The 72089-nt window shown below is 42.9% G+C and overlaps 2 protein-coding genes across 2 annotated transcripts in view; one reads left to right on the top strand and one right to left on the bottom strand.

Moving 5' to 3' along the window:
• Nucleotides 1-25645: 25645 nt before the first annotated feature.
• On the top strand, nt 25646-52715 carry LOC112218659 (ubiquitin-conjugating enzyme E2 H). The gene is made up of 7 exons (XM_024379651.2): nt 25646-25954; nt 40450-40526; nt 41107-41181; nt 41328-41367; nt 41531-41583; nt 50262-50390; nt 50478-52715. The coding sequence occupies exons 1-7, from the start codon at nt 25902-25904 to the stop codon at nt 50597-50599; spliced, it is 549 nt and encodes a 182-aa protein (XP_024235419.1). The 5' UTR covers nt 25646-25901; the 3' UTR covers nt 50600-52715.
• Nucleotides 52716-67599: 14884 nt separating this feature from the next.
• The window catches only part of LOC112218982 (genetic suppressor element 1), a 24467-nt gene continuing 19977 nt past the window's right edge, over nt 67600-72089 (bottom strand). The window contains exons 13-17 of the mRNA XM_042301167.1: nt 71990-72089; nt 71556-71669; nt 70752-71390; nt 70460-70563; nt 67600-68035 (exon numbers count right to left, since the gene is read on the bottom strand). The exon at nt 71990-72089 is cut by the window's right edge and continues 183 nt beyond it. Coding sequence (XP_042157101.1) covers nt 67898-68035; nt 70460-70563; nt 70752-71390; nt 71556-71669; nt 71990-72089 — 1095 coding nt within the window. The 3' untranslated portion in view covers nt 67600-67897. The remainder of the gene's footprint in view (nt 68036-70459; nt 70564-70751; nt 71391-71555; nt 71670-71989) is intronic.

Below are 72089 nucleotides of genomic sequence, written 5' to 3'. Positions count from 1 at the left end.
CAGGAACATTCACTGTCTTCTTGGTAAGCAACTCCAGTGTAGATCTCCTGTGGAGATGGCGCCGACAGAGATGGTCGGCTCGCTTCGAGTCCTTAGGAAACTATGCAGTATTTTATTTTATTTTCTTAATGAATTATTTCTTACTTTGTTACCCCAGGAAATCTTAAGTCTTATTACATACGGCCGGGAAGAACTATTGAATATAAGAGCGACGTCAACTTGTCAACATTATGACCAGGAATATGACTTTCCCAAAGCGAATCCTCTGTTTGCACCACCACCCAGGACAATGGATCTAATCCCAGAATTCGACCCAAGATAACGGCACCGCAGAAGGGGCAGACAGAGTGGCCTCGTGGTCAGGCTTCGTAGATGTGCACATTGCCCACCGCTCCCGAGTATACTACTCGCCAATGTCCAGTCTCTTGACAACAAGGTAGATGAAATTCAAGCAAGGGTGGCCTTCCAGAGAGACATCAACAATTGTAACATTATCTTTTTCACAGAAACAGGGCTCTCTCGTGATATATTGTCAGAATCTGTTCAGCCACCAGGCTTCTCCATGCATAGTGCCGACAGAGATAAACACCTCTCCGGGAAGAGGAAGGGCAGGGGTGTATGCTTTATGATTAACGACTCATGGTGTAATCACAACAACATACAGGAACTCAAGTCCTTCTGCTCACCCAACCTAGAATTCCTCACAATCAAATGCCGGCCATAATACCATCCAAGATAATTCTTGTCAGTTATCGTCACAGCGGTGTACATTCCCCCTCAAGCAGACACCAAGATGGCCTTAAAGGAACTCCACTGGACTTTATGTAAACTGGAAACCATATATCCTGAGTCTGCATTTATTGTAGCTGGGTATTTTAACAAAGCAAATTTGAGAACAAGGCAACCTAAATTCTATCAGCATATTGATTGCACTACGCGCCGGGGTAATACACTCGACCACTGCTACTCTAATTTCCACAATGCTTTCAAAGCCCTCCCCCGCCCTCCCTTCGGCAAATCTGAGCACGACGCCATCTTGCTCCTACCGTCTTATAGGCAGAAACTCAAACAGGATGTACCAGTGACTAGAAACATTCAAGTTCAGTGTCAGCTGCATCCCTACCAATCCACCCTTCAAGATTGTCCCTGCCTATCAACCCTTCAAGATTGTTTTGATAACGCGGACTGGGATATGTTCCGGTCAGCCTCAGAGAATAACATCGACCAATACGCTGACTCTGTGAGTGAATTTATGAGGAAGTGCATTGGAGATGTTGTACCCACTGTGACTATTAAAATCTACCCTAACCAGAAACCATGGATGGATAGAGGCATTCGCGCAAAACTGAACGCGCGAACCACCGGAAGTAACCATGGAAAGATGTCTGGGAATATGGCTGAATATAAACAGTGTAGTTATTCCCTCCGCAAGGCAATCAAATAAGCGATATGCCGGTACAAGGACAAAGTGGAGTCGCAATTCAATGGCTCAGACATGAGACGTATGTGGCAGGGTCAACAGGAAATCACAGACTACAAAAAGAAAGCCAGCCATGTCACAGATAACGATGACATGCTTCCAGACAAACGAAACACCTTCTTTGCCTGCTTTGAGGATAATACAGTACCACCGTTGCGGCCCGCTAACAAGAACTGCGCCCCCCCTCTCCTTCGCCGTGGCTGACGTGAGTAAAATATTTAAACGTGGTAACCCTTGCAAGGCTGCTGGCCCAGACAGCATCCCTAGCCTCGTCCTCAGAGCATGTGCAGACCAGCTGGCTGGTGTGTTTATGGACATATTCAAATCGCTCCCTGTCCCAGTCTGCTGTCCCCACATGCTTCAAGATGGCCACCATTGTTCCTGTACCCAAGAAGGCAAAGATTACTGAACGAAATTACTACCACCCCGTAGCGCTTACTTCTGTCATCATGAAGTGCATTGAGAGACTAGTCAAGGATCATATCACCTCCACCTTATGTGGCACCCTAGACCCACTTCAGTTTGCATACCACCCTAACAGGTCCATAGACAATGCAACTGCCATCACACTGCCCTATCCCATCTGGACAAGAGGAATACCTATGTAAGAATGCTGGTCATTGACTACATCATAAAGCTGGAGGCCCTGGGCCTCAACCCCGCCCTGTGCAATTAGGTCCTGGAATTTCTAACGGACCACCCCCAGGTGGTGAAGGTAGGAAACAACATCTCCACCTCGCAGACCCTCAACGCTGGGGCCCCACAAGGGTGCGTGCTCAGCCCCCTCCTGTACTCCCTGTTCACCCACAACTGCGTGGCCATGCACACCTCCAACTCAATCATCAAGTTTGCAGACGACACAACAGTAGTGGGCTTGATTAGCAAGAATGACGAGACAGCCTACAGGGAGGAGGTGAGGGCAGTTGGAGTGTGGTGTCAGGAAAACAACCTCTCACTCAACGTAAACAAAACAAAGGAGATGATTGTGGACTTCAGGAAACAGAAGAGGGAGCACCCCCCTATCCACATTGAAGGGACAGCAATGGAGAAAGTGGAAAGTTTGAACTTCCTCGGCGTACACATCAACGACAAACTGAAATGGTCCACCCACACAGACAGTGTTGTGAAGAAGGCACAACAGCGCATCTTCAACTTCAGGAGACTGAAGACATTTGGCTTGTCACCCAAAACCTTGACTAACTTTTGCATATCAACAATCGAGAGCATCCTGTCGGGCTGTATCACAGCCTGGTACGGCAACTGCTCCGCCCTCAACTGCAAGGCTATCCAGAGGGTGGTGCAGTCTGCAAAACGCATCCCCGGGGGCAAACTACCTGCCCTCCATGACACCTACAGCACCCAATGTCACAGGAAGGCAATCAAAGACAACAACCACCTGAACCACTGCCTGTTCACACTGCTGCCATCCAGAAGGCAAGGTCAGTACAACAAAGCTGGGCTAGAGAGACTGAAGAACAGCTTCTCAAGGCCATCAGGCCATCAGACTGCTAAACAGCAATCACTAACTCAGAGAGGCTGCTGCCTACACGGAGACCCAATCACTGGCCACATTAACAAAATGGCACCAGAAGAAATGGCAGCAGTTTTACGGGCGTCTAACCTTTTTTTTTTTTTTACCTTTATTTAACTAGGCAAGTCAGTTAAGAACAAATTCTTATTTTTAATGATGACCTAGGAACAGTCATCTGCCTGTTCAGTGGCAGAACGACAGATTTGTACCTTATCAGCTCCGGGGTTTGAACTTGCAACCTTCCGGTTACTAGTCCAACGCTCTAACCGCTAGGCTACCCTGCCACCCCGGGTAGCCTATTATGTTTTTTTTTTTTCGTGTTATCTGTAACTTATTTTGTACATAATGTTTTTGCCACCATATCTTATTGCAAAAAAGAGCTTCTGGATATCAGGGCAGCGATCAGTCACCTCGGATTAGACAAAGATTTCTCTTCAACAAGTGGGAAGTACAGGATATACTGTGAACACCTGACAAGGCTGACATCCCCGTTATTGGCATGAGAAAGAGACGCAGGTACAGACGACACAGAGCGGGGTGCCTCGTAAGGATCCGGAGAAGGCGAGTGGGAAAGCTGCAGTTACCATCAATATTACTCGCAAACGTTCAATGATTGGACAATAAATTAGACGAGGTGCGATCGTGAATATCCTTCCAACAGGACATCAAAAACTGTAACATCTTATGTTTCACAGAATTGTGGCTGAATGATGACATGGATATTCAGCTAGCAGGATATACGCTGCACCGGCTAGATAGAACCGCATACTCTGGTAAGATTAGGGGGGTGTGGGGTATGTGTATATTTGTAAACAACAGCCGGTGCACGATATCTATGGTAGTCTCTAGATGTTGCTCGTCTGAAATAGAGTATCTTGTGATAAACTGTAGACCACACTATTTGCCAAGACAGTTTTCATATATACTTTTCGTGGCTGTTTATTTACCGCCACAGACAGATTCTGGCACTAAGACCGTACTCAGTCAGCTGTAAAAAGAAATAAGCAAACAGGAAAACGCTGACCCAGAGGCAGCGCTCCTAGTGGCCGGGGACTTTAATGCAGGGAAACTTAAATTAGTTTGACCTCATTTCTATCAACATGTTAAATGCGCAACCAGAGGGAAACAAAGCTCTCACTCGCCCTCAATTTGGGAAATCTGACCACAATTCTATCCTCTTGTTTCCTGCTTACAAGCAAAAATGAAAGCAGGAAGCACCAGTGACTCAGTCTATAAAAAAGTGGTCAGATGAAGCAGATGCTAAACTACAGGACTGTTTTGCTATCACAGACTGGAACATGTTCTGGGATCCTTCCAATGGCATTGAGGAGTACACCACATTAGTCACTGACTTTATCAATAAGTACATCGAGGACGTCGTCCCCACAGTGATTGCATGTACATACCCCAATCAGAAGCCATGGATTACAGGCAACATTTGCACTGAGCTAAAGGGTAGAGCTGCCGCTTTCAAGGTGCGGGACTCTAACACGGAAGCTTATAAGAAATCCTGCTATGCCCTCTGACGAACCATCAAACAGGCAACGCGCCAATACAGGGCTAAGATTGAATTGTACTACACAGGCTCCGACGCTCATCTTATGTGGGGCTTGCAAACTCTTACAGGCCACAAAGGGTGGCACAGCCACGAGCTGCCCAGTGACATGAGCCTACCAGATGAGCTAAATCACTTCTATGTTCGCTTCGAGGCAATCAACACTGAGGCATGCATGAGAGCATCAGCTGTTCCGGACGACTGTGTGATCACGCTCTCCGTAGGCAACGTGAGTGAGACCTTTAAACCGCGGGGCCAGACGGATTACCAGGACGTGTGCTCCGGGCATGTGCTGACCAACTGGCAGGTGTCTTCACTGACATTTTCAACATGTCCCTGATTGAGTCTGTAATACCAACATGTTTCAAGCAGACCACCATAGTCCCTGTGCCCAAGAACACTAAGACAACCTGCCTAAATGACTACAGATCTGTAGCACTCACGTCTGTAGCCATGAAGTGCTTTGAATGGCTGGTAATGGCTCACATCAACACCATTATCCCAGAAACCCTAGACCCACTCCAATTTGCATACTACCCAAACAGATTCACAGATGATGCAATCTCTATTGCACTTACCACTGCCGTTTCCCACCTGGATGAAACGAACACTTATGTGAGAATGCTATTCATTGACAACAGCTCATCGTTCAACACCATAGTGCCCTCAAAGCTCATCACTGAGCTAAGGATCCTGGGACTAAACACCTCCTTCTGCAACTGGATCCTGGACCGCCCCCAGGTGGTGAGGGTAGGTAACAACACATCTGCCACGCTGAACCTTAACACATAGGCCCCTCAGTGGTACGTGCTCAGTCCCCTCCTGTACTCCCTGTTCACCCACGACTGCATGGCCAGGTACAACTCCAACACCATCATTAAGTTTGCAGACGACACAACAGTGGTAGGCCTGATCACCAACAACGATGAGACAGCCTATATGGGAGGAGGTCAGAGACCTGACCGGGTGGTGCCAGAATAACACCCTCTCCCTCAACGTTATCAAGATTAAGGAGATGATTGTGGACTACAGGAAAAGGAGGGCAGAGCACGCCCCATTCTCATCGACGGGGCTGTAGTGGAGCAGGTTGAAAGCTTCAAGTTCCTTGGTGTCCACATCACCAACCAACTAGAATGTTCCAAACACACCAAGACAGACGTGAAGAGGGCACGACAAAGCCTATTCACCCTCAGGAAACTAAAAGGATTTGGCATGGGTCCTCAGATCCTCAAAAGATTCTAAAGTTGCATCACTGCCTGGTACGAAAACTGCTCGGCCTCTGACCGCAAGGCAATACAGAGGGTAGTGCGTACGGCCCAGTACATTACTGGGGCTAAGCTGCCTGCCATCCAGGACCTTTATTCCAGGTGGTGTCAGAGGAAGGCCCTAAAAATTGTCAATGACGCTACTGCTACTCTCTGTTCATCATATATGCATAGTCACTTTAACCATACCTACATGTACATACTACCTCAATTAGCCCGACTAACCGGTGCCTGTATATAGCCTCGCTACTGTTTTAGCCTCGCTACTGTATATAGCCTCGCTACTGTTATTATTCACTGTCTTTTCACTGTTATTTTTTATTTCCTTACTTATCTATTGTTCCCCTAATTCTTATTTTTTACTTTAAAATTGCACTGTTGGTTAGGGCCTGTAAGTAAGCATTTCACTGTAAGGTTGTATAGTTGTATTTGGTGCACGTGACAAATAAACTGTGATTTGATTTGACTTTGATTTTAAATGGATCACTCGTCACTTTAAATAACGCCACTTTAATAATGTTTACATGTCTTACATTATCATATCACATGCATATACTGTATTTTATACCATCTATTGAACTTTGCCTATGCCGCTCGGCCATCGCTCATCCATATATTTATTTGTACATATTCTCATTTACCCCTTTTAAATTTGTGGGTATTAGGTAGTTGTTGGAGAACTGTTAAGATTACTGCACTGTCGGAACCAGAAGCACAACCATTTTGCTACACTCACATTAATATCTGCTAACCTCGTGTATTTGACAAATAAAATTTTATTTGAGATTTGGCCTTGTTTTTTAGGTTATATTCCTGCTGGAATTATCTCCCAGTGTCTGGTGGAAAGCAGACTGAACCAGGTTTTCCTCTAGGAATTTGCTTGTGCTTAGCTCCTTTCCGTTTCTTTTTTAACTTGAAAAACTCCCAAGTCCTTAACGATTACAAGCATAGCCATAACATGATGCAGCCCCCAATATAAAATATGGAGAACTGTACTCAGTAATGTGTTGTATTGGATTTGTCCCAAACATAACACTTTATATTTATGACAAAAAGTGTATTGCTTGGCACAATTTTTGCAGAATTACTTTAGTGCCTTGTTGCAAACAGGATGGATGTTTTGGATTATTTGTATTCTGTACAGGCTTCCTTCTTTTCTCCTCTGTCACTTAGGTTAGTATTGTGGAGTACCAATAGGTGACCTTCTTTGAGAGGCATTGGAAAACCTCCCTGGTCTTCGTGGTTGAATTTGTGTTTGAAATTCACTGCAAGGGGGTTGGCAGGGAGGGCGAGGAGCAGGCCAGTCCAGAAGGTGAAGGTGGAAATCTCGGATGATGATGGGATCTAGAATGTCATCCACCGGAACCCAACAATGCTCCTTTGGACCATACCCCTCCCAGTCCACCAGGTACTGGAGCCAACCCACACGACGTTGGGAGTCCAGGAGGGATCTGACAGCATAGGCAGGGCTTCCGTCGATGTGGAGGTGTGTCGTGGGGGACAGCCTCAACCAGGGGACCAGGAACCACCGGCCTGAGGAGGGAAACATGAAAAGAGGGTGAGATCCGGTAGTTAGTGGGGAGCTGTAATCTATATGTCACCTCATTGACCTTGAATGGCCCCACAAATCGGGGACTCAGCTTATTACAGGGAAGGCGGAGTGGGAGGTTCCTGGTGGAGAGTATTCGTTCCAGACCTCGTTTGCATGCCTGAACCACTCGTCCACCGTAGGAGCTTCGGTCTGGATCTGGGTCCACGGAGCCAGGGCTGGCTGATAACCCAGAATACACTGGAAGGGAATCAGCCCGGTGGAGGAGTGACGTAATGAATTCTGGTTGTACTCCGCCCAGGGAAGGAATCGGCCCACTACACCTGCCGGTCCTGTATGTGACTCCTCAGGAACCTCCCCAGCTCCTGGTTCATCTCCACCTGTCCCTTAGACTGAGGCCGGTACCTGGAAGTGAGGCTGACCGTGAGCACCAGCTTCTCCATGAAAGCCCTCCACACCTATGACATGAATTGGGGGCCATGGTCGGAGACAATGCCCTCTGGAAGGCCATAGTGTCGGAAGACCTGCTGGAACAGTGCCTCCGTGACCTGGAGGGCGGTAGGGAGATCAGAGAGAGGGAAAAAACTGCAGGATTTAGAAAATCTGTCCACAACAACCATAATCGTGATGAAAACAACAGATGGAGGAAGATCCGTGACAAAATCTATGGACAGATGGGACCAAGGCCCCTGAGGCATGGGAAGGGGGTGGGGTTTCCCTGTTGGAGTGTGCCAGGGAGATTTTGTTTGGGCACAGACGGAGCATGAATTCAAATAACGGGCGACGTCCTGTGCCAAATTGGGAAACCAGTACTTAGCGGAGATGGATTGACTAGTGCGGGTGATACCTTGGTGTCCAGCGGCGAGGGATGTGTGTGACCAGGTCAACAGCCGATCCCCCTCCATGGGGACGTAGATGCGTTCAGGAGGACCGGTTGTAGACACACCCCCCTAAACATGGTTGGTTAAGGGCTTGTAGTAAGCATTTCACAGTAAGGTGAAACCTGTTGGCGCATGTGAGTAATAATCATAGATTTTGATTTGATTTATGGTGGTTATTAGTCAGAGTAAAATGAATCAATGAAGAGTTAACAAGTTTTTCACATTTAGCCAGGTAGGGTTTTGAGATCAGTTGTGTAAGATTAAAATCAATGCAAACACTCCTAAATTGATCTGAATCCTGGGATAAACAATACAGATTCAAATCCCCTAAAATTACCAACTCCGAGGACAGTGTGTTAAACACCGATATAGCACCAAAACCATCTGCCATGGCAGCAGGGGTGAGGTAGATCCCAACAAGAAATACATGTGTATTCTGGTTTATGGACACATCTACAACCAGGGGCTCAAATTTCTTGGAAAGATAAATATTTTAAGATTGGGATTCCCATGAAATTTGATTTTACATGAATGGCCACTCCTCCCCCTTTCTATAATAATTGACAAATTTAAATACATTGTAATCATTTACTTCAAGCCTTTATCAGAGACAGACACATTTGACCATGTTTCTGAGAGAACCTGAATGTCAGGACATGAATCCTGTATCCAAATGTCAATTTGCTGATTTTTGAAATCACACTTTGCACCATGTCGGTCCACCTTCCCTGTGGCCGACATGGTTGCTGTATGGACGTCTCGTTTGTCATGCCCCTTTACTGCCAGCTATTGACCATTCTCCTTGAACTCCACCTTCCCTCTCTGCATCTGAATGCCGGCATCCCCTTCCTGTTCGACCTGACTGTGCCACAGGCCCCTGTGCTGTTGGAGAGCAGATGCTGGAAGAGTGTGGGACTGCTGTACCAATTGTCCACATACAAAGTGTGTCCCTTGCCAAGATGAGGAGCCAGCATGGTCATCACCATGGACCGGACGCCCCTTATAATGTTGGATGTCAGTGGTGGACTCTGTGTAAACTATAATGTCCTGGACAAATCGTGTCTTCATGTCGCACATGACAAAGAACTTGACCCCAAACCTGTGCCTTTTGGAGGGAATATATTGATGTAATGCCAGCCTACCTTTCCATAACATCAGGGACTGATCAATGCATAGGTCCTTGTATGGCACAAAGACCTGACCAAATGCTGATGTCAGGCTGGTAAGATATTTCTTATTTTGTATAACGGGTCATTTAGGATGGCAGTAACATTGTTGACGAAATGCAGGCATCGCAGCAGAACTAGAAAGCGGTCTTGGGAAAAGAGGCAAAGAAGAGAGTTGCAAACATAGGATTTGTGCTCCAGTATTCTCTTAGGGATTTCTTCTTTTACTATCCCCATGAGAAGGACTGTCACCAGGAAGGTATAAATTTAACTAACTGTGCATGTCACCCATTCAGCGAGTTTCCCCCCCACTCCTGGCTCTCTCTTCTCCTGTACCTCCAAGGCATAGCAATTGGTCTCCTCTACTATGTCTCATACCAGCTCCTCTGTCAGAAACAACTTGAAGCACTCTGCCTCAGATGGAAATGGCAAGGGACGTTGCACTCCAGACTGAGACTCATCAAAGCAAACAGCAGGGCCGGGAGGGGTGAAATGGCTGGCGGCCTTCCAGCTACCACAGAACTCCTGTACTTCATCCACTGTCGGTCTGCCTCCATCACCACCAGCATCTTCAAAGGGACCTGGGACTTCGTCAGTGGACAAGGGATCCTCAGATTCAGGGTTCTCAATGGCTACAAGGTTGGGGGGCAGCTCCTCACTGTCAGAATCTGATTCCTGACTTTCAGACTCGTTGTCAGAATATTTCAAAATCTCCAGAATTTCCTTATTTGTGAGTTTCCGCAATATGGTTTCTTGATAGGAGTCAGCTGAAACGTTTGATAGGACAATTTAAGGTAAGAGAGAATAGCTAGTGTTGCCATTGTTTTTCAGAAAATAATGTTATATTAATGATATAATTGTTATCTTTAGTGTTGAGAAACCCATAGATGTGTAACAAAAACTGGACTCACAAGGAAATTCACCCAATGGTCATTCCCCACCCAGAAAACCCTCCCTGCATTAGCTAGCTAAGTAAGCTTAAGTGAAAGAAATGTAACAAAATAAAGCTAGCTCTCTCCCGCTCTACTGCTTCTCCTTAATTTTTGAAGAATATCTTCAAAACCGTTCAACTGTTGTGTTTCTCTCTCTTTGAGTCAACTACTCACCACATGTTATGCACTGCAGTGCTAGCTAGCTGTAGCTTATGCTTACAGTACTAGATTAATTCTCCGTTCCTTTGATTGGGTGGACAAGACCTCCGATACGTTGGAGGACATCCTGCAAATGTCGTCATAATTACTGTGTAAGTTTATGGAAGGGGGTAAGAACCATGAGCCTCCTAGGTTTTGTATTGAAGTCAATGTACCCAGAGGAGGACAAAAAATAGCTGTCCTCCGACTATACCATGGAGCTACTCCAGAGACTGCTGTTGAGGCTACTGTAGACATTCATTGCAAAATAGTGTGGTTTAATTAGTAATTTGATGAGATGTGAATATATTTAAATTGTACTGTACAACACTGTCCACTGTAAAAAGAGAGCTTATATTACTAGCTAGCTACCAACAACAAAATAACTTACTTGTTTGTCATTTATCCTCTTGAGTCCTGGTCCAGCTTTTCTAGGCTGCCGCCGTTGCTTGCTGGTCTCGCAATTATTTGTATTCGCTGTCTCAAATCCTCTTCATTTTATTCCACCTCAAATAAATATGGCTGTATGTTTCTTTGTAAAAGAACATCAAATCACCCCAGAGCTCGAGACCATTCTTCCCACCTTGTGCCTGGCGACGGCACTCAGCTGGGGTATCGGGAAACAGGTCCGGGAGACGCAACGGTCCCAACCGAGCCCAGGGGGGGCACAGATAACCGAATGTTCGTGCCTGACGCTGTCCACTCCGCGGTCCTGGAGTGGGCCCATTCTTCCAGGCTTGCCTGCCACCCGGGCTCCCGTGGGACCCTGGCCTCCGTGCGACAACGCTTTTGGTGCCCTACTATGGTTCCAGACGTCGCTGCCTTTGTCGCTGCCACCACAGTCTGTGCACGGAACAAGACCCCTCGACAAGCTCTGGCTGGCCTCCGCCAACCTCTGCCCGTCCCCCATCGCCCCTGATCTCACATCTCCCTGGACTTTGTCACGGGTCTCCCCCCGTCTGATAGCAACACCGCCATCCTGACTGTGATGGATCGCTTTTCCAAGGCCGCCCACTTCATTCCTCTCCCCCGGTATCGTCTCGGGCAGAAGGTATAGCTATCCACCCAGGATCTCCCGCCGGTTTATCGGCCCGTTCCCAATCTCCAAGATCAATAACCCCTCTGCTGTTCGTCTTCTGTTGCCCAGTATCCTTCATTTCCATCCCACCTTTCATGTGTCCAGAGTCAAACCCATGTCTCACAGCCCATTGTCTCCTGTTTCCAGGCCCGCCTGCCTGACCACACCTTACCCAGAGCCTGCCTACTGACCTGTACCTTTGCCCCCGGCTGGATTCTTGACCTCTGCTTACCCTGAGCCTGCCTGCCGTCCGGTACCGTTGCCTCACCTCTGGTTTACTGACCCCTGCCTGCCTTGACCTGTCTATTGCCTGCCCCTATTGGATCATTAAACTATTGTTTATTCAAGGTGGTCTGCATCTGGGTCTTACCTTCATACTTGATAGAAACGCAGGAGAAAATGGCTTAAGATGTTTTTTTCATTGTGTCCCAGACCATGAAGGACACAATACACCTACAATTGGTATAGGAGACATGTTTTCTGTAGTTTATATGTGTTAGACTTGGCACAAGACAAGTCTAACACTTACTTATACTCAGGCAGACCTACCCCGGACATTACTTTTCCATATACATGTCGCTCCCGCTCTTACCCCCCTGGTGCTTGAGGGCATCCCCAGCATTGCATACTCCTTCCACCATTAGTACGCACACCTGCCTTCCCCCCCGTCACGCGCATCAGCGATTATCGGACTCAATCACCTCTGTCATTACCTTCCCTATATATGCATGGTTCCCCGCTCTGTTCCCTGCTTCAGCATGGATTGTCATATGTCCTTGTTTACCCATGTGCCGACGCTGTGCCTGTCTTGTTACCTGTTTGTTGCTGATTAAATGTTGACACCCCGTACCTGCTTCTTATGTCCTGTGTCTGTCCTTACAATACAAGGGGTCACAAGATGTACAGCAGCTCCACAAGTTCACAACAAAAATTCCCAACTGTATCACATTTTTCTTTCAGTTCAACAAGGTCACCACACATCAATCATCAGGCCATTACTTTAATTGCAAACATTTGCTTTACTTCAAAGAAACAGCTGCACTATCATGTTACATAAGCACACCATAAATAGCATGAGGACATCAAGAAAGGACATGGACACAGAAATAGCTCGTCAATACCTTTTTGACACATACTGTCTACTATATTCTCTCTGGTGTGCATCAGCACCAATGTGATGATTATCCTTTGCAGTAGGTTTGACTGTAACAAAGTAAATAACTTGGTAATTATGTGTCAGTTATTCACTTTAACCAATCTTTTTAGATCAGAGGTCAGAAAGGAAAGGAGATAGGGAAAGGAAGCCATACAGGAACATACCACAGCCCAGGTTTGTAGCTAACCGCCAACTCTCCACAGACCACACAATGCGTCAGTGGGGAGCAGATGACAGCTTTTTACCTGCCCGTAGATTTGGTTGGGTTTCTTCCCTCGGCAATTGAGCAGGTTCCAGTGTTTGTTGTGAACGTTGCAGACATATGTCATTCCCGTTGCTTTCTCCAAAAGGAACCCCAGTGTCCCCAAACATCAATAGATTGTTGCTGTGTAAGACAGCTGGGACACAGAGAAAAAAACAAAACTGTTCAACTATCTGCTCTTAGTCTGACCAGGGACTGAAATTAATGGTTTAACAAGTTAATTCTGTAATGGATAGATGTACATATAATGGACAGAAAGACAGACAATCTCCAACTCTTTCCCGACATTGAGGCCAGCTCGGTGGGCATGTTGCCCTCTGTGTGGACCTGTTGCCAGGTAGCCGTGGCGAAGTGGAATCTCCACAGCTCCCTGTACAGAGCGTAGTCCTCGTTCTCTGAGCCGCATGCCTCCTCAAAATCAGGGTTGTACCCTCCAAAAACATACAGGTTGGCACTGTCTGCCACACACCATTGCCCACTGCGCGCAAGGAAGGCACAGTGACTTGAGGTGGGGGAGATAACCATGTAGATGTAAGCAATAGCGCCACCTAGTTTTGATCTGCCATATTGTTTTCACTGATTTAGTCCAGCCATATCCATGAGGGGGAGTGAGGTCAGGAGGGAACCATAGAGTGGAGGGGATCGTTATGGAATGGAATGCAGCCCTGAAACATTGGCTAGATTCCAATCTAAAAATGTGTATCCTGCACCTCTACCCTTGTTGACTTGACCTCCCCTACATGATTTGCATGGGCTGGAGAGCCATAGGCTCTGTCATTTCGCATCAGTGTGTTATAGAGAGCGGACCTAGAGACATAAATTAGTATAATAAACTGCGGTGAAGTAATCCAGTGGGTTTCCAGCAGATTTCTACACAGAGCCATTATCCCTCTAGTAATTCTATAATCTGCTGCACAGATTACCAGGAACATGACTGCACTGAACTGTGTACACCTACACAAGCAGGCAGCTTTTAAGATGCATATGCTTAAATATTTTGGATTGTTTAAGAATCTAGCTAAATAGGGCTAGCAATCACACGATGCTACGTCCGTCGTTGAATGAATGCGACCAAATCCCAGCGTGGAAAGTGTTCATGATATTTAATGCTGAAACACCACCAAAACAACAAAATATATACGAACGTAAAGTTCTGCAGGGCTAGACAGCAACTGTGCAAAAACAAGATCCCACAAACTCAGGTGGAAAACAGGCTGCCTAAGTATGATTCCCAATCAGAGACAACGATAAACAGCTGCTTCTGATTGGGAACCATACCCGGCCAACAAAGAAATAGAAAACTAGAATTCCCACCCAAACCACACCCTGATCTAACCAAATAGAGCAATAAACAGGCTCTCTAAGGTCAGGGCGTGACACACGAAGTAAACATCAGAATAGCAAGCATTTGTTTAATGTGCTCTCTATACGACAAGTTAATTTGGAAATAGTCACTAGGTTAAATGAATAATCAACTATTTCTTATTGACATGCTTTGTAACATCTGCACTGTGGATGGGGAGGTAGTTTAGTTTACTGTGTGTAATGATTAACTGCCCATCCGTCATATCAGTATGATGAGGTGTATTAAAAAATTCAGACACTGGAAAATAGGGGGCCACACAGGTCTATTGTTCCCTATAATGATTATGACAATAACCACCACATAACAGACTCATAGATAAATAGAACAGAGAAAGCGAGACCTCAGAGAACAGCACTCCATGACAAACATACTTCCAAACCCAGAGACAGACACTGAAGGATAGAAAGCCTCCCTGGTCCAATAGTGAAAGCTGGAGAGGAGTGAGGAGAGGAGGAACTGGGGCCAATCAGAGGAAGAGAGACTCTTACTAGGATGATTTGAAGCTCAAGTGATGGAAGAGAACAGGAAGGAAGAGAAGAGGTGGAGTTGACCGACAACCATTACAAGGCAGAGAAAAGGAAAAGGAGGTGGTTTGGATAGGAAGAGAGGAGGAAGCAGAGGGGTACGGGTGGATTTCCCTTATCGGCTGAAAACAAAAGTGACGTAGGATAAGCATGTGGGGTAATGAGTCGGATCCGGTTTTTACATGCAAAAGTGATTGCTTTTGAGAAAAACGCTTTATCTGCATAACCAATGAAATCTACTTTGAAAATTGAATATATATATTTTTTTTATCTCAGCCCCAGTCCCCGCAGGAGGCCTTTTGCCTTCTGATAGGCCATCATTGTAAATAAGAATTTGTTCTTAACTGACTTGCCTAGTTAAATAAAGGTTAAATAAAAATACAATTTTAAAAAACCTGGTTCAACCCGGGCCAGCTTAATCTAATCCCATCATTCTTTAGCGGAGTCTGAATGCACTAAAGTTACGTTAGTATTGGTCTGTGAAGAGAGGAGGTCTCGGCTGCTGTCTTGGGGTGTTACAATTACCCACCTTCTTTCAGAAACCTATTAGGGATGCGGAGGTTGGGGCACATAGGGGAGAAGATCCGCCGAGTCTGAAGCCATCTTATTCTCTTCTTAGAGCCTGCCAGTCATCACCAACCACAACCAACAGCCGTGATACATTCTAAAGATGGCGCCAGAGGGGATGGCTGGCGTTTTATGGGCTCTTAACCAACCGTGCTAATTTTTATATTTTTTGCATTGTTTGTAACTTATTTTGTATATAATGTTGCTGCTACCGTCTCTTATGACCAAAAAAAGCTTCTCAAATCAAATCAAAGTTTATTTGTCACGTGCGCCGAATACAACAGTGAACAGTGAAATGCTTACTTACAGGCTCTAACCAATAGTGCAAAAAAGGTGTTAGGTGAACAGTAGGTAAGTAACGAAATAAAACAACAGTAAAAAGACAGGCTATATACAGCAGCGAGGCTATAAAAGTAGTGAGGCTACATGCAGACACCGGTTAGTCAGGCTGATTGAGGTAGTATGTACTTGTAGATATGGTTAAAGTGACTGTGCATATATGATGAACAGAGAGTAGCAGTAGCGTAAAAGAGAGGTTGGCAGGTGGTGGGTGGCGGGACACAATACAGACAGCCCGGTTAGCCAATGTGCGGGAGCACTGGTTAGTCGGTCCAATTGAGGAAGTATGTAGATGAATGTATAGTTAAAGTAACTATGCATATATGATAAACAGAGAGTAGCACAGAGTTTGGGGGGGGGGCACACAATGCAAATAGTCCTGGTAGCCATTTGATTACCTGTTCAGGAGTCTTATGGCTTGGGGGTAAAACTGTTGAAAAGCCTTTTTGTCCTAGACTTTGCACTCCGGTCTATAAAGTGGTCAGATGAAGCAGATGCTAAACTACTATCACAGACTGGAACATGTGCCGGGATTCTTCCGATGGCATTGAGGAGCACACCACATCAGTCACTGGCTTTATCAATAAGTGCATCGAGGACGTCGTCCCCACAGTGACTGTACGTACATACCCCAACCAGAAGCCATGGATTACAGGCAACATTCGCACTGAGCTAAAGAGTAGAGCTGCCGCTTACAAAGTGTGGGACTCTAACCCGGATGCTTATAAGAAATCCCACTATGCACTCAGATGAACCAACAAACAGGCAAAGCTTCAATACAGGACTAAGATTGAATCGTCATACACCGGCTCTGATGCTCGTAGGGTGTGGCAGGAATCGCAAACTATTACCGACTACAAATGGAAGCACAGCCACGAGCTGCCCAGTGACACAAGCCTACCAGATGAGCTAAATCACTTCTATGCTCTCTTCGAGGCAAGCAACATTGAAGCATGCATGAGAGCATCAGCTGTTCCAGACGACTGTGTGATCAAGCTCTCCATACCGATGTGAGTAAATCAAATCAAATAAAATGTATTTATATAGCCCTTTTTACATCAGCTGATATCTCAAAGTGCTGTACAGAAACCCAGCCTAAAACCCCAAACAGCAAGCAATGCAGGTGTAGAAGCACGGTGGCTAGGAAAAACTCCCTAGAAAGGCCAAAACCTAGGAAGAAACCTAGAGAGGAACCAGGCTATGAGGGGTGGCCAGTCCTCTTCTGGCTGTGCCGGATGGAGATTATAACAGAACATGGCCAAGATGTTCAAATGTTCATAAATGACCAGCATGGTCAAATAATAATAATCACAGTAGTTGTCGAGGGTGCAATGAGTCAGCACATCAGGAGTACATGTCAGTTGGCTTTTCATAGCCGATCATTAAGAATATCTCTACCGCTCCTGCTGTCTCTAGAGAGTTGAAAACAGTAGGTCTGGGACAGGTAGCATGTCCGGTGAACAGGTCAGGGTTCCATAGCCGCAGGCAGAACAGTTTAAACTGGAGCAGCAGCACGGCCAGGTGGACTGGGGACAGCAAGAAGTCATCATGCCAGGAAGTCCTGAGGCATGGTCCTAGGGCTCAGGTCCTTCGAGAGAGAGAAAGAGAGAAAGAGAGAAAGAGAGAAAGAGAGAATTAGAGAGAGCCTACTTAAATTCACACAGGACACCAGATAAGACAGGAGAAGTACTCCAGATATAACAGACTGACCCTAGCCCCCCGACACATAAACTACTGCAGCATAAATACTGGAGGCTGAGACAGGAGGGGTCAGGAGACACTGTGGCCCCATCCGATGATACCCCCTGACAGGACCAAACAGGAAGGATATAACCCCACCCACTTTGCCAAAGAACAGCCCCCACACCACTAGAGGGATATCTTCAACCACCAACTTACCATCCTGAGACAAGGCCGAGTATAGCCCACAAAGATCTCCGCCACGGCACAACCCAAGGGGGGGGCGCCAACCCAGACAGGGAGATCACGTCAGTGACTCAACCCACTCAAGTGACGCACCCCTGATAGGGACGGCATGGAAGAACACCAGTAAGCCAGTGACTCAGCCCCTGTAATAGGGTTAGAGGCAGAGAATCCCAGTGGAAAGAGGGGAACCGGCCAGGCAGAGACAGCAAGGGCGGTTCGTTGCTCCAGAGCCTTTCCGTTCACCTTCACACTTCTGGGCCAGACTACACTCAATCATATGACCCACTGAAGAGATGAGTCTTCAGTAAAGACTTAAAGGTTGAGACCGAGCCTGCGTCTCTCACATGGGTAGGCAGACCATTCCATAAAAATGGAGCTCTATAGGAGAAAGCCCTGCCTCCAGCTGTTTGCTTAGAAATTCTAGGGACAATTAGGAGGCCTGAGTCTTGTGACTGTAGCGTATGTGTAAGTATGTACAGCAGGACCAAATCGGAAAGATAGGTAGGAGCAAGCCCATGTAATGCTTTGTAGGTTAGCAGTAAAACCTTGAAATCAGCCCTTGCCTTAATAGGAAGCCAGTGTAGGGAGGCTAGCACTGGAGTAATATGATAATTTCTTTTGGTTCTAGTCAGGATTCTAGCAGCCGTATTTAGCACTAACTGAAGTTTATTTAGTGCTTTATCCGGGTCGCCGGAAAGTAGAGCATTGCAGTAGTCTAACCTAGAAGTAACAAAAGCATGGATGAATTTTTCTGCATCATTTTTGGACAGAAAGTTTCTGATTTTTGCAACGTTATGTAGATGGGAAAAAGCTGTCCTTGAAACAGTCTTGATATGTTCGTCAAAAGAGAGATCAGGGTCCAGAGTAACGCTGAGGTCCTACACAGTTTTATTTGAGACAACTGTACAACCATCAAGATTAATTGTCAGATTCAACAGAAGATCTCTTTGTTTCTTGGGAGATAGAACAAGCATCTCTGTTTTGTCCGAGTTTAAAAGTAGAACGTTTGCAGCCATCCACTTCTTTATGTCTGAAACACAGGCTTCTAGCGATGGCAATTTTGGGGCTTCTCCATGTTTCATTGAAATGTACAGCTGTGTGTCATCCGCATAGCAGTGAAAGTTAACATTATGTTTTCGAATGACATCCCCAAGAGGTAAAATATATAGTGAAAACAATAGTGGTCCTTAAACAGAACCTTGGGGAACACCAAAATGTACAGTTGATTTGTCAGAGGACAAACCATTCACAGAGACAAACTGATATCTTTCTGACAGATAAGATCTAAACCAGGCCAGAACTTGTCTGTGCAGACCAATTTGGGTTTCCAATCTCTCCAAAAGAATGTGGTGATCGATGGTATCAAAAGCAACACTAAGGTCTAGGAGCACGAGGACAGATGCAGAGCCTCGGTCTGATGCCATTAAAATGTAATTTACCACCTTCACAAGTGCAGTCTCAGTGCTATGATGGGGTCTAAAACCAGACGGAAGCACTTCGTATACATTGTTTGTCTTCAGGAAGGCAGTGAGTTGCTGTACAACAGCTTTTTCGAAAAATGTTGAGAGGAATGGAAGATTCGATATAGGCCGATAGTTTAAAAAATATTTTCTGGTTCAAGGTTTGGCTTTTTCAAGAGAGGCTTTATTACTGCCACTTTTAGTGAGTTTGGTACACATCCGGTGGATAGAGAGCCGTTTATTATGTTCAACATAGGAGGGCCAAGCACAGGAAGCAGCTCTTTCAGTAGTTTAGTTGGAATAGCTTGAAGGTTTAGAGGCCATGATTATTTTCATCATTGTGTCAAGAGATATAGTACTAAAACACTTGAGTGTCTCTCTTGATCCTATGTTCCTGGCAGAGTTGTGCAGACTCAGGACACCTGAGCTTTGGAGGAATCCGTAATTTGCTTTCTAATGATAATGATATTTAGTAGTTCATGAATTTATTACTGCTGAAGTGAAAGCCATCCTCTCTTGGGGAATGCTGCCTTTTAGTTAGCTTTGCGACAGTATCAAAAAAACATTTAGGATTGTTCTTATTTTCCTCAATTAAGGTGGAAAAACAGGATGATCGAGCAGCAGTGAGGGCTCTTCGATACTGCACGGTACTGTCATTCCAAGATAGTCGGAAGACTCCCAGTTTGGTGTGGCACCATTTCCGTTCCAATTTTCTGGAAGCTTGCTTCAGAGCTCGGGTATTTTCTGTATACCAGGGAGCTAGTTTCTTATGACAAATGTTTTTCGTTTTTAGAGGTGCAACTACATCTAGGGTATTGCGCAAGGTTCAATTTAGTTCCTCAGTTAGGTGTTTTATTTGAGACGACTGTACAACCATTAAGATGAATTGTCAGATTCAACAGAAGATCTCTTCGTTTCTTGGGACCTAGAACAAGCATCTCTGTTTTGTCTGAGTTTAAAAGTAGAAAGTTTGCAGCCATCCACTTGTGCTCGTTCTTATCCAATTCCGAGGTGCGTTTTGAAGATATCGGAAGAACTGTCCACATTTACTTTCCATCAGTAAACAACATGAGTAGGTCTAGCAAACAGCAAAAGCATTAGCCTATGTCAATCTACTATCCCACATAGTACAAAAGTTGACCTATTCTGTGCAAGAAATAAATATTCCAAACAGCCTGGGACAGTCGTGGGATGCGATAGATACCAAATTAATACAACTACTAGCATCAAAAAAATGTTTTAAAGCAATGAGGCTGACGCAACAGATGAGAACGTTTAGCTTAAAATGTTGATAAACTATTAGGCTATTTCTTCATATTATAAGCGCAGCAATGCATGGCAGTAGACTATAAGCTCGAATGTTCCATTAGCTGGAAACACCATTATCAAAATTGACTGCAAATGTGATTATGCATGTAATGCTTTTATTATAAAGGTGCATTTTTATGGTGAAAATTATCTTCCTCAAACTTGAAACTCACACGCTGCGTATGTATACCAGTTAGGCTCTACACTCCTTGTAAAGCGGATTAATGTACTTAATTTAAAAAAGTTATTTGGCCACTTTAGTTTTGATAAGGTCTGTAACACAACATAGGCCTATGGGATAGGCTAGATGAGGTGTGCGACTTTGATTTGAAAAAGTTACAACAAATAAAGGCATTGTTTCTTGCCTTACGCTGGCCATCATTCACGAGTGATAATATACAATTTACAAGTGATAAGCTAATATTGTCACCCATCATACTATTCTTTATTTAATCTTGTCTTTACATATACTAAATAATATATGTGTGAAATTTGTTTTGATTTAGAATGGACCATTATCATGTACCTGTCTCAAAAAAGGGGAAAAATATGTGGATCATTTTCATGCCAGCCTGGTAGGCTATATTCCTGTTAAGAGAAGCAATGTGCTTAATATTATGAAAGTTGAGAAATAAATATAGGCTATATAGACCTATAGAAATCTGATGTGATCCTCTTCTTTTTAATAGAGGCCATCACTCTGTTTTCTCACGCAGTTGCATAGCATATAGAAATGTTGCGCAACATGCGCTCATGCTCTCATGAAGTGTTTGTTTAGATTTTCGATTAAATTTGCATTGATGTCATAGTGATTAGAGGGATAATAGAGTGCTGAGTACCTGACAGGTAGCGAGTTTGGTAGGCTACTAATAACCAGCAGCAGCATCAGAGTTTGGAGAAGCCTAATTACTACGAGTAAATGTTTACGTGGAATTTGACTGTTTTCATGAGATGTGACCACCTGTGTGGTGGTAATACGGTCACTGTAACAGCCCTACTCATCACTACATTTAGCCAGTGGTGACCCACCTGCCTAGCTCAGTGCTTTCTATGGTGGTGGTGCAAGCCAGAAGAAAATACGGAGCATTGTGCCGTGATTGGCTCAGTGTTCTGTCACTCATGGGGACACCGTCACCGCCAAGTCTAATGGTAGAGCTTGAAAATTCAAGCCCCTTGGGTGCTGCCATAGAGTTACATTAGAAGTGCCCATCCACAAAGGCTCAAGGTCATTGGCAACAGATAAAATGAAGTCAAATCACATTATATCTACAGTAGCTTTGATTGGACTGATGTCAACGTCATACTTTCAAAATGTTAGCTAGCAGTCATCATGAATCAAGTCGACAATCTTTTGGCAAATACTTTCTAATCCTTGTCATATGAAGAGAAATAGAGAAATTATAGATAAAATGTATCGGTGCTCACCGACCATTGGACATAAACATTACACAACAAGTTGGAAATTGTACTTAAGTAAAAATCATTTTTGGTACTACTTAAGTAATTTCTTGGGGGTATCTGTACTTTACTATTTATATTTTTGACAACTTTTACTTCACTATATTCCTAAAGAAAATAATGTACTTTTTACTCCATACATTTTACCTGACAGCCAAAAGTCCTTTTTGAACGCATAGCAGGACAGGAAAATGGTCCAATACATGCACATATTGTAACGGTTTTCTTCCGTTGAAGGAGAGGAGGACCAAAATGCAGCGTGTTTAGTGTTCAACATGTTTAATATAGACGATAAACACTACACAATGCAAAATGACAACTGTAAAAAACCAAAACAGTCCTATCTGGTGCATAGACACAAAGGCAACCCTCCACAAAACCCAACACAAAACAGGCTACCTAAATATGGTTCCCAATCAGAGACAATGACAAACACCTGCCTCTGATTGAGAACCATATCAGGCCAAACAACAAACCCAACATAGAAACACAAAACATAGAATGCCCACTCAGCTCACGTCCTGACCAACACTAAAACAAAGAAAACACAAAAGAACTATGGTCAGAACGTGACACTTATCAAGACAACACATGGTCATCCCTTCTGCCTTCGATCTGGCGGACTCACTAAACACAAATGCATCTTTTGTAAATAATGTCTGAGTGTTGGAGTGTGCCCCTGGCTATCCATACATTTTTAAAACAAAAAAATGGTGCCGCCTGCTTTGCTTAATTGAAGAAATTTGAAATTACATATACTTTTACTTTTGATACTTAAAAGTATATTTAGAACCAAATACTTTTAGACTTTTACTCAAGTAGTATTTTACTGGGTGACTTTTACTTGAGTAACTTTCTATTAAGGTATCTATACTTTTACTCAAGTATGACAATTGGGTACTGAGCTACAACTGGGAAAATAAGTTTTGAACTTTCAACCAAATCGGAATTGTAAATTGGGAACTTGGGGCTCTTTCTAGAGCTACAACCTGATGTCATCATGATTCAACCTTTTTTTCAGAGTTCCCATTTGTCTTGAAATCCAGAGAATTCCAGACTTTGATGACAAAGTTTGATGACAAAATATGCCCACGAAGGACCGCAGCACCAGCTTCCTGTTCAAGTGAGCACAGCACAACAAGGTGAGTCCAAAAATGTCTTGTATGCTGCTGCGTAAATTATGTAATATGCGAGGGAGATATGTATACTGTAGCTAAGAAAGTAATACTAAGTGTATGTTGTGTAGTAAGTAAGCTGTTAGTAGCCCATGTGCCTCACCCTAATCATTTGGTCTATTTTCACCTCTTAATTTCGCCTACTGTTCTGACTTGGTGGTGCATATGTAGCCTATAACCTGTTTTTGAGAAATTAAATCATTGAATATTGTAAGAGCATTCATTGTCTGCTTATATGCCCCCTTTATTTATCCTACGGTTTCTGACTTGGTGTACAGGGAGAATGGCCTATGTTCTAAATTCCGTCGCTGTACATTTCAAAAGTGCTGAACAAATAGTTATATTGACTACATCCGTCCTAGCTCGCTCATTAATGTCTTAATAGATATTACAAATTGCCTCTTATCCACTTGTCGTCCCCTTTATGCCATAGCTTGTACATCTCAATTGTCAGTAGAAACCACATTTGTTTAAGCAAGTCAGCCATATCAGCTATGATTTTTTTAAAGGCAATAAATGAAGCTGAATGAACTGTTTCGGTGCCAGACAAGGCTCTGCTGATAGCAAGGTGTAGCAGTGGTAAGGTGTTGGGACTGCTGTTGGGACTCTGCTGTTGGGACAGCTTTATGTAGGCCCTAACAGTTTGTGGGCACCGTTTGTCACCATCATAGTGCAATTCATGTATTGTTTAGTGTTATGTTGTATAGTGGTTTTGCTGGCATGCATACCACATTTTTTCCCCCCCACCAAGATTTTCATGCTAAAATCTCCACTGCATTTAGCTACATTAGATAGTCAATCCAGAGGTTCTTACCTTTGCCTCAATTCAGTCCAGATCATCATGGCATTTGTAGTTATTTATGATAGCCACATTATCAGCTAATTAACATTTAATTTGTTGGGGGTAAATACAGGCAAATATAATCATGTACTTCCATATTTGTTTTATTATCTTCTTGTGGTTCAAACATAATGCATAATGAACATCATCAACATGGGAAACATGATATGCTAATAGACTGTGGGCAAATTATGTTCATTGGGTTGAAATGTTCATAGAAAGGGCCTGAGATCAAATGCAATATTCAAACCACTAGAGGTCCACGTTTTTAGGTAGGAGCTCCAGCTGTTACACATTTTTTCATGAGGCAGAGAGAAACATTTGCAGTTTTACAGATAATCTTATGCTATTCTACATGTTTTGCCATGAGACTAAGATACATTTTTGCATTTTTAAAGCAAATGTCCTGCTATTTTCTATAAGGGTGAGAGAAAATGTTTCAGTTTTAAAGCAGATTTCCTGTAATTCTAAACATTGCCATGGCTTCTGACGTGTTGATAATGCTATCTGTGGAGGCTGATTGAGTGTTTAGTATGCTAGTGCTGCTTCATTAAAATATAACCAACCTACAGCACTAGACTACACTTCACTTGCGTCACGCTTTTGGTATTGAGAGATAAAAATGGTAATGCTTTCACTGATTGCACATAAACTTTGAATCAACGATGGTTTACGATTTCACAAGAGTGATCTGCTCTAACGTGCCCAGGAAGTTGGTGAAGATCAACTACAGAAACTTGCAGTGGACTGCAGCAAAGACTGGGCACGTTCGAGCAGATCACTTTTGATAAGCCGTTACCAACTTTGATCACAACCTTTCAAAGTGTGTTGCATTATGGGGATAAAAAATGTCCGACTTGTGCCTACATGTTGACTGCATGAACTTTATAAAAATAATGTGATCAAAGGTCATGAAGTTTTGTCTGCAGTCGACTTCAAATTTCTGCAGTTGCTCTTCACCAACTTCATCCTGCAGCAATCACCTGCATTGTGGGAGGCACTATTGTCAACCAATCATGGGGGTGTTTTTGTTTGACCCACCGTGAACATGATCAAAGACGTGACTGAAACGGGAACCAACTTTGCCTCAATTCATGTATACAGTGGATATGTACAAATTAATGTGTTATGAGCCTCTTTCTCTCACCAATTGATTGTACACACATATTTTCAGCTTGAGTGTGTGATATGGGGGTTTGAGACATGTTTATTTCATTATAAAGAACAACTTTTATAAACAATGGCAACACTGCCATGTGCACTGATTCTTGCTGTTGGAAAACCACATCCGTGTCTGAATTTCGGCTTTCCCAAATGCACTTCCCCCAACTTTTGCCTACAGTTGGTTGCTTTTGCCTTACCATTTAAACAAGGCAGGGAGGCCTGCCTTAATCAACCAATTGGCGCCAGGGGGAACAGTGGGTTAATTGCCTTGTGCAGGGGAAGTATGACACATGTTTACCTTGTCAATTTGGGGATTCAACCCAGCAATTTTTCAGTTCCTGGCCCAACACTCCTACCCACCAGGCTACCTGCCGTTTTGCCTCTTCCTCTCTGACTGCAAAACGTAGTGTACTGTGATCACATGATTTCTGTTCATGCAGTGCACACACAGGCACAAGTCAGATAATTTATATCACCATAATGCAACACACTTTGAAAGGCGTAACAAAAGTAATCTGCTCAAACGCGCCCAAAGCTTCAGGACAGGACAGGACAGAAACGAACTAGGTAGAGAGAGATACGACATACGTTAGCTACTGTTGAGAGAAAGTGCAGATTTAGATCGATGGACAAACGTGAAAGGGATACGGTATATTTGAAGTATTGAGCTAGCATCGGATTTAACGTTATTACGTTGACACTTCTCAAAGGAATACAACAATGTCGTCGCCAAGTCCAGGCAAGAGGCGAATGGATACCGACGTGGTAAAACTGTATCCTTTTCTGAACATAAACAACAGACAGGCGAAAAATCTTTGTCGTATTTTAACTAGTTGGTGACAGGTCTCTAGCATTGATTGTTTATTGATAAAAGACAACTGACGTGTTGTGTAAGTGAACAATAACTACTGATGGTTGTTAGATTTTTCTGACAAGAAAATGCAGATTCTGTTTTTGTTTTGATCAGGCATCACACGATTCGTTTCAGTTCTGTAAGGTTAACGTTACATTGTTGCCAGATATAGGTAAAATATTTTACCCAACAGTAATATTTGCTAGTTATGTGTGATCAAACATTTTTGCATGTTTGCTCAGATCAGAAAATTACAGGTGCCAGTAGGCCTATTGGATGACATTTGAGCAGTTATCAAACAATGTAATTTTGGCTTGCTTAATAGTGAAGCTCTCATCAAAACAGCCCTTGATTGTTTTCTACAATTAATAATTTATTTTATGCACAATTAACATAGCTTTATCCTTCAAACGACGATGGCTAGAAAAAAACTAAACGACGCTGGCCTTGTTGAGCACCATTTTCTGCGAGCTATGATCCGTCATCCGTCCAAATGTAATGGTCTTTCTTTACAATCTAATAATGTTTCCTTGGCTTTATGTCTGGGTATTTAGCTAAGATATATCGATTTTGTAAAGTCATTTCGGTTGACAGTCCCCTCATTGTAACGTTAGCTGATCAATATATAATCGAATCAGTATTGACATTGCACGCGTAGCTAACGTAGTCTTGTTTACGAGTCGTTTACATGTGTCAAGTTTGCCAGTTCGCTACAGACAGGCCTACTTCTGTTTTCCACCCGTGAGTCATTGGGAAAATATATTAAACAATGGGGAAATGTTTGTGGTAAAAATGTATTCCCATCTTAAAGTAGTAAATATTGTAGTTCCTAACTAGTTATTATTGTTATATTTTTGCATTTGTGTTTTCCTCCCTAACAAAGCTGTGATGTAGTGGTATTTGAATTACTAATATAATCCAAGCTCTCATTAACACTAGTTCTTAAAAACGTGTATTGTAACCTTTTACACCGAGGTATCAGAATGTAGACATTATATTTTATCTCACGTCTAGTTATTTAAGTTTGCCTGAAAGGTTCAGACGGCATGAGTTGAATTGTTTTGTTTTTGTGCTCCTGCAGCCTGAGCCAGCTCCTCGATTGGTCAACCTGTTACTACCCGGAAACTGGTAGGGGGCGGGACTAGATAAGCAGCTGATCGAGTGACAACAAACCCTGCTTGCACAGGATGGGGGGCTGGGAATTGACCGAATGTACTAGTTAGTAGCGAGGCCTATCGGTCTTAAAGAGGGGCTCACCTGCGATATGAAATCAATCCAGTGGAAATGAATCATTGTGTCTTTGTCTCTGTATATAATCTGCAGAATGGCCCTGTCTAATTTCAAAATATGTTTTATTTTGGTGTAAAATGCATGCTGTTAAATATTTGAGTAATATTTGACACTATAGGCCATTTTTGGAGAAACCATTCGATTTTGTTGTTACAGACGGTTGGTGTTTAAAAAAAATATAGTGTCCTAATCTCATGATGTGTGTGAGAGAGAGAGTTTTCTGATTCATGATCGCTCTATATTTCAGAATAGGAGCATTTCAATGTAAAAATAAATTCATAGAAGCATATCAAATTGGGTGCCAAATCAAAGCTAAGAGTCTTATTTTAGAGAAATGAAGGCTACCATTTTCCATCCCACAAATTAGGAATAAGCAAAGGCTTTGATTTCTGGTCAAACAGATGGAAAAGTGGTCTAAGAAAACATCTACCAGAAAAAGTCTAAGGTATTAAGAATACATCAAAACACAATAATGTTGAAGTAAAGACCCCTGCCAACTAATATCAATACCTATATTTAGTTTTGTAAAAATGATTTGCCTTCTGTAAGTTTAAGAAATATTGTCATTCTGTTACCAAAACCCCACATATATTTAAGATACTTTAATTTCTCTCCCTTATGAGGAGGGAATATAATAAAACTTCAGAGGTAACAAGTAAAGGTTTACCTACCAATTAGTTGTTTTTACTGATAAGTTTGTTTGAATTATTAAGTGATTAAAACTCACTGAAAATCAGTAACAGAATGGCTGCAATTGAATTGGCTATAATGGGAAATCCTAGTAGTCACAAACACAGCTACCTGCTACTGTCCTCTCTTCCACTTAGGTGGTGGGCCGAAGCAGAAAAGAGGGAAGTTGATGGGTTCCCGTCGAGGTAAGAGCAGATTGTCTTGTACAGTGGTTCGTCCTTTAAAAGTTGCAGTGTAAGCTGTGCTGCAGAATTCTATGGCACATTATTTAAGTGCCAACCACTGGTACCATTAATGCTAGTTTGACCACCTGAGGGCATCTTTGAGAAGCATTTGATAGCCTTCAATAGTGGCTGTACTAGAGAATTGAAAACCTTTTTTGTACGATCATAGTATATGGGACAGATTTTAAGAAATGTTGCTTAATTGATTTGATTATTATGGTGTTTCTACTCCAAGAAAAATTAAAAACCCTCTGGGTTTCCGTTAGGATGGAGCGGAAAATATGGTGCTGTACAACGTGATGGTCGGGAGTAGGCTACAGTGCTGGGCTATTTAGCTAAAGAATCCCTGTGTCGTGCGCGGGCAGGTGGGAGACTGGGGTTAAATTCCCCAATGGGGAGGAAAGGAGTAGGCTGTCCTTGTAAATAGGAATTTGTTCTTAAAATGTCTTAGGGATAGCACCCTTTAAAAAAAAAATTTGCCTATATGACATACCCAAATCTAACTGCCTGAAGCAAGGTTATGCATATTCTTGGTACCATTTGAAAGGATACACTTTGAAGTTTGTGGAAATGTGAATTGAATGTAGGAGAATATAACAATAGATCTGGTAGAAGAAAATACAAAGAAAAAACCAACCAGTCTTTTTTTACCACCGTCTTTGAAATGCAAGAGAAAGTTCATAGTGCTAGCCATCACTCTGGTTGTAATTCCGATAGTGTCAACAAGATGGCAGCAGTGTATGTGCAAAGTTTCAGATGGATAACTTGAAGAATGACTGACCTACAATAATTTTAGTGTGAAGTCCCCAGGTACATTTGGGCAAATCGTGAAGGAGACATTCACATTCATATTCCATTTTTCTGCAAGAATATCATCAAATCTGTATACTTGGACTTTGATTTAGCTTTCCAAGTATTAGTAGCCATATTATAAATTCAACATTTGCAAACAACCCGTTTTCATAACTTCATAACTCTGAATATTCTTATAATTTTTGTCCAAAATGAAAAGGCATGCGGTCGTACAAGGTTAGTAGCTACATTTTATGACATATACATGGTTTCCGATACTCCCGTAAAGCCCAGCTCATTGGCTATCTAGCTAGCTTTGTTTGAACCCAAATGGTGCTTATTTGACAAAGATACATTCGTTTACCGGCGTGCCATGAAGGCGGCGCTCTCTGACCAAATATGGTATCCTATAGGATATACTACACCCTTAATGATATAGTGAAGTCTTGTTACCTTCTAGGATCTCTGAGTAATAGATATGAACGTGGTTTGACTCGTTCAAACAACGTTTAGGGTGAGATTTTCACAGATTTCTTTCTTTGTAAATTGAACGAGTGGAAATACAAAATCGATCGTGCATGCTATAGGGATCTTTTTAGGATATGAAAAAGGATTTTATCTAACAAAACAACATTTCATGTTATCTCTGGGACCCTTTGGATGATAAATCAGAGCAAGATTTCAGAATGTAGTACACATTTCAACTTCAGAGGTGAATTTGTATAACCTATCGCTTTAAATAGTGTTTTGTTGTTAGGAGATATCCTTGTACAATAGCATGTCATTTTTTTCGCAGTAATAGCTATTGTAAATTGGACAAAGCTTAAATTCTTGTTAATATAACTGCATTCAGCCGATATAAGCTTTCAATTTAAGCTTTCAGCCGATATAAGACACATATCCTTAAGAAGTTTTTTTAACTGATTCCATGTGTTATTTCATAGTTGGGAAGTCATACCTATAATTCTACATTGTAGAAAATAGTAAAATGAAAAGGAAAAACTCTGGAATGAGTAGGTGTGTCCAAACGTTTGAGGCATTCGAGACGATACTACAAAAAAAATACATTGATCATCTCAGCAAGGTTTTAACCGTGGTTGTGGAGCAGGGTGGAACTGCAACTAAAATGTAGTTTAAATAACCATCTGCATTTTTCGTGTCTTTTCTCTAGTTATTTTATTAACGAAAACATAGATGTTGATGAAGAAATACTGTACCACTGTTTTGAGTTAGAAATGTAACACTTCAGAGTACTTAAGCATGGAATACATTGCAGGTAGGGTGATGTTCACACCAAAATTAGCCGGGCTATCAAGAGTCTATTGTCCTGATAATTGGGCTACAAGTGTTTGAAAACCTATTTGCAAAATGCAACCAGATGTCCATCACTACTGTAAATAAAAGCGCAGCATCTTGTTTACATCTTGTTTACATTCTTTATTGTAACCACAATGTTACAAATCATTTGTATCTACCTTTCCAATTACTTTTAGAGTTTGGGATTCATTTGATTAATATTATGGTATTTATATTCCAAGTTAAACGAAAAACCCTCTGGGTTTCTGTTAGGAATGGAATGGAAAATATCGCGCTGTACAAAGTGACGGTCGGGAATAGGCTACACAGTACTGGGCTATTTAGCTAAAGAATCCCTGTGTCGTACACGGGAGACCGGGGTTCAATTCCCCAACAGGGAGGAAGGACTAGGCTGTCCTTTTTAAATAAGAATTTGTTCTTAACTGACTTGCCTAGACATTTCTACACCATACTTTTAGTCTAACCAATACCCAAATGGAGATTCAGTCAAAATATAAATGTCATTGATTTATCAAGACGAGTCCCCATGCTTGTGTCAGAGCAGCGTGAAACATTGCTAAAACGGTGCTAAGATATAATTCTCCCCCTACCCTCCATCTAGGCAAGTCTATTGTCCAGCTACCTGCTACAACAGCGGGAACGTTTCCTTAGTCAGCGCCATTATTAGTGCAATGCCCCTTAGTGTTGCTCTGTGCTACCCAGTGTAGCGGGGTGGGGGTCAAACTCCCTCCCTCCTCCGTTCCCCATGGGCTAACTTCTGTGTGCGGCTCTATGGCCCATCCTGTGCCCCCTGCCCTCTGTGCATTGAGCTTCGCGAGCTTTCAGTAGATACAGCTGGAGAACTGCAAGGCAATCCCATTGTGCGCCACTCGGGAGCCATGACCAAAATATATTGTCCTGCTACTAACAGGGTTAATAATATATCTGAGAATATCCAAGGGGCTTTTATAGAATTATAAATTAATAATAATCGCTTTGTTTAAAAAATAACAGTATTTGAGATTTTGTTTTCAAATAACGTAAAATGAGCGAGAACAAGGCCATTCCTGAACATGGGGTGAGACATTATTACTAATTTGTAAATAAAGCCAGTTTGTTACCTAGAATTATTTCTTTCTGTTTTTAGAGGGAGAGAAACCAAAAACCTACAGTCATCTCATGGGTCTCCCAGTCGAGGCCGGCACAGGTATTGCAGTGTGTTGCAGTGTGCTATGCAGTGTCTTAGACCATTGCGCCACTCAGGCACTGTACTAGTGACTGGTCGGGAGTGGGCTACAGTACTACAGTAAGAGCAAAATAATCCTAACATTAAAATAATAAAAAACTTTAATTATAGTTGTGCACTATTATCAGTTTCTATTTAGGTTTATGTCGTCATTGTCAGTTAGAGACACGGTAAGAGCACTGATTATGCTTTTGGATCCATCTCCCCCTTGTGCTGGTCTGGAGCAATGAAATGGTGAACCACAAAATACTAAACCACAAATGACCTCTTAAGTACCGCAGCATAATCGCAAAACCTTTAGTGGAGCAACCGCTGTATATGATGGTAAAACATTCTTATGATGACTATCACATTTGTTGGCACCTTCAATTCTTACACATTTTCTGGTGCCAGGTTTCCTCCAGATGTGACGCTTGGCATTCAGGCAAATTAGTTCAATCTTGTTTCTCATGGTCTGAGAGTCCTTCAGGTGCCTTTTGGCAAACTCCAGGCGGGCTGTCACGTGTCTTTTACTGAGGAGTGGCTTCTGTTTGGCCACTCTACCAAAAAGGCCTGATTGGTGGCGTGCTGCAGAGATGGTTCTCCTTTTGGAAGGTTCTTCCATCTCCACAGAGGAACTCTGGAGCTCTGTCAGTGTGACCATCAGGTTCTAGGACACCTCCCTGACCTAGACCCTTCTCCCCTGATTGCTCAGTTTGGCCGGGCAACCAGCTCTAGGAAGAGTCTTGGTGGTTCCAAACTTCTTCCATTCAAGATTGATGGAAGCCACTGTGTTCTTGGGGACCTTCAATGCTGCAGAAAGAGTTTGGTACCCTTCCCCAGATCTGTGCCTCGACACAATCCTGTCTCAGAGCTCTATGGAAATTCCTTCAACCTCATGGCTTGGTTTTTGCTCTGACAGGCACTGTAAACTGTGGGACCTTATATAGACAGGTGTGGGCCTTTCCAAATCATGTCCAATCAATTGAATTTACAACAGGTGGACTCCAATCAAGGTGTAGAAACCTCTCAAGGATGATTAATGGAAACAGGATGCACCTGACTATAATTTCGAGTCTCATAGCAAAGGGCCTGAATCAAAGCTGTCATCAAGGCAAAGGGTGGCTACTTTGAAGAATCTCAAATATATTTTTTGGTTACTATATGATTCCATATTTGTTATTTCATAGTTTATGTTTTCATTATTATTCTACAATGTAGAAAATAGTAAAAAATAAAGAAAAATTCTGGAATGATTAGGTGTGTCCAAACATTTGATGGTACTGTAAGTATTCACACCCGAGTGTGAATGTCCTTGAGTGGCCCAGCCAGAGCCCAGACTTGAACCCAATCGAACATCTCTGGAGAGACCTGAAAATAGCTGTGCAGTGACGCTCCCCATCCAACCTGACAGAGCTTGAGAGGATCTGCGCAGAAGAATGGGAGAATCTCCCCAAATACAGTTCTGCCAAGCCTGTAGCGTCATAACCAAGAAGACTCGAGGCTGTAATCCCTACCAAAGGAGCTTCAACAAAGTACTAAGTAAAGGGTCTGAATACTTATGTAAATGTGATATTTATGTTTTATAAATGATAATCTGTTTTTTCTTTGTCATCTTTGTTATTGTGTGTAGATTGATGAGGGGAAAAAAACATTTATTGAATTTTATAATACGGCTGTAACATAACAATATGTGGAAAAAGTGAAGCGGTCGGAATACTTTCCGAATGCACTGTATACTGTCTGGTTTGAAATCAATGCATGGATATCATGAGTAATTAGCTGCCTTCCCAGGCAGTTCTCTCAAGACAATCATCTCAAATGGATCGGTTGGATAAATAAAGGATGGATTTGGGTTCTATCAACTAAATGAGAAGTGGCCTATTGAGTGGGGCAGGGGTCTGTCTGAGGGGTCTGTCTGGAGATGCAGGAGACTGGCTGATGAGCTGAGCTTGCTGCCATCGCTGTGATGCCTGGGAGCAGGTTCACACACACAGCACTTTTGACTGTTGGAAAGGGAGATATACTCTCATCTTGATATTTGAGCATGTTTGTTTTTTGCCATTGGGATATTTAGTATTTTCTGTGTTTTTGTGTGTCTTTATGCACTTGTGGGTGTCCCTGAAGCTTAGCAGCAGGTGGGGTCTGGGTATTGTGGTAAATCCTTCCTTTCTTTTTGCCAAACCAGCATTGTCTGTTGCCTTTACTCAGTCATTAGGACTTGTATGTTAGTCTCTGAGCCCTCAGCTCTCTTATCTGATGAGCCTGGTAGAAAAACCTGCACACAGTAAATGGAGTGTTTTTAACCCAGCACTAGTGGAGAAATGTGGCATGTCCATGATATCAGCCACCCAGTGTGAGGACTGGCTGGTGTTTATTCCAGGCAGCAGAAGACCTGTGAATGTAGAGTGTGCTCAATGTAGAACACAGCACATGACTGTGTTTGTCAGGCCCTATTCTCTTCCTTTGCACCTTCTGGTTCTTTCAGTGTTTGCTTATGTCTGTGGGTGCACCACAGGAGGCTGGTGGCACCTTAATTGTGGATGCTGGGCTCATGGAAATGGCTCGAGCAGAATTAGTGGAATGGTATCAAATATAAAACACATTGTTTCCAGGTGTTTGATGCCATTCCATTTGCTCTGTTTTGGACTTTTATTATGAGCCATCCTCTCAGCATCTTCCTGTGTTGTGTGCACAACAGCTTGGACCCTTGGTCTATTAGGGCAACCCCCTGTGGAAAGACAAGACCGAGATGCACTGTTCCAAACTGCATCATTGTAACCAGGCTTATTTCTAGGTCCTGTCTGTTGTAGGTCACAGTCCTTTATTCGAGGCCATTGGTCTGGCTTCTAGGGACCACAGGGTGTGCAGGCTTTTGTTTCAGCCCAACACTAACACACCACCTGATTCAACTAATCAGTGGCATCTGCCCTATCCTCTAGATTAGTATTTCCTAAACCCAATAAAATAAACATTTCCTTTAGACCCACAGACACGCAACCACAACCTACAGTGCCTTGCGAAAGTATTTGGCTCCCTTGAACTTTGCAACCTTTTGCCACATTTCAGGCTTCAAACATAAAGATATAAAACTGTATTTTTTTGTGAAGAATCAACAACAAGTGGGACACAATCATGAAGTGGAACGACATTTATTGGATATTTCAAACTTTTTTAACAAATCAAAAACTGAAAAATTGGGCGTGCAAAATTATTCAGCCCCTTTACTTTCAGTGCAGCAAACTCTCTCCAGAAGTTCAGTGAGGATCTCTGAATGATCCAATGTTGACCTAAATGACTAATGATGATAAATACAATCTACCTGTGTGTAATCAAGTCTCCGTATAAATGCACCTGCACTGTGATAGTCTCAGAGGTCCGTTAAAAGCGCAGAGAGCATCATGAAGAACAAGGAACACACCAGGCAGGTCCGAGATACTGCTGTGAAGAAGTTTAAAGCCGGATTTGGATACAAAAAGATTTCCCAAGCTTTAAACATCCCAAGGAGCACTGTGCAAGCGATAATATTGAAATGGAAGGAGTATCAGACCACTGCAAATCTACCAAGACCTGGCCGTCCCTCTAAACTTTCAGCTCATACAAGGAGAAGACTGATCAGAGTTGCAGCCAAGAGGCCCATGATCACTCTGGATGAACTGCAGAGATCTACAGCTGAGGTGGGAGACTCTGTCCATAGGACAACAATCAGTCGTATATTGCACACATCTGGCCTTTATGGAAGAGTGGCAAGAAGAATGCCATTTCTTAAAGATATCCATAAAAAGTGTCGTTTAAAGTTTGCCACAAGCCACCTGGGAGACACACCAAACATGTGGAAGAAGGTGCTCTGGTCAGATGAAACCAAAATTGAACTTTTTGGCAACAATGCAAAACGTTATGTTTGGCGTAAAAGCAACACAGCTCATCACCCTGAACACACCATCCCCACTGTCAAACATGGTGGTGGCAGCATCATGGTTTGGGCCTGCTTTTCTTCAGCAGGGACAGGGAAGATGGTTAAAATTGATGGGAAGATGGATGGAGCCAAATACAGGACCATTCTGGAAGAAAACCTGATGGAGTCTGCAAAAGACCTGAGACTGGGACGGAGATTTGTCTTCCAACAAGACAATGATCCAAAACATAAAGCAAAATCTACAATGGAATGTTTCAAAAATAAACATATCCAGGTGTTAGAATGGCCAAGTCAAAGTCCAGACCTGAATCCAATCGAGAATCTGTGGAAAGAACTGAACTGCTGTTCACAAATGCTCTCCATCCAACCTCACTGAGCTCGAGCTGTTTTGCAAGGAGGAATGGGAAAAAATTTCAGTCTCTCGATGTGCAAAACTGATAGAGACATACCCCAAGCGACTTACAGCTATAATCGCAGCAAAAGGTGGCGCTACAAAGTATTAACTTAAGGGGGCTGAATAATTTTGCACGCCCAATTTTTCAGTTTTTGATTTGTTAAAAAAGTTTGAAATATCCAATAAATGTCGTTCCACTCCATGATTGTGTCCCACTTGTTGTTAATTCTTCACAAAAAAATACAGTTTTATATCTTTATATTTGAAGCCTGAAATGTGGCAAAAGGTCGCAAAGTTCAAGGGGGCCGAATACTTTCGCAAGGCACTGTAAGTGTTAGTCTAGCTGCAACTCAAGACAGGCTAGGTAAAACCCAACTGTGGGTCCTCCTGATTGACATGAAAAGACACCATTTTGGTAAACCTATTTCACCAGGCCCTCTGCTCTGGTTGTAGGTGGAGTCTGTGTTTAACAGACAGGTTATTCCTGGTCTGAGTATGGCTCAGGGTTCATGTTTGCATCTGATTACCATAACATTGAGGCCAGTAGAAGGTCTGTGGCAGTTAGCTATCAGGTTTATATATACAGTGGTGAGAAAAAGTATGTGAACCCTTTGGAAATACCTGGATTTCTGCATAAATTGGTCATAAAATTTTAGCTGATCTTCAGATCTTCATCTAGGTCACAACAACAGACAAACACAGTCTACTTATACTAATAACACACATAATTATCAGTTTTCATGTCCTTATTGAACACACAGTGTAAACATTGACAGTGCAGGGTGGGAAAAGTATGTGAACCCTTGGATTTAATAATTGGTTGACCCTCCTTTGGCAGCAATAACCTCAACCAAATGTTTTCTGTCGTTGCGGATCAGACCTGCACAGCGGTCAGTAGTAATTTTGGACCATTCCTCTTTACAAAACTGTTTCAGTTCAGCAATATTCTTGGGATTTCTGGTGTGAACTGCTCTCTTGAGGTCATGCCACAGCATCTCAATCGGGTTGAGGTCAGGACTCTGACTGGGCCACTCCAGAAGGTGTATTTTCTTCTGTTGAAGCCATTCTGTTGTTGATTTACTTCTGTGTTTTGGGTTGTTGTCCTGTTGCATCACCCAACTTCTGTTGAGCTTCAATTGGCGGACAGATAGCCTTACATTCTCCTGCAATGTCTTGATAAACTTGATTTCCTTTTTCCGTCAACGAGAGCAAGCTGTACAGGCCTTGAGGCAGCAAAGCAGCCCCCAAACCAAGATGCTCCCTCCACCATACTTTACAGTTGGCATGAGGTTTTGATGTTGGTGTGCTGTACCTTTTCTTTCTCCACAAAGAGTGATGTGTTCTCCTTCCAAACAACTCAACTGTAGTTTCATCTATTATATTATATTATAATATTTTGCCAGTAGCGCTGTGGAACATTCAGGTAGACTTTTGTAAACTTCAAATGTGCAGCATTTTTTTTTTGGACAGCAGTGGCTTCTTCCGTGGTGTCCTCCCATGAACACCATTCTTGTTTAGTGTTTTACGTATCGTAGACTCATTAGAGATGCTAGCATGTTCCAGAGATTTCTGCAAGTCTTTAGCTGACACTCAAGGATTCTTCTTAACCTCATTGAGCATTCTGCACTGTGCTCTTGCAGTGATCTTTGCAGGATGGCCACTCCTAGGGAGAGTAGCAACAGTGCTGAACTTTCTCCATTTATAGACAATTTGTCTTACCGTGGACTGATGAACGTCAAGGCTTTTAGAGATACTTTTTTAACCCTTTCCAGCTTTATGCAAGTCAATAATTCTTAATCTTAGGTCTTCTGAGATCTTTTCTGTTCAAGGCATGGTTCACATCAGGCAATGTTTCTTGTGAATAGCAAATTCAACTTTTGTGAGTTTTTTTTATAGGGCAAGGCAGCTCTAATCAACATCTCCAATCTCGTCTTGTTAATTGGACTCCAGGTTATCTGACTCTTGACTCCAATTAGCTTTAAGAGAAGTTATTAGCCTAGGGGTTCACATACTTTTTGCAACCTACAATGTGAATGTTTAAATTATGTATTCAATATAGACAATAGAAATACAATAATTTGTGTGTTTTTAGTTTAAGCACACTATGTTTGTCTATTGTTGTGACTTAGATGAAGATCAAATTTAATGACCAATTTAGGCAGAAATCCAGGTAATTCCTAAGGGTTCACACACTTTGTCTTGCCACTGTAGAAGTACAGGTGTGAGCGGCAGATATCAGATCCTAGGGGCAAGTCGGCAGCTGAGGTGAATGTTGGATGAATCCTTTCCTGCTTCAACTTGCTTTTCAGCCTGTTTGAGCTGGATTAGACTTGAGATCCCCACGAGGAGTGTAATGCACATGAGCTAAAATACATCAACCCATATACAGTACACAACAAGCTAGCATTTTTGCCTTCTAGTGAGCTGGAATAGGCTCTATGACTGCCTTATTGAGAAGGGAGGTTTAGGAGATCGTGTCATGTTTTTCATTGGGAAGGAAGAGACAGGATGATGAAACATGGAATAGCTGTTGCTACTGGTGTGTGTGTGTGTGTGTGTGTGTGTGGTGTGTCAGGTGAGAGTAACAGACACACTAAGGTCTGGATTCATGTCACACACTCAACATGTCCCTGGATTCTCCTGCTCGGTCACCAACACATCCTGTAATCATGACACATCCTCCCTACAGTAGCACCTCCCTCCCAACCACCACCGGTGGGCAGTGGAAGAACCCTCTCATGTTGTTTCCAGTCCACTTGGTCTGAATGACAGATTTCTTCACATGGAAATATCTGGATCATACTGTACTGTGTAGTCACACTGGACAACAGTGGATGCTACACACATACACACATACACACACACACAACCATGTGTCAGCCATGTCTCTGATGCTGAAGGGAAATGTTTCTACCCTGATCGTCTCTCTATCTTTCTCTCTCTGAGGTTCAGCTGCTGCTGTATGTCAAACGCTCTTCCTCCTCTCCAGCTCCTCCTCTTTCAAATTCTCAGTTTTCCTATTTCTCTTTCTTTCTTTTCTTCTTTCCCATGATTTTCCCTCCCTGAGCCGTCTCTTAACCCTGGTGAACTAGAACATTGGCCAACTGAGCTGTAACAATTCATTGGTCTAAACAATACCAGGACACAGGTGTCAGAATGTGGAAGGTCATTCCATCCATAAGGCTGGAGAGGCTAACTCAAACCCCAGAACCCCAGTGATTGATGCCCAGCATGTAGCATCAGGACAGGGATCCTCATCAGTCCAGAACCTGGTCTCCCAGAGCCCTAGTTGATGGGACACTGGTCATTTCTTATTGTTTTGGTTCCTATTCTCCCCAGAAGAGAAGCTTATACCTGCAGTTAGTTCTGGGTAGAGTCTGAGGTTGTCGTGGGTGTTAGTTCTGGTTAGGTTATATTTATATTTGGTGTTTCTGATCCACTGGTTGACCTTTTCTTCTGACAGCAGGTCACGCATTTTGCTGCTGGGATTGCACACTGCAGTATTTCGCCTAACATACAGGAGTTTGTCAATGTGATTTGTTTGAATTCTTTGGGGTTTGTGTAATTTGAGGGATATGTGTCTCTTATATGGTTGTACATTTGGCAGGAGGTTAGAAAGTGCAGCTTGGTTTCCACCTCATTTTGTGGGCAGTGGCCACATATTCTGTCTACTCTTGAGAGCCAGGTCTGCCTATGGCGACCTCGCTCAATATCATCGCTATTATTCAGGTGTTCTGCCACTGTGTACTCTCTGTTTAGGGACAGATAGAATTTTCAGTTTGCTCTGTTTTTCGCTTGATTCTTTCCAATGTGTCAAGTAGTTCTCATATAAGCACACTATATATATCATTTGATTGGGTCTAAATTGTGTTGCTGTCCGGGGGTCTGTTTGTGTTTGTGGAAAGAGCCCCATAACCAACTGGCTGAGGGGACTCTTCTCTAGGTTCATCTTGCAGGTTAGGGCTTTTTGATGGAAGGTTTGGGCATCACTTTCCTTTTAGATGGTCGTGGAATTTAACGTCACTTCTGGATTTGGATCATTAGTGAGTATAGTCCTAATTCTGATTCCTAATTCTAATTCTAATATTTGGGGTTTTGTGTTGTACTCAGAATATTTTTGCAGAATTCTGCATGTAGAGTCTCAATTGGGTATTTGTCCCATTTTGTGAATTCTTGGTTGGTGAGTGGACCCCAGACCTCACAGCTATAGAGGGCAATGGGTTCTATAACTGATTGGAGTATATTTTTTGCCAGATCTTAATTGGGATGTCAAATGTTGTGTTCCTTTTGATGGCGTAGATGGCCCTTCTTACTCACTCACTCACTCACTCACTCACTCACTCACTCACTCACTCACTCACTCACTCACTCACTCACTCACTCACTCACTCACTCACTCACTCACAGAGACCACTGTCACACTATTTAGTGCACTACTTTGGACTAGTACCATTTCTCCCAACGAATTGTATCTCATTTGTAGCTCATTTAATTTGCTTGTTTACAGACATTTCAATATTTGTTTGTACTGTTTCCCTCTCAATGTTAGTTAATTTTCAGTCGTGTCTTTTCCTTAACAAATGCTCAGCATCGAGAGCAAGCATGAGGTCACCATCCTCAGTGGACTCAACGAATTTGTGGTCAAGTTCTACGGCCCACAAGGAAGTAAGTAGCCTTGAGCCAGAACGGCTCATAGGGCAGGAGTCTCCTGTTTCTGTAGCACGAGGCAGCTTGATGTACAAGTACACCCCCTGGACCGGATCTATCGCAGGGCAATACCCCCATAATGCTGAGGGCCAAGCAGAGATGCATCAGGTCCCATTTTTTTATAGTCTTCAGTATCCCGGGGCAGTAGGTAGCCTAGTGGTTAGAGCATTGAGCCAGTAACCGAAAGGTTGCTGGATAGAATCCTGAGCTGATGAGGTACGAATCTGTCGTTCTTCCCCTGAACAAGGCACTGTTCCCTGGTAGGCCGTCATTGTAAATAAAAATGTGTTCTTAACTGACTTGCCTAGTTAAATAAAGGTTAAATAAAATGAATGACTCCGCTAGGGATTGAACTCACAACCTTCAAATCTCAGGGTGGACACTAACCACAAGGCCACTAATATGGTAAGTAAGTGTTTTCATGAACATCCTCACTGGCTAATTGTGTCAATGCCAGATCTGTATCTCTTCCTCCCAGTGTGTGAACATGCGGTTGTATGTGCAGGTGTGTGTGTTTCTAATCAAATGTTGTTTTTAGCACCGTATGAAGGAGGTGTATGGAAGGTACGAGTAGACCTACCGGACAAATACCCCTTCAAGTCTCCATCTATAGGTACAGTGTATCAATGCCTCGGTCGTAACACTCTATGTAATATACAATTATAAACACAACTGGTGAAAGCATTATGGAAATGACAGTAACACCTTTTCAAGCCACAGGTTTTCTATGCAGACTGACTGTTATTGTTCTCCTCGCAGGATTCATGAATAAAATCTTTCATCCCAATATTGATGAAGCGTAAGTTCGTTTTAGTAGTTAGCAATTAATGCATGTTGATGTATAGGCCTGGACAATATTATCAATTATCCATGATGTTTGTTTGATGTTAGCCTATATCACAAAATTATTCTCACAATTTTGATCATTTTATTCTTTCTCTCTCATCTCCCCTCTCCTTCAGGTCAGGTACAGTGTGTCTAGATGTCATCAACCAGACATGGACAGCCCTGTACGGTGAGTAACAGTTCCAAAATGTCTACTTGGATATATAATGGACATGGTACCACCTCAGTTTGACAATGTTTGAAACCTACTGAATGGTTTTTCCATGACATGGGTACATACCTTTTCTCTCATCAAATCTGGACTGTTGAGTGTAAGGAGCAGCTGTGACAAATCAAATCAAATCAAATTTTATTTGTCACATACACATGGTTAGCAGATGTTAATGCGAGTGTAGCGAAATGCTTGTGCTTCTAGTTCCGACAATGCAGTAATAAAAAGCAAGTAATCTAACTAACAATTCAAAAAAAAACTACTGTCTTATACACAGTGTAAGGGGATAAAGAATATGTACATAAGGATATATGAATGAGTGATGGTACAGAGCAGCATAGGCAAGATACAGTAGATGATATCGAGTACAGTATATACATATGAGATAAGTATGTAAACCAAGTGGCATAGTTAAAGTGGCTAGTGATACATGTATTACATAAGGATGCAGTCGATGATATAGAGTACAGTATCAACGTATGCATATGAGATGAACAATGTAGGGTAAGTAACATTATAAAAGGTAGCATTGTTTAAAGTGGCTAGTGATATATTTACATCATTTCCCATCAATTCCCATGATTAAAGTGGCTGGAGTAGAGTCAGTGTCATTGACAGTGTGTTGGCAGTAGCCACTCAATGTTAGTGGTGGCTGTTTAACAGTCTGATGGCCTTGAGATAGAAGCTGTTTTTCAGTCTCTCGGTCCCAGCTTTGATGCACCTGTACTGACCTCGCCTTCTGGATGACAGCGGGGTGAACAGGCAGTGGCTCGGGTGGTTGATGTCCTTGATGATCTTTATGGCCTTCCTGTAGCATCGGGTGGTGTAGGTGTCCTGGAGGGCAGGTAGTTTGCCCCCGGTGATGCGTTGTGCAGACCTCACTACCCTCTGGAGAGCCTTACGGTTGAGGGCGGTGCAGTTGCCATACCAGGCGGTGATACAGCCCGCCAGGATGCTCTCGATTGTGCATCTGTAGAAGTTTGTGAGTGCTTTTGGTGACAAGCCGAATTTCTTCAGCCTCCTGAGGTTGAAGAGGCGCTGCTGCGCCTTCCTCACGATGCTGTCTGTGTGAGTGGACCAATTCAGTTTGTCTGTGATGTGTATGCCGAGGAACTTGCTACCCTCTCCACTACTGTTCCATCGATGTGGATAGGGGGTGTTCCCTCTGCTGTTTCCTGAAGTCCACAATCATCTCCTTAGTTTTGTTGACGTTGAGTGTGAGGTTATTTTCCTGACACCACACTCCGAGGGCCCTCACCTCCTCCCTGTAGGCCGTCTCGTCGTTGTTGGTAATCAAGCCTACCACTGTTGTGTCGTCCGCAAACTTGATGATTGAGTTGGAGGCGTGCGTGGCCACGCAGTCGTGGGTGAACAGGGAGTACAGGAGAGGGCTCAGAACGCACCCTTGTGGGGCCCCAGTGTTGAGGATCAGCGGGGAGGAGATGTTGTTGCCTACCCTCACCACCTGGGGGCGGCACGTCAGGAAGTCTAGTACCCAGTTGCACAGGGCGGGGTCGAGACCCAGGGTCTATGGTGTTGAATGCCGAGCTGTAGTCGATGAACAGCATTCTCACATAGGTATTCCTCTTGTCCAGATGGGTTAGGGCAGTGTGCAGTGTGGTTGAGATTGCATCGTCTGTGGACCTATTTGGGCGGTAAGCAAATTGGAGTGGGTCAAGGGTGTCAGGTAGGGTGGAGGTGATATGGTCCTTGACTAGTCTCTCAAAGCACTTCATGATGACGGATGTGAGTGCTACGGGGCGGTAGTCGTTTAGCTCAGTTACCTCAGCTTTCTTGGGAACAGGAACAATGGTGGCCCTCTTGAAGCATGTGGGAACAGCAGACTGGTATAGGGATTGATTGAATATGTCCGTAAACACACCGGCCAGCTGGTCTGCGCATGCTCTGAGGGCGCGGCTAGGGATGCCGTCTGGGCCTGCAGCCTTGCGAGGGTTAACACGTTTAAATGTTTTACTCACTTCGGCTGCAGTGAAGGAGAGACCGCATGTTTCCGTTGCAGGCCGTGTCAGTGGCACTGTATTGTCCTCAAAGCGGGCAAAAAGTTATTTAGTCTGCCTGGGAGCAAGACATCCTGGTCCGTGACTGGGCTGGGTTTCTTCCTGTAGTCCGTGATTGACTGTAGACCCTGCCACATACCTCTTGTGTCTGAGCCGTTGAATTGAGATTCTACTTTGTCTCTGTACTGGCGCTTAGCTTGTTTGATAGCCTTGCGGAGGGAATAGCTGCACTGTTTGTATTCAGTCATGTTACCAGACACCTTGCCCTGATTAAAAGCAGTGGTTCGTGCCTTCAGTTTCACACGAATGCTGCCATCAATCCACGGTTTCTGGTTAGGGAATGTTTTAATCGTTGCTATGGGAACGACATCTTCAACGCACGTTCTAATGAACTCGCACACCGTATCAGCGTATTCGTCAATGTTGTTGTCTGACGCAATACGAAACATCTCCCAGTCCACGTGATGGAAGCAGTCTTGGAGTGTGGAGTCAGCTTGGTCGGACCAGCGTTGGACAGACCTCAGCGTGGGAGCTTCTTGTTTTAGTTTCTGTCTGTAGGCAGGGATCAACAAAATGGAGTCGTGGTCAGCTTTTCCGAAAGGGGGCGGGGCAGGGCCTTATATGCGTCGCGGAAGTTAGAGTAACAATGATCCAGGGTCTTTCCACCCCTGGTTGCGCAATCGATATGCTGATAAAATTTAGGGAGTCTTGTTTTCAGATTAGCCTTGTTAAAATCCCCAGCTACAATGAATGCAGCCTCCGGATAAATCGTTTCCAGTTTGCAGAGAGTTAGATAAAGTTTGTTTAGAGCCATCAATGTGTCTGCTTGGGGGATATATACGGCTGTGATTATAATCGAAGAGAATTCTCTTGGTAGATAATGCGGTCTACATTTGATTGTGAGGAATTCTAAATCAGGTGAACAGAAGGATTTGAGTTCCTGTATGTTTCTTTCATCACACCATGTCACGTTGGCCATAAGGCATACGCCCCCGCCCGTCTTCTTACCAGAAAGATGTTTGTTTCTGTCGGCGCGATGCGTGGAGAAACCCGCTGGCTGCACCGCTTCGGATTGCGTCTCTCCAGTTAGCCATGTTTCCGTGAAGCAGAGAACGTTACAGTCTCTGATGTCCCTCTGGAATGCTACCCTTGCTCGGATTTCATCAACCTTGTTGTCAAGAGACTGGACATTGGCAAGAAGAATGCTAGGGAGTGGTGCACGATGTGCCCGTCTCCGGAGTCTGACCAGAAGACCGCTTCGTTTCCCTCTTTTTCTGTGTCGTTTTTTTTTTTTTTGGTCGCTGCATGTGATCCACTCCGTTACACTGGTTGTAAGGCAGAACACAGGATCCGCATCGCGAAAAACATATTCTTGGTCGTACTGATGGTGAGTTGACGCTGATCTTATATTCAGTAGTTCTTCTCGGCTGTATGTAAAGAAACCTAAGATGACCTGGGGTACTAGTGTAAGAAATAACACGTAAAAAAACAAACAAGCTGATATAAGAGGGACAGACTGAAAAAACAGGTATAGAATGTCTGTATAAACTTAAGTAGCTCCCAAATGAGCATTATTGTCAAAAATCTTGGTCAACTGAAAGTCATCTGTTCTTTCCACCAATTGAAGGGTCAACATTTTTAAACGTATATCTTTCCATATATAGACACACCGTATGTGTTTGAATAAAATCAACTATATGCATTTAGCTTGTCTGATGCTTGTCTAAGCACACTGTGTGACAAAATAAGACACAAATGACTCAAAGGGGAGCCAGAGATCAAGATATCCAGAAAAAATATAATACTTAACCTGACACGACCATCTTCCTCCTTCTGGCTTTCACAGATTCTTCCGTTACTCTCCTGAAGTTGCTGGTAATAGGCTACACGAGGAGTCTGCAACCTTTCTCATGTGGAATGCCAATTTATCTCACCATTTCTATCTATGTGTGTCAGTTTTGGTTTTCATATGCACATTTGTTTCATGCAATTTATAATAACATCTTCGCATTTCAAAAGGATTGTAATGTGGGTAATCAAAATTCTATCCAAATCTAAATGAAAATGATACAATCCTAAAAAAGTAACTTCTATTGCCATTGCCAACTATGTGGAAATAACATAAAGCCGACAAATAAATATTGCAGCCTGCAGGTAGAAAATATTTGATGAAAATAAATATCCTAGAAATCACATAGGCCATGCGTAGCCAATCTGCAATGAACCTGAAACATTGTATCAACTATTAACTTGTGCTAGCAAGCTTGAATCGTTCTATAAAAAATTCTGGGCTCTCAGTTTCCCACTACAGTGAGTTTAGGACAGACACAGGTAGGCCTATTTTATGACTTTTCCACTGGATCAGAGCATGTCATTTACCACGCCGAGTGGTTATCAAAAGGGAGAGGGCTGGAATTTATTTTCAAATATATTAAGGAACTGTCATTTTCAATGGATGTAAAAACAGACTTTGTTTGCTGTTTGAGGTGAAGAAAACATAACTTTGAGAAGCTCCACAGCTCAAGAGTGTGCAAAGCTTTCATCAAGGCAAATGTTGGCTACTTTGAAGAATTTCAAATATAAACTATATTTTGATTTGTTTAACATTTGTTACTACATGATTCCATATGTGTCATTTCATAGTTGTGATGTCTTCACTATTATTCTAGAAAATTGTAAAAATAAAGTCCAAACTTTTGAGTGGTACTGTATATGCTACTGCTCGACTCAAAAAAATAATAAAAAAATAATCTTGGTCGACCAACAGCCTATCCACCAAACAATCAACTAGTCGACTAATTGGGGTCAGCCCTAATTGCCAAAGAGAAGTTCGTTCCTATCATTAAAACCTGTACTAACAATTGACCTTTCTGCGGTAATGTGTACTCTGTTTCAACAATTATGAAGACTGCCAGTGGGACATACCAGACGGGGAATAGTATGTTTGTCTTTTAAGCAGGGTCAATAGGTTTCAACATGATCGGAACAAAGCACCCTTTGTGGTTTGAGTTGTGGCCCGATTTCCTGCTTCAGAGCAGCGGCGCCGACAGAGATGGTAGCCTCGCTTTGAGTTCCTAGGAAACTATGCATTATTTTGTTTTTTTACGTGTTATTTCTTACATTGTTACCCCAGGAAATCTTAGGGTTTATTACATACAGTCAGGAGGAACTATTGGATATAAGCGCAACGTCAACTCACCAGCATTACGACCAGGAATACGACTTTCCCGAAGCAGATCCTCCGTTTGGTCCACCACCCAGGACAATGGATCGGATCCCAGCCTGCGACCCAAAACAACGGCGCTGCAGAAGGGGCAGACGGAGCGGTCTTCTGGTCAGGCTCCGTAGACGGGCACATCGCGCACCGCTCCCGAGCCTACTACTCGCCAATGTCCAGTCTCTTGACAACAAGGCAGACGAAATCCGAGCAAGGGTTGCATTCCAGAGAGACATCAGAGATTGTAATGTTCTTTGTTTCATGGAAACATGGCTCACTCGGGATACGTCATCAGAGTTGGTACAGCCGGCTTCTTCACGCATCGCGCCGACAGAAACAAACATCTCTCTGGTAAGAAGAAGGGCAGGGGTGTATGCCTTATGATTAACGAGACGTGGTGTGATCATAACAACATACAGGATCTCAAGTCCTTTTTTTCACCTGACCTAGAATGTCTTACAATCAAATGCCGACCTCATTATCTACCAAGAGAATTCGCTTCGATCATAATCACAGTCGTGTATGTCCCCCCCCCAAGCAGACACATCGACGGCCCTGAAAGAACTTCATTTAACTCTATGTAAACTGGAAACCACATATCCTGAGGCTGCATTTATTGTAGCTGGGAATTTTAACAAGGCTAATCTGAAAACATGGCTCCCTAAATTTGATTAACATATTGATTGCGCGACCTGGGCTGGCAAAACCCTGGATCATATAATCATATAATCATATAATGCCCTCCCCCATCCCCCTTTTGGAAGAGCTGACCACGACTCCATTTTGTTGCTCATAGCCTATAGACAGACACTAAAACAGGAAGCACCCGTGCTCAGGTCTGTTCAATGCTGGTCCAACCAAATCTGATTCCACGCTTCAAGATTGCTTCGATCACGTAGACTGGGATATGTTCCGCATAGCGTCGAACAACAACATTGATGAATACGCTGATTAGGTGAGCGAGTTTATTAGCAAGTGCATCGGTGATGTTGTACCCACAGCGTCTATTAAAACATTCCCCAACCAGAAACTGTGGATTGATGGCAGCATTCACGCAAAACTGAAAGCACGATCCACTGCTTTTAATCAGGGCAAGGTGACCGGAAACATGACCAAATACAAACAGTGTAGCTATTCCCTCTGCAAGGCAATCAAACAAGCTAAGCGTCCGTATAGAGACAAAGTAGAGTCGCAATTCAATGGCTCAGACACGAGAGGTATGTGGCAGGGTCTATAGTCAATCACGGACTACAAAAGGAAAACCAGCCCCGTAGCGGACCACGATGTCTTTGCTCGCTTTGAGGACAATAGAGTGCCACTGATACGACTCGCTACCAAAACCTGTGGGCTCACCTTCACTGCAGCCGACGTGAGTAAAACATTTAAACGTGTTAACCCTCGCAAGGCTGCAGGCCCAGACGGCATCCTCAGCCGCGTCCTCGGAGCCTGCGCAGACCAGCTGGTTGGTGTGTTTACTGACATATTCAATCAATCCTTATCCCAGTCTGCTGTTCCCACATGCTTCAGGAGGGCCACCATTGTTCCTGTTCCCAAGAAAGCTAAGGTAACTGAGCTAAACGACTATTGCGCCGTAGCTCTCACTTCCGTCATCATGAAGTGCTTTGAGAGACTAGTCAAAGACCATATCACCTCCACCCTAGACCCACTCCAATTTGCTTACCGCCCAAATAGGTCCACAGACAACGCAATCACACTGCACACTGCCCTAACCCATCTGGACAAGAGGAATACCTATGTAAGAATGCTGTTAAATTGACTACAGCTCAGCATTTAACACCCATAGTGGTGGGTCTCGACCCCGCCCTGTGCAACTGGGTCCTGGACTTCCTGACGGGCTGCCCCCAGGTGGTGAGGCTAGGTAACAACATCTCCACACCACTGATCCTCAACACTGGGGCCCCACAAGGGTGCGTTCTCAGCCCTCTCCTGTATTCCCTGTTCACCCACGACTGCGTGGCCATGCACACATCCAACTCAATCATCAAGTTTGCAGACGACACTACAGTTGTAGGCTTGATTACCAACAACAACGAGATGGCCTACAGGGAGGAGGTGAGGGCCCTCGGGTGTGGTGTCAGGAAAATAACCTCACACTTAATGTCAACAAAACAAAGGAGATGATCGTGGACTTCGGGAAACAGCAAAGGGAGCAGCCCCCTATCCACATAGACGGGACAGTAGTGGAGAAGGTGGAAGGTTAAGTTCCTCGGCGTACACATCACGGGCAAACTGAAATGGTCCACCCACACAGACAGTGTGGTGAAGAAGGTGCAGCAGGGGCAAACTACCTGCCCTCTGGGACACCTACACCACCCGATGTCACAAGAAGGCCAAAAAGATCATCAAGGACAACAACCACCCGAGCCACTGCCTGTTCACCCCGCTATCATCCAGAAGGTGAGGTCAGTACAGGTGCATCAAAGCGGGAACCGAGAGACTGAAAAACAGCTTCTATCTCAAGACCATCAGACTGTTAAACAGCCATCACTAACATTGAGGGGCTGCTGCCAACATACTGACTCAACTCTAGCCACTTTAATAATGGAAAAATTGACCAGATTAAATTAAGAATTGTCTGATAGTGGAGAATATTATCAAGTGCTTGTCAAATTGTGAATGAGAGACTGATGAAATGTGTACAGCCTGCGCAAGCAACAGGGCAGAGCTCATGCCTTTCATGCAACTTTTTTCAAGTCATCATTAGAGTTGCATCATGCAGCCTTGGAATGTATAAAAATCTAAACATATAGCCTAACTTTTGTATCACAACTAAAGTTGCATAAATAACTCTAAATTAAGCATATAGAGGAGGATCTATTTCTTTGTTAACGGCTCAACACAGAATAGCCGCATGTGCGCACTCCCTCTGAAATCGTTTGGGGAAAATATCCTTTCTATTTTATTCAGCAGTTGAATTCTTCATACTATAAAATAATGCCATGGAATTCTAAGCAAATCTTATCTGCTGAAATAGCCAGATCAGGGCCTAACGTAAGCACATCTCAGAATGTGCTGTTCTGTTATACTGAAATTGGCTGCATTTTCTTCATATCATGTTTCTTTAGACCGGTCTAAAATAAATAATGGGTTTATTGTAATGGTATAGGCTATATTAAATGGATGTTTTAGACTTTAAAATGTAGATGTTCCTAAGGTCCGCATCAGTGGCTTGTAGGCTATGTGTGGAAGCCAGGAGATGCTAACTGTGTTTAAGTTAATTCACAGTAAATTACCGTGAGACCATTAGCATTTTTGCATGACAATCACCGACTGACATAGCCCTAGTACAGCTCATTGAGTGTTTGCCTTGAGTAGGATGCACTTTATCACCTCTCTACCCCCATAATGTAAAACTCTGGTCGTCCCTCCTCCCCTTGCAGACCTGACCAACATCTTTGAGGCGTTTCTGCCCCAGCTGCTGGCCTACCCCAACCCCATCGATCCTCTCAACGGAGACGCTGCTGCCATGTACCTGCACCGACCAGAGGACTACAAACACAAGATCAAAGGTGAGACACACACACACACACACACACACACACACACCAGATGTCCCATCTGACTCCCTCTCTCTCTCTTCCTTCTCTCTGTTCCAGAGTATCTCCAGAAGTATGCGACAGAGGAGGCTCTAAAGGAGCAGGAGGAGGGAGGCGACTCCTCATCTGAGAGTTCCATGTCAGACTTCTCCGAGGATGAGGCTCAGGACATGGAGTTGTAGTGAAGGGGAGACAACCTCCCCTCCCCTCACACACACAGACTATAATTTCCTAAAGAGCAGAAAGACTATTATATACATATAAACATGGCCATTTTTTTATTACTAAACAAGGATTTTTATGGCTTATATGTATGAGAAGCGGCGGTGTGAAATGTTAAAATGTCACCCTCGTCTAGATATTCTTTATAACTCAGTCATAGTCCCCCTCTACCACCATAACCACATTATTACCCCCTCTTACCCAGAAAGGAGTGCAGCATTCCCAGGATCCTAAATTCCCTCTGCTGTGGTCTGGGTCGTATTCTCATCGACCGTTGACCCACTATCCGTGGGGTAGGCAGAAAGCGGATTTTTCCGTTTTTCAGGGATACAATATTTTCAACATAACTTCCGTTTCCCCTTAAAAACGGATGTGGGGACTCAGCTCAGGCGCCTGCTACATTAGGTTACCTTTGATAGGTTACATTAGGTTACCCTGATAGAACTGATGGGTTGAGACCAGAGAGCAGTGCACCATGGGAAGACAAGAGTGTCAGACTGTCATTGTCATGACGGAGACAGGGATGGAATGTTTATACTCAGTAACCCGGCCACCCCCCACTCTAGTTTGATTTTTAATTCTCAGAATTGTTCTATATTTGATTAAGTGTGTGAATCACTGTTTTGACAGGCACAGCTTTTTACCCTCCCCTTGCTCTCAGAGAAGCTCTCTGGCTCTAGTGCACGGCCCACTGTTTCTGGAGTCATTACCACAATAAGGAATCGCACTTTGAGATGCAATTTCACTTGTTGACTTTCTACATTTTGGGGGTTGGAAGCTACCATCAGGACCACCACATGATCACTCCTTCCCAAGGATCAGTTAGTGGGTTTCATCCAGACCTATCCAATATGGCTGCCATTGACCTCTCTGTCAGGCCTCACCCCAGAGGCCAGTATATCCTATCCAACCACCACACCCTGTTTGTCATAGAAACTGTTCTGTAAACAAGCCTTTTACCCTGTAGTCGGGAGCACCAGCGCACCAACCAAGAGACACCTTACCACACCTCTTCACACCAGAGTTGAAAGGGGTGTTGAAGGTGGACTGAACATCATTTATTTTCTCTTTCTTTTTTCTCCTCTCTGCTCAGTGACTCATTCAGAGGCTTGCTGTTTTCACAAAGGGAGGGTAGGAGTTCTCTGATGTGTCTGTGTGAGAGAGAACCAATCTTATGTTTTCAGACCCAACTGACCCCAATGGAAGCGAACCACACTACTAGAGCCATAGTAGTTTGTCATCCTCGGTGACAACCCTAACACACAACACAACATGAAACAACACACTGTTGTCGCTCTGGAGGAGAGAACCACAGAGACTACTGTCATTCCAGGAGCTGTCTGTCACTAAACAAACTCACATAATCATGCACCAGTCACTCCTTTAGCCCTCCTCTTCCTCCTAGTTATCCTCTTCATCCGCTTTCTCCTCTCCGTTTTAGGAAAGTGTTTGTGATTCTCCAAGCATCCTTTGGTACCTTGTGACATGATACAGAAGTGAAGTTTTGTAGGACATTGAGTTTATATGCTGTAGAAAAAGAGAAAAGACACCTCTTGTGTGATGGATGGGTTTCTATCTAGATGTCAGCAGTGTCCAGTCGTATCCACACTGAGGGCCAGTATATGGCCAGGTTTCATTCCTTCCAAGCACTGTTTGGATTTCTGCCTTCATAGAAGACTATTATTAGTTGAATCAGGTGTGTTAGTGCTTGGTTGAAACAGAAGCCTGGAGCCATACGACTGGCCCTCTGTAGATAATACTGGACAGTCCTGATCTAGGGGTTGGGTTGGATTGAGTAGTTGTGTGGGGCAGGGCAGGGCTGGGAGGTTGGAAGGCTACCTAGGGACGTGTTGGATGGAATAGGGAGTGACATGGGGTGGGATGGGGAAGGAACAAACCAGGTCCTTGTTGCCTCTTGCTTATGTTAAACTATAATATGTGTAGTTTAGGGCTTGTTAGTGTGCTGGGTGGTGAGTCATATTATAATCTATAGTTTTATTTCTTCTATATCAAGCTAGTTTCAAAGCTTATCATCCTGTAAAGTTGAACAGATAAATACATTTTGTTTTAATTTGAGTTGACTTGTTTTTTTCTCCTGGTTTGAATCTGATCCTCCAAAGACATGTTGCATCCCTGTCTCCTCTCCCTTATGAAAATACCCCCCTCTGTCTGTATTCTCAGTTCAGTGTGCAGGTGGACTCATCTAGCCTGGGTGTCTGGCTGTTTCTGCTGTAGCCAACTCCTTTGTTGTTGTTCTTATGTAAATTTGGTCTAAAGCAGAAATGCAGAAATCACTGTCTGATATCCAGGCTAGATGAGTGCACCTACATACTCAGACTGGCTAGCAGACAGTGTTTTTGGTTTTCAGTCTGTGTGATCACTAACTCAGGAGCAGCACATTGGGAGTGCTCCAGGATTTTTCTCTCTTACTATTGTCATCATTAAGAGGCTACTCATCAACCTACACAGGGTGTCCCATTCCTGCCACAGTAAACTATATGTGCCCAAACCTATCCCAATGTGCCCAATTCTATATCCTATCCTCATCTGTGTGCTTAGTTATATAATATCCTATAGGTCACATTCTGATTGTTTCAGATAGAAATTGGTCATGGTTGTCTATTCCACACGAGAGGATCTTGTCCATTCTGTACATGACAGATCTATGTATGATTTTCTTAACATTGTGCATCAATTCAATATGCTACTAGTGATGCAAGTGAAAGGTCTAGGTCCTAGACTGAAGGAGCTGGTTGCATATTACTGGTTTAATGACGGGGACTCTTTGCACTAAGCAGATGTCAGAATGCTTCAAAACACTGTCATAACATGTGATAAGACTGACATAAGCCTGTTACAGAAGTGTACTGGCCACTTGTCTTGGGTCAGATGAGAAGAGATGTATTTCTTTAAGAGAACCAATCTCTTCCATTGGGGACATCCTAGTCATAAACATTAGAATTGAGTTAATCCCTTTGTTTTTCTTTTCATAAAATTCAACAACTGTAAAATGTATAATGTTGACAATGAATATTTAACGTATTAGGGTTCAGGTTGAAGTTACAGAAAACATAACGAACCCCCACCTCATCCCTACATTCTGATGCTATTGTTGCTACTTGTCTGTAATTTGTATTTTGCCTCCATTAAACTAAGAACAGGAGAGTCAAAGAGACAGGAGAATTAAATTTATTTGAAATAATATTGCATTGAAAAACACTGTCTGTACTGACAGGGGGAACTGCCTTCGTGTTGAGATGGTTGGAGTTAGAATTTTCATACATTATGATTGTAGGTTTAGCATTATAACTCTGTCTCAATAACATGGGCACCAGACATATGGTGTATTGTAATGGTTACCACAGCCATAGCGTGTAACTTCACTACTTGACCAAAGGTATGTGGACACCTGCTCGTCAAACATCTCATTCCAAAAATCATGGGCATTAATATGGAGTTGGTCCCCCTTTGCTGCTGTAACAGCCTCCACTCTTCAGGGAGGCTTTCCACTAGATGTTGGAACATTACTACAGGGACTTGTTTCCATTCAGCCACAAAAGCATTTGAGAGGTCGGGCGCTGATGTTGGGAGATTAGGTGTGGATTAGGTCTGGCTCGCAGTCAGTGTTCCAATTCATCCCTGTGCAGGCTGGTCAAGTTTACACCGATATCGACAAACCATTTCTGTATGCACCTCTTTTTGTGCACTGGAGCATTGTCATGCTGAAACAGGAAAGGGCCTTCCCCAAACTGTTGCCACAAAGTTGGAAGCACAGAATTGTCTAGAATGCTATTGTATGCTGAAGCATTAAGATTTGCCTTCACTTGAACTAAGGGGCCTAGCCCAAACCATTATTCCTCCTCCACCAAACGTAACAGTTGGCACTATGCCTTTGGCAAGGTAGCGTTCTTTCTCCTGGCATCTGCCGAACCCAGATTTGTCCGTCGGTAATTCATCACTCTAGAGAACGTGTTTCCACTGCTCCAGAGCTTAGGCTTGTGTGCTGCTGCTCAGCCGTGAAAATCCATATCATGAAGCTCTCGACGAACAGTTCTTTGTTTGCTTCCAGAGGCAGTTTAGAGTATTGCAACCGAGGACAGGTGATTTTTACATGCTATGCACTTCAGCAGTCATGTTCTGTGAGCTTGTGTGGCCTACCACTTCGCGGCTGAGCCATTGTTGCTCCTAGATGTATCCACTTCACAATAACAGCACTTACAGATAACCGGGGCAGCTCTAGCTATGCAGAAATTTGACAAACTAACTTTTTGCATTTTTTTAAACCTTTATTTAACTAGGCAAGTCGGTTAATCATTTGTTCTTGCAATGACTGCCCACCCCAGCCAAACCCGGACGACACTGGGCCAACTGTGCGCCGCCCTATGGGACTCTCAATCACGACCGTTATGATACAGCTTGGAATCGAACCAGGGTTTGTAGTGATGCCTCTAGCACTGAGATGCAGTGCCTTAGACTGCTGCACCACTCGGGAAAGGTAGCTTCCTATGCCGGTGCCACATTGAAAGTTACTGAGCTCTTCAGTATGGCCATTCTACTGGCAATGTTTGTCTATGGAGATTGCATGGCTATTTGCTCGATTTTATACACTTGTCAGCAACGGGTGTGCCTGAAATAGCCGAATCCACTAATTTGAAGGGGTGTCCACATACAATATATATACACAAGTATGTTGTCTATTAGCAACTTCCACAGAAGCAGACCAAAAAGTTACAAAGTAAAAAAGGTAATGTCTGCTCTCACTGTTTACTGAGTTGCAAGCTTGTTGAAAGCAGAAATCAGTGACCACGTTTACCAGCACACCAATATCCCGTTAATATTTGGGATACTCAAGTATTATATTTTTGAGTTTACACATGTAAACATCATATCTCGTTTACAATTACCCGAAAAAGCTTGAAACACGGATAAAATGCCTGGGATATGCTGATTTTGGATGGGAACTGTGGCATGTAAACATTTTATCTCATGTTTTTGTTTTCTGCGGTCTGCGCAGGCTGTTTAGCATATTTGATGATGTCATCTCATTGTCAAACAAATCACTTCGAAAAGTAGCAATTCGATCCATCATAGTAATTTATTTAGCTGATATTCGGTAATGGACCATGTAGCCTATTTGCTACTTACCCCTAATTTAGACAACTTTCTGACATTTGGTAGGCCATTTGTTTGTCTTAGATATGCTACAACATGTTACACCAGAAGACTAAATAAAGTAGTGCTCGCCAGAATAATGTCTTACATTGATGTAATGAATGCATGAGTGATCTCGCTAACACCGGTAAAGTTGTCTGTTTCGGGACCGGGAATAAAACGCAATAACTCCAAAACAGTTGACAGGTTGGTCCTGTGCAAAATGTCCAAATGTTATCAGTTTGACCGGTTTAAAGGAAGTTATAAACTGAGAAAATGATTAAGCACAGCTTCATATAAGACTTCAGTTTGTTTTGTGTGCATATTTTGTGCGGTTGAAAAACTGTCTGCTGCTTGCATAACAGTGTCAAAGATAACACATGACATGTTTATTTGCATTTTCTCAAAAGATGCTGACAAAATTAACATTTCTTGTATAATTTTACTGCAAGAAATGCATAATTCTGCAGGAGTTAATATTATATTCTGATACGTGTGAGGTTATAGGCCCACAGTCAGTGTTCAGATTTCAGTTACTATTCCATTTAACCCATATGAACCCATAAGAAATATTCTGTTTATTCATGAATGCAGGGATACTCGTGAGCAGGATAATCAATGTGCATGTAAACCGCTTATCCTGAGTAAGACCTTAATTAAGCAGAATATCAGCAACTATCAGGAATACTGGGCACATGTAAACGTGGTCAGTGAGCAGACATTACCCTTTTCCCATGGCTATTTAGCATCAGGACAGTCATTACAGTATCATTTGAATTATGAGATATATATTTGAAACCTACGCTATTTGTTTGACTTGTTTTAACCCTTACTTCAAGGATGTACAAGACCAGAAATACAGATGTTTGTAAAGGCAAATAAGTGAATAAATAAATGTGCTTCCCTTGTAACGTTAGTAAAGAAATAAACAAAAATATGAAAACAAACTCCTTCGAAATGATCTGTTTTACTACTGTTCTGCGGTCTGATTTTCCACATTCTCCCTGAAGTTTGCATCTGTTCACGCTCCTGTGTAAATTTCAAAGCATTGTGATTGGTGTAACCATGGTTTAGACTCAATTTTCTACCATATTTCTTTACGCACAGCCTGACAGACAGCAACACCAGAATAAGATAATGCAGATGTTATACAAGGTCTGCCCAGCAGAGGGCATAAACTACATATGTACTATAAGCCTCTTTACTGAATTTGGTTGTACCTATTCTCAGATCAGCATGTATATACAGGTAACTGTCAAAATAAAGGAAACACTTGATTAAATAAGTGACACAAAGTATATTGAAAGCAGGTGCCTCCAACACAGTTGTGGTTCCCAAGTTAACTAAGAAATTAACATCTGATCAAGCATGCTGAATAGACCGGGCAGGTCTTGTCAGCATGCACAATGTCCACTAATCCGACTACTAAGCCACAGATAAAAGGATAAACCTAGTTAGTTTCTAGCAATCTCTCCTTCTTCAGTCTTTTTCTTTGGACTTTATATTTAAATATTGATTTATTAAATATATGTTTAGTTAAATAAAAGGTCAAATAAATAAAATGATATGGCGGTTGGCAACCAACTTTAAGGTGCATTACCACCACCAGCTAGACTGGAGTGTGGACCTCAGTTCATCTTCCAATCACCCACGTGGGTATATGCTCCTAAAAACCAATGAGGATGGGAGAAGCAGGACTTGTAGTGCGTCGAGTCAAAAATAGGACCAAGTTCTATTTTTGCACCCAGCTATGCAGACGCTCGTTGACGCGCACAAGCAGTTTGGATGAAATGATTGAATGACATGTACAGTGCCTTGCGAAAGTATTCGGCCCCCTTGAACTTTGCGACCTTTTGCCACATTTCAGGCTTCAAACATAAAGATATAAAACTGTATTTTTTGTGAAGAATCAACAACAAGTGGGACACAATCATGAAGTGGAACGACATTTATTGGATATTTCAAACTTTTTTAACATATCAAAAACTGAAAAATTGGGCGTGCAAAATTATTCAGCCCCTTTACTTTCAGTGCAGCAAACTCTCTCCAGAAGTTCAGTGAGGATCTCTGAATGATCCAATGTTGACCTAAATGACTAATGATGATAAATACAATCCACCTGTGTGTAATCAAGTCTCCGTATAAATGCACCTGCACTGTGATAGTCTCAGAGGTCCGTTAAAAGCGCAGAGAGCATCATGAAGAACAAGGAACACACCAGGCAGGTCCGAGATACTGTTGTGAAGAAGTTTAAAGCCGGATTTGGATACAAAAAGATTTCCCAAGCTTTAAACATCCCAAGGAGCACTGTGCAAGCGATAATATTGAAATGGAAGGAGTATCAGACCACTGCAAATCTACCAAGACCTGGTCATCCCTCTAAACTTTCAGCTCATACAAGGAGAAGACTGATCAGAGATGCAGCCAAGAGGCCCATGATCACTCTGGATGAACTGCAGAGATCTACAGCTGAGGTGGGAGACTCTGTCCATAGGACAACAATCAGTCGTATATTGCACAAATCTGGCCTTTATGGAAGAGTGGCAAGATGAAAGCCATTTCTTAAAGATATCCATAAAAAGTGTCGTTTAAAGTTTGCCACAAGCCACCTGGGAGACACACCAAACATGTGGAAGAAGGTGCTCTGGTCAGATGAAACCAAAATTGAACTTTTTGGCAACAATGCAAAACGTTATGTTTGGCGTAAAAGCAACACAGCTCATCACGCTGAACACACCATCCCCACTGTCAAACATGGTGGTGGCAGCATCATGGTTTGGGCCTGCTTTTCTTCAGCAGGGACAGGGAAGATAATTAAAATTGATGGGAAGATGGATGGAGCCAAATACAGGACCATTCTGGAAGAAAACCTGATGGAGTCTGCAAAAGACCTGAGACTGGGACGGAGATTTGTCTTCCAACAAGACAATGATCCAAAACATAAAGCAAAATCTACAATGGAATGGTTCAAAAATAAACATATCCAGGTGTTAGAATGGCCCAGTCAATGTCCAGACCTGAATCCAATCGAGAATCTGTGGAAAGAACTGAACTGCTGTTCACAAATGCTCTCCATCCAACCTCACTGAGCTCGAGCTGTTTTGCAAGGAGGAATGGGAAAAATTTCAGTCTCTCGATGTGCAAAACTGATAGAGACATACCCCAAGCGACTTACAGCTGTAATCGCAGCAAAAGGTGGCGCTACAAAGTATTAACTTAAGGGGGCTGAATAATTTTGCACGCCCAATTTTTCAGTTTTTGATTTGTTAAAAAAGTTTGAAATATCCAATAAATGTCGTTCCACTTCATGATTGTGTCCCACTTGTTGATTCTTCACAAAAAAATACAGTTTTATATCTTTATGTTTGAAGCCTGAAATGTGGCAAAAGGTCGCAAAGTTCAAGGGAGCCGAATACTTTCGCAAGGCACTGTATGTGTAAATGTATTTTGCAATGCTCGCGCACATAATGTCATGTATAAAAATGCCCAGTTGCCCATTCCTTTTGCTACCATGGCTCGAAGAAAGACCTAGTGACTTTTAAAGAGGTGAGTCAATGTAGCATAAGGGGTTTAAAGGTTATGTGTCACAGTCACCAGATCTCAACCCAATTGAACATAATGTGAATTTCTAGAGCGGCACCTGAGACAGTGTTTTAGGTTTATCCAAACAAAACAGAAAATTATAGAATTTTTTGTGGAAGAATGGTGTTGCATTCCTCCAATAGAGTTCAAGAATCTATGCCAAAGCGTATTGAAGCTGTTCTAGTGGCACGTGGTGGCCCAACACCCTAATAAGACACTGTTGGTATGTTTCCTTTATTTTGGCAGTTACCTGTAGGATAGGGGTTTCCTTTCCTTGTCTCCTGTCCCTCATCTGCACTTATCTGAAAATGCATGCCAGTTCAGTGCAGATGGAAGAAAGGAGACGTAATCTAGCTGAGGAGTAAATGTTGTCAACCAACTTGAACATGATCCATTTTATCGATTAAAATGATTCTTTATTTATCCAGGTGATTCCCATTGAAATTGATCCAGACATGTTCTACATTTGACAAAGTTTTCTTTAGAAATTACAGTAGAATTTCCATAAATAGCTCATTATTGTTCAATCCAATTAATATAGTGCCTTCAGAAAGAATTCACACCCCTTGACTTTGTGTCACTGGTTTACACAAAATGCCCCATAATGTCAAATTAGAATTATGTTTATAGATTTTTTTTTACAAATTAATTGAAAATTAAAAACTGAAATGTCTTGAGTCAATAAAGAATTCAACCCCTTTATTGTGGCAAGCCTAAATGAGTTCAGGAGTACACATTTGCTTAACAAATCACATAACATGCATGGACTCACTATGTATGTGCAATAATAGTATTTAACATGATTTTTGAATGACTACCTCATCTATGTAATCCACACATAGAATTAACTGTAAGGTCCCTCAGTCGAGCAGTGGATTTCAAACATAGATTCAACCACAAAGACCAGTGGGGTTTTCCAATGCCTCACAAAGAATGGCAGCTAGTGGTAGATATATATTTTTTAAACAGACATTGAATATCCCTTTGAGCATGGTGAAGTTATTAAATATACTTTGAATGGTGTATCAATACACCCAGTCACTACAAAGATACAGGCGTCCTTCCTAACTCAGTTGCCGGAGAGAAAGGAAACTGCTCAGGGATTTCACCATGAATCCAATGGTGACTTTAAAACAGTTACAGAGTGGCTGTGATAGGAGAAAACTGAAGATGGATCAACAACATTGTAGTTACTCCACAATATTAACCTAATTGACAGAGTAAAAAGATGGAAACCTGTACAGAATAAAAAATATTCCGAAACATGCATCCTGTTTGCAACAAGGCACTAAATTAATCCAGAAAAAAAGATGGCAAAGCAATTAACTTTTTGTCCTGAATACAAAGTGTTATGTTTAGGGCAAATCCAATACAACACATTACTGAGTACGTCTCTCAATATTTCCAAGCATAGTGATGGCTGCATCATGTAATGGGTATACTTGTAATTGTTAAGGATTGGGGAGTTTTTCCGGATAAAAAAGAAACGGAATGGAGATAAGCACAGGCAAAATCCTAGAGGAAAACCTGGTTCAGTCTGCTTTCCACCAGACATTGGAGATGAATTCACCTTTCAGCAGGACAATAACTTAAAACACAAGGCCAAATCTACACTGGAGATGCTTACCAAGATGACATTGAATGTTCCTGAGTGACCTAGTTACAGTATGGCAAGACATGACAGAGCTTGAAGAATTTTTGAAATAATAATGTGCAAGTATTGTACAATCCAGGTGTTCAAAGCTCTTATAGACTTACCCAGAAAGACTCACAGCTGTAATCGCTACCAAAGGTGATTCTAACATGCATTGACTCAAGGGTGTGAGTAATTATGGAAATGAGATAATTATGTACTTCACTTTCAATAACATTGCTAACATTTCTACAACGTTTTCACTTCGTCATCATGGTGTATTGTGTGAGAAATCAATTTCATCCATTTTGAATTCAGGCTGTAACAACAAAATGTGGAATAAGTCAAGGGGTATGAATACTTTCTGAAGGCACTGTATATTACATGATAGGCCTACTGTAAGCTAAATATAAAAACTAGAGCATATAGAAACATGATTTAACAGCATATGTTTGTGTGGGGGGGAGGTAGAGGTTATGTAGGTAGGGTAGGCGTGAGGTAGAGCGAGGCAGACTTTGGCCTTAGACTGGGTATCTGCAATGGACAGGGCTGAGTTCCTCTAGAGTCAATAGGATGTAGAGAGATGACCTGTTATTACAGCAGGGCTCTACGTGACACATCTGCTCCTAAAAGTTGAACAATTTAGGAGCAGAATGACAAATATTAGAGGTATTAAATCTGCAATCCGCAATTTTCCTCGCCACTGTTTCGGTAAAAGTTTAAGGGCCTGGAGAAATGTAACCACACTCAAAGACATTGACAGAGCCACATATAGATGCAAGGAACTGTTCATCCATGATTATAGTTTGAACAATGTTTGGAGGTTATACAGTGTTTGTTTACATTCAATTTGTTGACAAATATTGTAAAAACAAGCTCATGGGCTATATTCAATCCATATCACGGAAGTTCAGCATTACAGTGGAGACAGCTTTCACGGTAAACGCTGCATACAGTATGTCGGCTCAATCTGAAATTACCTTCACCTTTCTATCACGCAGCCTGTAATGCATTAGCAATACATGTTGAATAGAGCCCTATATTTTGGCTTCTGATGGGGTACGACAGTGGAACTAAGCTCTGGGGCGCTTATAAGTTAAACTCTTCAATCATCAAAGGATTTACAGTATATCATTCTTTATAAGTCAAAATGTATGTTGTGATTGCAGAGTGCCCCTTTAATGATAAGAATTGCCAGCAATTACAAAATGCAGGGTTTAGAAGCACCAGAAAAATAGATTTTTAAGATTGATGCCTTACATTGGTCCTATGAATCCTAGCTTATTTTGAAGCTCATCTCCTGAAGCTCATCTCCATGTTTGTATACTACTGAGGCTATGGGACAGCAAAGATATAATTACAACAATTATTACTTGGGCAATTTTTTTTCTAGGGGCACTGGTGCTCCCAAATTAACATTCCAGGTAGCATAGCAAAATATTTAGGAAAATATGTCCCAAAATGGCAGCACTGTAGAGCCCTTACTAGGGTGTGGAAAAATCTGTGGCATATTGGGTAGAATCTGTTTACAATTTTCTGTGTGACTTTGGCACTTCTGTCCTGTGGGAGAAGATATCTCAATGACAGACAGGTTATGAGGGGTTTGTGGCTGAGACTCAGATTTAAATAATAGAAAATAATAGAAAATAGAATAATAGAAAATAGCTATCATGATCAAAATATTACACTTCCTGTCCCTCACCTGCAGTGTATTTCTTCCTCACCTTTCCAAAATGTTTTCATAAAGTTTGGGACACTCCACATACAGCTCTTATAACATGTTTATTTATCTTTAAATAAGTGGAGGCTGCTGAGGGAGGAACGGCTCATAATAATGTCCAGAACGGAGCAAATGGAATGGCATCAAACACCTGGAAACATTGTGTTTGATATATTTGATACCATTCCACTGATTACGCTCCAGTCATTACCACGAGCCTGTTCTCCCCAAAAAGGTGCCACCAACCTCCTGTGCTTTAAATACTGACCAGCAGCAGTACAAATATCCCAAGCGTCTTGTTTAACCCCTAATTTGTATTCTAAAGCAGGCTTTTAAATAACTATAATTAAAATGATTTAAAAAACACACCATTCTGGCTTAACAAGTATTTACATTATCAATGGCAAAACTATTAAAAACATTATTTAGACTTAATTCCTATTTTAAAAAATGTAACAGTATATAACCTTATATATATACACACTACCGTTCAAAAGTTTGGGGTCACTTAGAAATGTCCTTGTTTTGGAATGAAAAGCACATTTTTTGTCCTTTAAAATAACTAAATATTTATCAGAAATACAGAGTAGACATTGTTAATGTTGTAAATGACTATTGTAGCTGGAAATGGCGGATTTTAATGGAATATCTACATAGGTGTACAGAGGCCCATTATCAGCAACCACCACTCCTGTGTTCCAATGGCACGTTGTGTTAGCTAATCCAAGTGTATCATTTTAAAAGGATAATTGATCATTAGAAAACCCTTTTGTAATTATGTTAGCACAGCTGAAAACTGTTTTTCTGATTAAAGAAGCAATAAAACTGGCCTTCTTTAGACTAGTTGAGTATCTGGAGCATCAGCATTTGTGGGTTCGATTACAGGCTCAAAATGACCAGAAACAAAGAACTTTCTTCTAAAACCCGTCAGTCTATTCTTGTTCTGAGAAATGAAGGCTATTCCATGCGAGAAATTGCCAATAAACTGAAGATCTCTTTCAACGCTGTGTACTACTCCCTTCACAGAATAGCGCAAACGGGCTCTCACCTGAATAGAAAGATGAGTGGGAGACCCCGGTGCACAACTGAGCACGAGGACAAGTACATTAGAGTGTCTAGTTTGAGAAACAGACGCCTCACAAGTCCTCAACTGGCAGCTTCACTAAATAGTACCCGCAAAACACCAGTCCGTGTTAACAGTGAAGAGCAGACTCCGGCATGCTGGCCTTCTAGGCAGAGTTGCAAAGAAAAAACACTGGACACTGGACAGAGGAACTCTGCCTAGAAGGCCAGCATCCCGGAGTCGCCTCTTCACTGTTGACGTTGAGACTGGTGTTTTGAGGGTAAAAGACGAAGTCCATATTATGGTAAGAACAGTTCAAATAAGCAAAGAGAATCGACAGTCTATCATTACTTTAAGACATGAAGGTCAGTCAATATGGAACATTTCAATAACTTTGAAAGTTTCTTCAAGTGCAGTCCCAAAAACCATCAAGCGCTATGATGAAACTGGCTCTCATGAGGACCGCCACAGGAATGGAAGACCCAGAGTTATCTCTGCTGCAGAGTTACCAGCCTCAGAAATTGCAGCCCAAATAAATGCTTCACTGAGTTCAAGTAACAGACACATCTCATCATCAACTGTTCAGAGGAGACTGTGTGAATCAGGCCTTCATGGTCGAATTGTAGCAAAGAAACCATTACTAAAGGACACCAATAAGAAGAAGAGACTTGCTTGGGCCAAGAAGCACGAGCAATGGACATTAGACCGTTGGAAATCTGTCCTTTGGTCTGATGAGTGCAAATTGGAGATTTTTGGTTCCAACCGCTGTGTCTTTGTGAGATGCAGTGTGGGTGAACGAATGATCTCAGCATGTGTATTTCCCACTGTAATGCATGGAGGAGGAGGTGTGATGGTGTGGGGGTGCTTTGCTGGTGACACTGTCTGTGATTTATTTAGAATTCAATGCACAATTAACCAGCATGGCTACCACAGAATTCTGCAGCGATATGCCATCCCATCTGGTTTGGTCTTAGTGGGACTATCATTTGTTTTTCAACAGGACAATGACCCAAAACACACCTCCAGGCTGTGTTAATGCTATTTTATCAAGAAGGAGAGTGCTGCATCAGATGACCTGGCCTCCACAATCCCCTGACCTCAACCAAATGGAGATGGTTTGGGATGAATCGGAGTGAAGAAAAAGTAGCCAACAAGTGCTCAGCATATGTGGGAACTCTTTCAAGACTGTTGGAAAAGCATTCCAGGTGAAGCTAGTTGACAGAATGCCAAGAGTGTGCAAAGCTGTCATCAAGGCAAAGGGTGGCTATTTGAAGAATCTCAAATATAAAATATATTTTGATTTGTTAAACACTTTTTTTGGTTACTACATGATTCCATGTGTTATTTCATAGTTTTGATGTCTTCACTATTATTCTACAATGTAGAAAATAGTAAAAAGAAGAAAAAAACTTGAATGAGTAGGTGTTCTAAAAACCTTTTACCGTTAGTGTGTATATATACAGTGCCTTGCGAAAGTATTCGGCCCCCTTGAACTTTGCGACCTTTTGCCACATTTCAGGCTTCAAACATAAAGATATAAAACTGTATTTTTTGTGAAGAATCAACAACAAGTGGGACACAATCATGAAGTTGAACGACATTTATTGGATATTTCAAACTTTTTTAACAAATCAAAAACTGAAAAATTGGGCGTGCAAAATTATTCAGCCCCTTTACTTTCAGTGCAGCAAACTCTCTCCAGAAGTTCAGTGAGGATCTCTGAATGATCCAATGTTGACCTAAATGACTAATGATGATAAATACAATCCACCTGTGTGTAATCAAGTCTCCGTATAAATGCACCTGCACTGTGATAGTCTCAGAGGTCCGTTAAAAGCGCAGAGAGCATCATGAAGAACAAGGAACACACCAGGCAGGTCCGAGATACTGTTGTGAAGAAGTTTAAAGCCGGATTTGGATACAAAAAGATTTCCCAAGCTTTAAACATCCCAAGGAGCACTGTGCAAGCGATAATATTGAAATGGAAGGAGTATCAGACCACTGCAAATCTACCAAGACCTGGCCGTCCCTCTAAACTTTCAGCTCATACAAGGAGAAGACTGATCAGAGATGCAGCCAAGAGGCCCATGATCACTCTGGATGAACTGCAGAGATCTACAGCTGAGGTGGGAGACTCTGTCCATAGGACAACAATCAGTCGTTTATAGCACAAATCTGGCCTTTATGGAAGAGTGGCAAGAAGAAAGCCATTTCTTAAAGATATCCATAAAAAGTGTCGTTTAAAGTTTGCCACCAAGCCACCTGGGAGACACACCAAACATGTGGAAGAAGGTGCTCTGGTCAGATGAAACCAAAATTGAACTTTTTGGCAACAATGCAAAACGTTATGTTTGGCGTAAAAGCAACACAGCTCATCACGCTGAACACACCATCCCCACTGTCAAACATGGTGGTGGCAGCATCATGGTTTGGGCCTGCTTTTCTTCAGCAGGGACAGGGAAGATGGTTAAAATTGATGGGAAGATGGATGGAGCCAAATACAGGACCATTCTGGAAGAAAACCTGATGGAGTCTGCAAAAGACCTGAGACTGGGACGGAGATTTGTCTTCCAACAAGACAATGATCCAAAACATAAAGCAAAATCTACAATGGAATGGTTCAAAAATAAACATATCCAGGTGTTAGAATGGCCAAGTCAAAGTCCAGACCTGAATCCAATCGAGAATCTGTGGAAAGAACTGAAAACTGCTGTTCACAAATGCTCTCCATCCAACCTCACTGAGCTCGAGCTGTTTTGCAAGGAGGAATGGGAAAAAATTTCAGTCTCTCGATGTGCAAAACTGATAGAGACATAACCCAAGCGACTTACAGCTGTAATCGCAGCAAAAGGTGGCGCTACAAAGTATTAACTTAAGGGGGCTGAATAATTTTGCACGCCCAATTTTTCAGTTTTTAAAAAAGTTTGAAATATCCAATAAATGTCGTTCCACTTCATGATTGTGTCCCACTTGTTGTTGATTCTTCACAAAAAAATACAGATTTATATCTTTATGTTTGAAGCCTGAAATGTGGCAAAAGGTCGCAAAGTTCAAGGGGGCCGAATACTTTCGCAAGGCACTGTATATGTATATATATAAACATTTTCACAACCTCCAGTTATTTTCTTATAGAAACACTGTCTTAAATATTCTACAACTATGATTTTGCAAGTCCATGAACCCAAGTGGGCAAAAAAACAGAATAGTAATATCTCTATAGCACAGTGTTTACTGTTCTACATAGTTCTAACAGCAATGTCACTAGTATGATCCCTAGTAGCTCTTCTAGGTCTTTAAGTGCATCTTGGCTGATTTGTCCTTCCAGTTCAGTGGTTGGTTGGCTTGCTATTGGTTGTGCATTCCCTTTTGAGCTTGCTATTGGTTGCTTCCAAACCCTTCAAAATCGAGGAGGGAAAAAAGGAGGATATACTCGTTATTTTATTGTCCCAAATTCTATAATTGGTTAAAGTGGGTGCCAATATTATGCCATACTCTTATGTACAGTGGGGAGAACAAGTATTTGATACACTGCCGATTTTGCAGGTTTTCCTACTTACAAAGCATGTGTAATTTTTATCATAGGTACACTTCAACTGTGAGCGACGGAATCTAAAACAAAAATCCGGAAAATCACATTGTATGATTTTTAAGTCATTAATTTGCATTTTTGTGCATGACATAAGTATTTGATACATCAGAAAAGCAGAACTTAATATTTGGTACAGAAACCTTTGTTTGCAATTACAGAGATCATACGTTTCCTGTAGTCCTTGACCAGGTTTGCACACACTGCAGCAGGGATTTTGGCTCTACATGCTTTGTAAGTAGGAAAAGCTGCAAAATCGACAGTGTATCAAATACTTGTTCTCCCCACTGTAGCTACGACCTCCAGCTTTTAGACTTCTAGTCTTTCACCAATGGTGAGTCTGACCACACTACAGAGTCTAGGAGTGTGGCACTCCTCCCTTTCTACCATCCTCTCTTCCTTCCCAGTCCAGAGTTCTCTTCAATCTCTGCCTCTGACTGGGAACCAATCCAGTTTCCTCTCTCCAGAGGTCAGTCAGTCTGTCTGTCTGTCTCTGTCAATCTGTCAGGAGCAGGGTAGGGAGTCACCGGGGAAGGTGACCTTTGAGCTGCCCCTTGCCCCAGTGCACGTTGGGAAGGGTCAGACACTTCCTGAAGTGCTCTAGCTGAGCCTGCAGTCTCTCTCTCTCATCTCTCACCCTCTGTCTCTGACTCAGCAGCTCCTAGAGAGAAAGAGAGGGAATGGAGCAAGAGAGATAAAGAGCGAGAGTGTTTACTAAAAGAGTGAGTAGGGGTGAACAAAGCACATTGGTGTAAACATATAGTCACAGACAGACAGACAGACAGACAGACAGACAGACAGACAGACAGACAGACAGACAGACAGACAGACAGACAGACAGACAGACAGACAGACAGACAGACAGACAGACAGACAGACAGACAGACAGACAGACAGACAGACAGACAGACAGACAGACAGACAGACAGACAGACAGACAGACAGACAGACAGACAGACAGAGTGCTGATCAAGCTTTAGTTTTTTACTTTTTGATCATAATAAATCAAATTGTATGGATAGATCCTAGATCCTCAAAAAGTTGAGGATTGGCATCCGACCGCAAGGCACGACAGATGGTAGTAGGTACGGCCCTGTACATCACTGGAGCCCAGCTTCCAGTCATCCAGGACCTCTATACCAGCCGGTGTCAGAGGAAGGCCCTAAAAATTGTCAAAGACTCCAGCTACCCAAGTCATAGATTGTTCTCTCTGCTACCGCATGTCTGGAACCAACAGGACCCTGAACAGCTTCTTCCCCCAAGCCACAAGACTGCTGAATAGTTAGTCTGGGTAGCTATTGGCTAACTATTTAACTATCTGCATTGACCTTTCCTTTTATCCTGTTGCCTAGTCACTTTATCCCTATCTATATGTACATATCTCCACTCAAATCAAATGTTATTTGTCACATGCGCCGAATACAACAGGTGTAGACCTTACTGTGAAATGCTTACTTACAAGCCCTTAACCAACAATGCAGTTCAAGAAATAGAGTTAAGAAAATATTTACTACATTTTTAAAAATTCAAAATAAAATAAAAAGTAACACAATAAAATAACAATAACGAGGCTATATACAGGGGTTACCGGTACGGACTCAATGTCGAGATCATTTGTACATGTAGGTTGGGGTAAAGTGACTGTGCATAGATAATAAACAGCGAGTAGCAGCAGTGTAAAAATAAAGGGGGGCGGGGGGGTCAAAGTAAATAGTCCGGTGGCCATTTGATTAACTGTTCAGCAGTCTTATGGCTTGGGGGTAGAAGCTGTTAAGGAGCCTTTTGGACCTAGATTTGGCGCTCCGGTACTGCTCGCTGTGCAGTAGCAGAAAGAACAGTCTATGACTTGGGTGACTGGAGTCTTCAACAATTTTTTTGGCCTTCCTCTGACACCACCTAGTATATAGGTCCTGTATGGCAGGAAGCTTGGCCACAGTGATGTACTGGTCCGTATGCACTACCCTCTGTAGCGCCTTACAGTCAGATGCCGAGCAGTTGCCATACCAGGCGGTGATGCAACCGGGCAGGACGCTCTCGATGGCGCAGCTGTATAACTTTTTGAGGATCTTGGGAGCCAATCATCCTCAATTACCTCGTTCCCCTGCACATTGACTCAGTACTGGTACCCTGTGTATATATTCTCTTTTTTTATTTCTGCATTGCTGGGAAGTGTCCATAAATAAACATTTCACTGTTGGTCTACACCTGTCGTTTACAAAGCATGTGACAAATAACATTTGATTTGATTAGATCAGTACTCCTACTCTGAGACACTTTGTGGATATGTGAGCTTTGTGGACACTTTGTGGATGTGGGAGCCTTGTGGACACTTTGTGGATATGGGAGCCTTGTGGACACTTTGTGGATATGGGAGCCTTGTGGACACTTTGTGGATATGGGAGCCTTGTGGACACTTTGTGGATATGGGAGCCTTGTGGACACTTTGTGGATATGGGAGCCTTGTGGACACTTTGTGGATATGGGAGCCTTGTGGACACTTTGTGGATATGGGAGCCTTGTGGACACTTTGTGGATATGGGAGCCTTGTGGACACTGTGGATGTGGGAGCCTTGTGGACACTTTGTAGATATGGGAGCCTTGTGGACACTTTGTAGATATGGGAGCCTTGTGGACACTTTGTGGATATGGGAGCCTTGTGGACACTTTGTGGATGTGGGAGCCTTGTGGACACTTTGTGGATGTGGGAGCCTTGTGGACACTTTGTAGATATGGGAGCCTTGTGGACACTTTGTGGATATGGGAGCCTTGTGGACACTTTGTGGATGTGGGAGCCTTGTGGACACTTTGTGGATGTGGGAGCCTTGTGGACACTTTGTGGATATGGGAGCCTTGTGGACACTTTGTAGATATGGGAGCCTTGTGGACACTTTGTAGATATGGGAGCCTTGTGGACACTTTGTGGATATGGGAGCCTTGTGGATACTTTGTAGATATGGGAGCCTTGTGGACACTTTGTAGATATGGGAGCCTTGTGGGCACTTTGTGGATATGGGAGCCTTGTGGACACTTTGTGGATATGGGAGCTTTGTGGACACTTTGTGGATATGGGAGCTGAGTTTCTTACCGCCATGCTGTGTGAGAGTTGTTCAGCTGTCAGGCTGAGAGTGTAGTTCTGAGTCTCCAGCCTCCTGCACTGACTGTGGAGAACCTGTCTCTCCATACCCCGCTCTGAGAGAGAGGGGGAAGAGAGAAATAGAGAGAGCGACAGGAGGGTAAAGGAAAGATATGGGGTCATAGAGGGAGAGGGAGGAAGATAGATAGGGAGATGGGCATAGATAGAGGATGAGAAATTGTGTGTTGGGGGAAGAGAAGGAACATTTGATTAAAAACTATTTGTAGATGAAAGGTTAACTCACCATCCACATACTCCTGATACGCCTCAAAGACGGACTCTATGCCCTTCCACTTCCTAGGGGTTTCTTCCTCATCCTCTTCCTCATCTTCCTCTGAGCGCTCAACCCGTACGCCATCAGGGTCATGGTGGGGTGGAGAAGGGTAGGGATGATGCCCATTGGTTGGGTGTGGAGGTGTGTGGAGGGGGTCTGGTCTCTTCAGAGGGGGGATGTTGTAGGGCGCTGAGGGCTCAGACTTTATACTGGACTCCGGAACGCATATGGAGCTACCCAGGGTCTTGTGGGTAGACTGCAACACAGCCTGGTGGAAATGTTGGGCGAAGTCCTCCCGGATGAATCTTTCCCAGGGCTTGTTCTGCCCATTCTGCCCAGTCAGGGGCACCTTCAGTTGGGTAGGATGGCCAAGGTGGCCCGCTCCGTTCTGGAGACCCTGGAGCCTCTTAGATGGGTGACGTTCGCACAGTCCTGCCCTGTCGGGGTGGAGGCCCAGGGGAGGGGGGTGGCGGGGTGGAGGGGGTTGGGGGTTTAGTGGGTCTGTGTGAAGGTTGTCGGGATGGTGGGGGTAGGGAGGCAAGGGGCTTGGGGAGTCTGGGTAGTCTAGTCCGTTTGACTTGCAGGCTGGGAGGTCAGGTGTGTAGTCGCCTGAAATCATAAACACAGTATAAGGATCTCATGGGTGTTACCCTTTGTGTGTGTGTGTGTGTGTGTGTGTGTGTGTGTGTGTCTGTGTGTGTGTCTGTGTGTGTGTCTGTGTGTGTGTCTGTGTGTGTGTGCACAAGCGCGCATGAGTGCGTGTGTGCGTCTTACCAGTTGAGAGAACAGGAGTGCTGCTACAGAGGGGTAATGGGTTGTATCTGATGGTGTCCAATGTCACACTCTTTAGCTTTATAGCCTTCAGCAACCCCTCCATCTTTTCCTTATCTACAGAGCAAGAGAGAGATAGAAAAAGAGAGCAAGGGGAGGGGTGAAAATGGGATAGATTCCTCATATGTAAATATGGACCTCAAAGCCAGTTCCACAGTTTTTTGTATTCTTCTCCTCTAATCAGGGAGAGATTTAGACACCAGGTTGGTGCAATTAACTATCAGGTAGAACAGAAAAACAGCGGTACTTCGGAACTCCTAGGGTAAGATTTTAATACCCCTTGGATAGGGCATTAGAGTACACTAGGTTGTAGTGGATAGGGGTTGGAGAATAAGAGCTAGGGTGTACTGTGCTGGGGTTAGTGTACTGTATGTTACCTCTCCTCTGCTGGCTGGTGACATGGGACAGGCTAAGCATGTTGAGGAAGTGTTTCTTGTCCTCCAGTTGGGGGAAACAGTCCATCTCTTCAGGGGTGAG

The sequence above is a fragment of the Oncorhynchus tshawytscha genome, linkage group LG19 (genome assembly GCF_018296145.1).
Source record: "Oncorhynchus tshawytscha isolate Ot180627B linkage group LG19, Otsh_v2.0, whole genome shotgun sequence".
In the NCBI taxonomy this organism is placed as follows: domain Eukaryota; kingdom Metazoa; phylum Chordata; class Actinopteri; order Salmoniformes; family Salmonidae; genus Oncorhynchus; species Oncorhynchus tshawytscha.
The sequence above is the reverse complement of the archived record's forward strand: the minus strand, read 5'-3'. Positions and strand labels throughout refer to the sequence as shown.

What these genes read in the sequence shown, in the direction of transcription:
- LOC112218659 (XM_024379651.2), top strand. Translation starts at nt 25,902, where the DNA reads ATGTCGTCGCCAAGTCCAGGCAAGAGGCGAATGGATACCGACGTGGTA. An exon ending in GATACCGACGTGGTAAAACT is followed by an intron (nt 25,955 to 40,449) that starts GTATCCTTTTCT and finishes ACAAATGCTCAG; the next exon opens with CATCGAGAGCAAGCATGAGG. An exon ending in CATCCCAATATTGATGAAGC is followed by an intron (nt 41,368 to 41,530) that starts GTAAGTTCGTTT and finishes CCTCTCCTTCAG; the next exon opens with GTCAGGTACAGTGTGTCTAG.